This window comes from Mirounga leonina, unplaced genomic scaffold (assembly GCF_011800145.1).
Source record: "Mirounga leonina isolate KUSES-001 unplaced genomic scaffold, KU_Mleo_1.0 Mir_170, whole genome shotgun sequence".
In the NCBI taxonomy this organism is placed as follows: Eukaryota; Metazoa; Chordata; class Mammalia; order Carnivora; family Phocidae; genus Mirounga; species Mirounga leonina.
Genome location: NW_023270433.1, coordinates 33,446,163 through 33,517,035, shown reverse-complemented (window position 1 = coordinate 33,517,035; position 70,873 = coordinate 33,446,163). Strand labels below are relative to the sequence as shown.

The window sequence follows — 70,873 nt, the reverse complement described above, 5'->3', positions numbered from 1 at the left end:
TTAGGTGAAGCTGAGGGACCTGCCTCTTCTCACATATTTGCTAAGTCAGGGTTTGGATCCAGGCTGTCTGATTACACTATTTTTCATAGGTAACCTGACCACACTGAGCTTTCAGAAAAGTACCCCTCTTAGAACTTTGTGTGGTAAAAGGACGAAGGGGCTGCCCATTCAAATTTATGTTTGTTTCCTCTTCTTCATTTAGAATATTGTTAGTTTTTGACATTTTTTAGTTAGACTTTTCTTTCAAGAGACAGGACTACAAAGTAGGAAGAACATAGACTTTGGAATCAGACAGTTCTGGACTTCAATCCAGGCTCAAACATTTATCCAACCTATTGCAAATAATGTTACCTGGGACACCATGCCCTCATATCACCTACCTATGTCAGACACTACTAATTAATTACAGGGTTGTTTCTTACTGAGCCCAGAATCCTTTTCATGATTGCTCAAGACAGGGGATTTATAATCAGTGGGAGTTGTGCCAGAAGGTGAAACTATTTGCCATCTCTTTCCTTTAGGCCCAGGTACATAGACTAGCCATCCAAGCCAGGCCTTCAGTAGCCCACCCAAACTTGTCTCTCTCTCCTTTCAGTCTCGTCTTCACCCTGTGACAAATAGCTTTTGGGAAAAGTTGCCCGTGGTGATCCTGAACTTGCGCCTTTATGAGACTCAGCAGGAAGAGAAGTCCAAGCCCATCAGCCGTTACCCTACTCCCTACAAGAAGGACCTGCCTTTTGACCTCATAGAGCTCATGGAGGAGGTGGAAAAGAAGGTGAGCCTCTCCCCTCGGGCATGGAGTCCGCCCGCGCAGACTGTGTCAGCTGCGGTGGAATCCCTGGAACTGGTCGCTCTAGTCTGCCCAAGTTTTCCTGTGGGCAGACCCTTCCTTTGGGGTCCACTTGTATCCCAGTCAGAAGGACATGCTTTTTTCCTCTTAGGCACAGGCTCTTATGTTCTGGGACTCTTTGTCAGTCAGTCTTCTACCCACTTGTGAGGTTTGTTTATAGTTTCCTTTAGCCCTATAATATGGTGTGGAGATAGAACCACTGAAATACATGCTAGCTGCTTAAACAAGAGTGAGAGGTACCTTGCTTCTTCCTATAATTACATGTTGAAAAATAAGAAAAATTAAGTGAGCAGGAAATTCAAAAATAATAAAAATTATCTGATTCCACCCAGGTCAGCCACTATTAGCATTTTGATGTGTTTTCTTCCTTATTTTCTTTGTGTACATATACATGTAACTTTTTTTTTAGTTTATTTACTTATTTAAGTAAGCTCTACACCCAATGTGGGGCTTGAACTCACAACCCTGAGATCAGGAGTCACACACTCTTCTGACTGAGCCAGCCAGGCCCCCCTATACATGTAATTTTTTTTAATGAAATCAAGTTATCATGGGCATTTTCCAGTCAAAGCATCATCATAATTAGTGGCTGCATAATATAGTATTGTATAATAGAGATATTTTAATTTATTTCAGCAATCTCTCAATCGTGGACATTTAGAACTTGTAACAGATATTTATACATTTATCTTTTTGAACATCCCTGAATTATTTCCTCGGGGTACTTTTTAAAGCTGGTGCTCTATGTTGCCAAATTATAACACCCTTCTTTGAGCATAGACATTTGCTATAAGCTTTTGTTTTTCAAACTTGGTGGTAGAACTTAGACGATCTTTTTCCAAACAAAATCTTTTTTTTTTTTTAAAGATTTTATTTATTTATTTGAGAGAGAGAGAGAATGAGAGACAGAGAGCATGAGAGGGAGAAGCAGACCCCCTGCTGAGCAGGGAGCCCGATGTGGGACTCGATCCTGGGACTCCAGGATCATGACCTGAGCCGAAGGCAGTCGCTTAACCAACTGAGCCACCCAGGTGCCCCCAAACAAAATCTTGTATGGAACTCCATTATATAAAAAAGATAAAAATCCACCTGCTCTTGTGGGAAAGGTTTGGAGCCCTTAGCCTCTCCCTCAGTACCACCTTCACCTGTCCATACCTCTCCACTTACCCACCACTTTCCCAATCCTTGCCCCTGGCTGATAGATACAGTTCTTTTTTTTTTTTTTTTTAAGATTTTATTTATTTATTTGACAGAGAGAGAGAGACAGCGAGAGAGGAAACACAAGCAGGGGGAGTGGGAGAGGGAGAAGCAGACTTCCCGCCGAGCAGGGAGCCCGATGTGGGACTCGATCCCAGGACTCTGGGATCATGACCCTAGCGGAAGGCAGATGCCCAACAACTGAGCCACCCAGGCGCCCCTAGATACAGTTCTTTATACTATGTCTTCTGGCCCAGTAATGAACTGTTAGCATCTGTTACCAGGGTGCTTTCAACTACAGGTAACAGAAAACACAATCCAGTTCATGTAACTGTAAGGACAGTTCAGTGTCTCACATCACAACAGATCCAAAGACAGAGTGCTTCCTGGGTTGTTTAATCCAATGGCTAAGTGATACAACAGGATGAGGTTCTTAGCATTTTTTGGTTCTGTCTTCCTCCTGGTCACTAGATGGCTATAGCAGCAGTAAACATCACATCCTTCCACAACTCCTGGAAGGGGTTCAGAGAGTGCATCTCTTCCTTATATTCTTTTTGGAGAGAGGAAAAAAAAAAAAAGCTCCGAGCTGATTTCCCCTCATTTCTTATTGGTCAGGATGGTGTCACATGACCATTCCTAGACCAATCACCAAGAATTGGAATAGAATAACCATAATTGGTTTAGACCAATCAGGATTCACCCACTAGGGTTGGAGAAGGACTTAATCTTCCCTGAAACTGGTGGCAATCCAATATCTGAACAATACCCAGGTTCTGTTGTCAAGGATAGCTGCTGGATAGCAGCCAATAGTTGTCTGCCATAACATCCCATTAGGAAATATACTGAAAACCCCAAAGTCAAAATTCCAAGGCTGCCTCTTGCTTTTGGCATGGCTGTGGCCAAGTCATTCAACCTCTCTGGGCCTTAGTTTCGTCATTTGTAAACGGGATAGTGATATCTGCCTTACCTATCTTCCAGAGTTGTGGAGAAGGATGTATGAAAGAACTTTACAAAGTACTTTACTAATATCAAGGCTTCTTATTAATTTAATTCTTAGAAATAAATGAGCACCAGGCATCTGGGTGGCTTAGTTGGTTAAGTGTCTGACTCTTAATCTCAACTCAGGTCTTGATCTCAGGGTCATGAGTTCAAGCCCAATGTTGAGCTCCATGCTGGGTGTGGAGCCTACTTTAAAAAGAAGAAAGAAATGAGCACCACCAGGCCTTCTGTGTAAAGGTAGGAAATCAGTAAAACCTAAATTCTAAGGAGTGTCTTTTGGTTTAGTTAACAACATTCACTGTCTAAATTTCATAAAATGACTTCTCAAAAAAATTGCACATACCTTTAGAAGTAACGCTATAAATTATAAATACCCTAAAAGGTGAAGGTATGTGTGGGTTGTACTTCGACACAGACCAAGGCTGTGGCCTTCCTATGATTGTATCTGGCATTCAGCTGACAATATAGTGACTAACAGTTAATGATTACCTCTTCTGCTTTTAATTTTCACTTTACATTTCTCTGGTGTTTCTTCTTCCCTGCAGACAGGATTTTTACCAAATGTATTTAAAGCGTTGTCTCACCGGCCATTGGAATTCAGAGCCTTCTTTGCTTACTACAATGCCATCTACAACAAGGAAACAGGTAAACAGAAAAACAGTGCTAAATCATTCTTGGATGAGATCCAGATGCCTGCTTGCTAGAGTTTCTTCCCACATAGTTTAAGACTGCAAAGTTAGGGAAAGGTTAAGAAAGAGTAGTTTGCTGAGACATCCTCTGGATTCTGAATTTAAGTATATAATTATAGATACAGAACCGAAATAAATTAGGTAATGACTATGGCTTATCTTTCTTTCTTGGGGCTTAACAGCCCTCTGGCTCCATATAACTCCCTAAATAAAGTTCATGGACTTCAGCCTGGCAATCATGGGTTTTTTACTTAGGATTCAAGTTAGGTTGCTGTTATCCAGACCCAAAGATACATTGGTTTAAACAGGATATTTTTTTTTTCCTCTTTCTCACCTGATAGTCCCCGTGTGAGCTGCTAAAGGCCATTTTAGTGTTGTTTACTGTCTGGGATTGCCCTTGCCTACATGCTTATGCTGACTCACCACTGCTACCAGCAGAAAGAGAAAGAAGGGGCATTTGTGGGTGCACGTTCCTTTCCTTTAGGGTCATGACATGAAAGTCACACACATTGCTCCTGTCTACATCCCACTGGCCAGAACTTCATCACATATCACACCTAGCTGCAAGGGAAGCTGTGTGGCCACGTGCCCTACTAAAATGTAGGGATTCTGTTATTGAAGAAGAGATAGTAGGTACTGGGAGGCAGTATGTCACAGTGACTCTCTTGTGGCCTGACACCAGCCTGCCTTCCCAGCCTCTTTTCCCTTAGCCCTCTGTGTGTGTTCTAGCTGTTGGAATCAAAATGGACCAGATTTTACTCTGAAGCATTCAGGTCTCATGATTTACCCACTTTTTACCTTTGTTCACCCTCTGCTGTGCCCCTAAGATGCCTTTTCTCCTGTCCATGCTTTGTGAATCTGATCTTTCCTTCAAAGTCCGTATCTTACCTGCCTTTACTCAAAACGGACTCTTCGTCCGACCTCCCACAGCACCATTTATCCTTTTCCAGTGGCCTCCTTTGCCTTACCTTCCCGCAGCTTCCACAGCTGCTCCAACCCGGGGGCAAGAGACATACCCTGTGTTCACATCTGAGTTGTGCCATAGGTGACGCTCGTGACCTTCAACAGAGGATTTCGATGTCTCCAAGCTTTGGTTTCCTTACTAGTAAGATGGTATTTTGTAAAAAAGATTTTATTTATTTATTTATTTGAGAGAGAGAGAAGGAGCAGGGGAAGGGGGCAAGGGGAGAGGGAGAAGCAGGCTCCCCCACTGATCAAGGAGCCTGATGTGGGACTCGATCCCAGGACCCTGGGATCATGACCTGAGCTGAAGGCAGATGCTTCACCGACTGAGCCACCCAGGCGCCCCATAAAATGGTATTAATACCCACTCTGCAGTGCTGGTACAAGGATGAAATAAGATTATACATGTAAAGTTCCAGGTGCCAAATGAAATGGTACCAGGTGCCAAAATGAAATCCTTCTTCTCCTTCCTCTCCCGACCCCATGTAGTAGGTCCCCTGAGGTTAGGAAGTCTCTTTTCCCTCCTCTTTTGAAAGTGTTAGTCCAGTATCTGATGGGCCTCAGAAAATGTTTTTGGAACTTCAGAAATACATTCAACACATATTTTCTGAGCAACCACTACATTTCAGGCAGTCCTCTGGGAATATGCTGGTGAACAAGTCAGAAAAATTTCTAGACTTTCAGACATATTCTAGAGAGGAGAAAAGAATGAACAACTAAAAATAAAAGAATAGGTTAACTCCAGAAGTGTTAAGTATTGTGAAGAAAATAAAATAGGCTGGTTAATAGCAAGAGACTGGGAATGAATGTGTAAGTGAAGGGGTAGGTGAGAAGGTGGGCACCTCTGTTGCTAAAGTATGGCTGAACCTGTCTAGGTTCTTCTGAGCTGCTATCCAAGGCTTATGGACAGGTCTCCTCCCCTCTCCCTCCATAGGCCAGCTCAGCAGAGCTGACAAGGAGCTCATCATTGACTAGCCTGGCCAACAGGTGCCCATACAGCATAGTTGTCCACAGTGCCCGGTACAGGGTCAAAGAACCCAGTGCTTTCTGACCAGGTTGGTGCCTACCTCCCCTGTGCCGATTTCAGGGCTTCTTCATACCTAAGGAAAGGGAAAGTCCATGCCACTATATGGTGCAGGGAACACCTCCCCCTGCAGCTCTTCCCATTGCTTGAGTTCCCTTCCAGTCCCATCACTGTTCCCACATGCTTCTGTGTGTACATGATGTTTGAGACTAGGGGTTAGCTGAACCACAGCTTTGTGCCACACTTGATCCTGGATACATGGCATACATTCTCTCAAATGCACACAGCTCCCTCTAAGTTGAGCCTTACTAATAACCATTTTATCCTTGAGGTTCAGAGCTGTAACTTAACATGGGGCATGCAACTAGAATATGAGAGTCCATTTTCAAAGCTTGCACTCTTTTCTGCTACATTATATTGTTTGCATTTGCCATTGTGAATTTAGCTAATTTTTCCTAATGGGCCCAAACGAGTTTCTTAGGTTTTCTTTTATTTCTTCCTACATCTGTCTGCTTCTCATTTGTAGAACTGCCTCCATCTTCTCTTTCCCACCGAGATTGGTTGTGAAAATGGGTCTCAATCCCCCCAGCCAACAGCCTATTATCTCCATCCAAAATCAGGCCCTTTGGGTGTCAGAGGTCATGCTAATTCTTCCCAGAGAAATGGATTAAGGGTAAAGACACAGCAGACATGGGTTTGTCACCAAACATACAAAGTCCTACTGATCCCTACAGTGAAATTCCGGATCCTCTGGTCTGGGGAACAGAAACCTCTGTTCTCTGCATTTATTCCTGAGGTTGAGGGTCATTGGTCTTCCTATCCCCCAGCTTATTCTCCTGACCCCACCTGAGTGGAGACCTTGCAAACTGTTCCTGAAGGGCCCCTGTTGCCACCCTGAAGATAACTTCAGGACAGGTACATCCTCTCACCTTTGCTGTGCTGAGAGCCTCCTGCCTGGTTGCCAGACCTTTATTCATCCAAGATCATTCTCTAGGCATTGCTTCCCTGGTGGCCATAGTGTATGCTGTCACACCATGGTTTGCTGAACTGTTCTTCTATTTTTTAGGTGGTTAGTGGTTTTCAGTATTTTACTTGAGCAAGGGTAATGATTATAAGTATAATCTTTGGAATCAAATACACTTTGATTCACATCCCAGCTCTGCCACTTTCCAACTGTATGACCATGGGGAAGTCGCTTGACCTCCCTGAGCTTTGGTTTCATTGCCAATAAAATGGGGGCAATAATAAAAATACTACTTCCTAGGATTTTTATAAGAAATAAGATAATGAATATGAAGCATTGAGCACATCCTTAGCACATAGTAATTGGTAAGTGTCAGCTATTAATTTTGCAGATATTGTTTCTTGTTTGGGATTAATTGGGACAAAGGGATAATTATCTGAGCTTCTCTTTACTCTTAAGAAAAAGTTTGGATTTGGGGTCCTTATGTACTTAGAGTTTCTGAGTCTTGCTTCTGAGATTTTTGGAGCCGTAAGTATTTAGAGGAGCAAGACGTGCTTATAGTTGGAGTGAGCAAAGAAGACTTCTTGGCAGAGGTGGGGCTGAGCCAGAGTTTCAAGTTTGTATTCCATTGGAAAGTATTTTGTCCTGACTTTGCCCCTTTATTATAAAGGGTTTTTCATTTTGTTAGACCTTTTGTTTTATCAGCTATATTGTGATGAACAGAGATTCTGCTTTTGACTGTGTTTTCTTGCAGGTCTGTGTGAACTGGAGAAAGTCTGACCTCCCTGCTCGGGAAAAGGCAATGCTGGAGTTTGCACTTGCTATTTCCCGAGTGATGACATAACATGACCATTTCAAAAAGTTAGAGATGCATGGCTTCAATCGAGAAGATGCTTGGGATGTCGCTGCCATTTCAGTTTTTTTTGCCATGTCCAACCACCTTGCTCATTTTGTCGATCTTGTTCCCAACAAAGAATTCTATTTGATGGGCAGTACCAATGGTGTCAAAGACATCAGGAGTGAATCAGCTGCTGCTCCCAAAGTGTAAAAGCCTAAACAGAACAATTAGTGTTTATATTTCAGGCACACTACATTACTTGGGAAGTAATTTTTTAAAAACATCTAGTCAGTGGATAGGAAAGAAAGTAAATGAATTTGCTCCCTGCCTGCTCAAAGAGCTAGATCCTAAAGATCCTAAAGATCCTATCCAGGGACATGTGATTCCTGGGCGTAGGGGAAATGTTTGCCAATTGTTTCCTTGTGTTGTGATCTAAAAAGAACATCAGGGCAAAGAAGTTCAGAGGATGCTTTTCTGATGAACTGCTTTCTGTGAAGTTGAGCTGTTGAAGTCGAAAATTTTTTAGCACTCAAAAATAGTGTTACATAGAAATTGGTCTATATAGACTGTGATTTGCAGTCAATTCCTTGTTAACATGACATGGTTGTATTTAAAGGCTCTCAAGGGCAGTGGGTAAATAGGAGCAGTCACAGTTAATCTATCTTTAGTGCCTTCTCAGTTAACTTCCAGTAAATTTTTATTTACTTTGTCTATTTTGCTGATGGGTTGTACATTCATGATCATCTCAGTAGAATTTTAGTCCTTACGTAATTTATTATTTTAGCTTTTAGCAAAAAATATTTGATAAGTGAGGACTCACATTTTAAATAGAAGCATAAGAAAGAAAAAAATTTGAATTGCCTGAACTGTGAAATCTGATTTTCTTGAGGCAGCACAAACTTTCATTGCAGAGCTTGTGTTCTTCTGTTGGAATTATATCTTAAATGCCTTGGAATATGTAACCTTTTAAAACTGTTTTATTTTACCTATTAAAAATCTAATAATATTGGTGAATGGTCAGTTTTATAGACCATAAAATTTTAGCCATTGGCCATAACTTGGTTGGTTAAGCGACTGCTTAATGGCTCAGGTCATGGTCCTGGAGTCCCAGGATGGAGTCCTGCATCAGGCTCCCTGCTCTGTGGGGAGTCTGCTTCTCCCTCTGGCCCTCCCCCTTCTCGTGCTCTCTCTCTCTCTCATTCTCTCCCTCTCAAATAAATAAAATCTTTAAAAAAAAAAAATTTAGGGGTCAAGCAGAGGGCCTCTACTAAGTATTTGTTGCAGCCAGAAGTTGGGGGTCTTTAAGGAACATTATTTAATTACAAAATAGACCTCTACCCCTTCTACTTTGTGGGGGCAACATGGAGAGTATCCTGATGCCTGATCTCTGAACTCAGGATGGATGCTTCTTGCCCTTTTTTCAATCAGCTCATGGACAAGAGTGCTGAAGAACTACTAACTTTCCTGGTGGGAGGACCTGCTGAATGTTCAGCCCTCTGAATCTCATTCCCTTACTGTAGAGATCCTTCAGATCTGTCCTCACAGGATAGCTCTTCCGGCAAAGATCCAGATTTATCCTCAATCATCAAATGTGAGCTTTCTACAACATGGCTCTTGATCAAGGCCTAGATGAGTTGTCAGTTCTTATATCTACCTTTCCTTGTACCTCAAGCTTTTTATTGAAGACTCCTTCCCTTCCCAAGAACCACCCCAGTTCCTGTTAACTTTTTTTTACAAATGAGTTCTATATATTGATCTTTAACAGCAGTAGTGAACGGCCTTGCATCTGTCATGCCCTCTGTGCCCTGCCTGGCATATATAAGCAGGATTTGACCTTGGGCTCTGTTGCTTGTACGGTTGATTTGATTTAGATCTCCAGCTCCACTCGGTGACTCCTGCTGGATATATGCTCCTTCCTGAGGGAGAAGACGACTTAGGCCTTGATAAAATCTTATTTTTATTTATTTTTAAAGATTTTGTCAGAGAGCGCACAAGCAGGGGGAGCAGCAGGCAGAGGGAGAAGCAGGCTTCCTGACGAGCAGGGAGCCTGATGAGGGACTCGATCCCAGGACCCTGGGATCATGACCTGAGCCCAAGGCAGACCGACTGAGCCACCCAGGCATCCCTGGCCTTGATAAAATCTTGACCTACTGGGCAGTAGCTGGGAGTTGGGCAGATATTCAGGGCGCACCAATAGACCCCATTTTCCAGTTCCTGTATAGACCTGGGCTTTATTTTTTCTTTACTTTTTAAGATTTTTTATTTATTTGAGAGAGCAGTCGGGAGGGGCAGAGAGAGAATCTAAAACCGAGTCCCCTGCTGGGCCCAGGGCCCAGGGAGGGGCTTGGTCTTACCACCCTGAGATCCTGACCTCAGCTGAAATCAGGAGTCCCACACCTAACTGATTGAAGCACCGAGGTGCCCCAGGCCTTGGCTTTTAGCACAATAGTGAACCTGAGTCCTTAGACTCCCCGTCTGAGTAGGCAGTACACCGTGCCGCTTTACTATGTGGGACCTGCACAGGATATGGTAATTTCTTCCCCTTGGGACCTTAGCCTAAATTGGGGATAACAGTACATATCATAGTCCACCCCTTTATTCAGGCCCACTCATCCCCAGGCACACAGTCACGATGACTGACAATTACCGACTGTCGCAGGGGTGCCCTGATGCTACCACTGCCCCATGCAGCCCGGGCCCTGGGCATTCTCAGTTGCGCTCAAACACCGTCGTTGCCGATCACCGTCCCTCCGGGATAAAGCGTCCGCCATGGGCGGTGTCCCAGCTTTCGCGGTCCCCAACGGATGGTAGCCGAGGGCGGCGCGTGTTTCCCAGCCGGCAGGGTTAGGCGGCGGCACGCCGGAAGTGGCGGCTGGAGCGGGAGCGCTGAGGTGTCGGCCGGCGGGCTGCGGCCGGGAGCGGGGGGCGGGTGCGTTGGTCATGTTTACCTTCGGGCCCGGTAGTCCCGAAGGGGATGGGACGGCCGGAACCGGGGCTGAGGAGCCGGCGCCCCGCGCGGGGCAGGCGGCAGCCGCCGGGCCGCTCCCTTCCCCGTCCGCGCCGCCGCAGCCCGGGGCTGACGCAGCCCCTCCCCCGTCGCCCTCTCGGAGCCCTCGTCGCCCCGGCGCCCCCTCGCTGCCCCTGGCCGCGCGCGCCGGGGAGCTCAGGCCGCCCGGAGCTCTAGACTCCGCAGCCGCTTCCGCCCAGGGAGAGCCGTCACCGCCCTCCCCGCCGCGCCGGCGACCCGGGCCAGACTGCAGGGCCGGGAGCCGGGGCCGCCACGGCCTCGGCGCCGGCCTGGGCGGCCCCGGCGCCCGGCTGTTCGGGTGGCTGAGAGAGCGCAGCCTGGGCCGCGGGCTGTTCGTGGACCCGGCGCGGGACAATTTCCGCACCATGACTAACCTCTATGGTTCCATCCATCCCGCGGACTCGGTGTACCTCAGCACCCGCACCCACGGCGCGGTCTTCAACCTCGAGTACTCGCCCGACGGGTAAGCGCGGCCCCTCGGAGGGCGGGTGCCCGCCTCCGCCTGCCTCTGCTGCCCGTGGGCGGCGGCCCGGATTGGGGGCCGTCGGCCTGCAGGCACCCCGGCACTTTCTGAAGCGCTCTGTGGCTGTTGGAGGTCCCGGCCCAGCCCTTGGAGGTAGGCAGGCCCGGGACTCATTCGTGCACCTCGGGACGCGGAGCTCTGTGAAGCAGAAATGCCTAGGGCCCTTCACCCGACCGGTCGGCCAGAGCCAGGCCGGAGCTAGGGTTCTCTGGTACACAGTACATGCCCGGCAAATACATTTTGAGTAAATACTCATTCTTTCCCTGTCATCCCAGGCTTGTGTTTTTCTCACCGAAGCGTCTGGCAAGGGTAGGAGTCTGCAGGTTCCGTGTACTCTGTGCCTGACTTGCCTTGAGGGTTGACAAGTGTGCTTTCCTTGGCTCCTGAAGGATACTAAGACGCGGCAGAGAGGTGTCTTATGATGGGGGCATTTGTGAACTCCCCCGGCTAGACTACATGCTTCTGTTACGGGTGTCCAGCCTTTTTCCTGGCGGATTAAATATTTCATGTTTGGTCTCGGTTTACTTTGCGTTATGGGGAATTTTCAAAATAATATGTATTTTTAGAACTTTGGTGAGTACACGAACAAGTTAAACAACAAAGGAAAAAATTTACACACAGTTCGACTCTGAGAAGACATAGTTAATATAACTCTTACCTGATCAAGGTCTTCGATTCTAGTCATTTGCTTAGTTCATTTATTCATTCCCTCATTCAGCAAATATTTGTTGAGCACTTGCTATGTTACAGATGCGGAGATTGCAGTGGTGAGCAAAACCAGCTAAATGGCACCACTGTTATTAAGCTTGGGACTTAATGGTTCAACTAGATTTTAATAACCATACTAAATATTTCTCATAATGTATATTTATAAATTGAGATAAAGGCTTGAAGGAACCGGTTGTACAACTAGGGTGTTTGAGATTTCCCTGAAGAAATGACATTTAACCAAGAACAGAAAAAATGAATAGAAGATGAATTAACCAAGATAGTGTGGGGGAGGGGATAGAAGTATTTCAGGTGGAGGAAATGGTATGTCTAAGGACTTATGGTTGAAGGGCTACTATGTCATGTTAGAGAAGCTGAAAAATGATGGCTTAACAAAGCAAAATATTTTGCTAAAGAAAAACCTAAATTATGCTGAGAAAGGAGAAAAGTAGCAGAATCTGGAATCACGATGAGGAGGTACATCATACTCCATTTCACTGATGCATATGCATCTTCCTAATTACACTTGGTGCTAGGATCTCTGGGGTTTCTACTTACAGCAGTTTCGTGGAACCTGTAGCAGTGAATGTGCACCTGATTACAGGTAAGAGAGGAGAAGCTACTGAAGTTTATTCATGTAACCTCCCCACCCCAGTCCTCTCTCCAACAAAGCCCTGTTCCTAAAGCGTCTCCCAAAATACCAAGAATCTGTTCCTCGTAAACATTCGGTTCCTTTTTTCTCCATACCCCAACTCCTCTCCTCCCACCCTCCTGCCTATTCTGTCAGGCTTTCAGAAGTAGCTGTTTCTACTTTTTGGAAGTGAGATTTTAGGTGCATGTTGAGAGGGGTAGAATGAGTTATAAAGATGGAATTCCCATTGCCACTGCTATTAGAATGAGGAATAAATTACTGATAGTTCTGTTTGAATCCGGACAATATTGTCCCCTATAAACATTTTTGTAAAAAGTAGTTAGGTACTCTGGTACTTAAAATAGTTCAATACTGGGGTGCCTGGGTGGCTCAGTCGTTAAGCGTCTGCCTTCGGCTCAGGTCATGATCTCAGGGTCCTGGGATCGAGCCCCGCATCGAGCTCCCTGCTCGGCAGGAGGCCTGCTTCTCCCTCTCCACTCCCCCTGCTTGTGTTCCCTCTCTCGCTGTATCTCTCTCTGTCAAATAAATACAAATCTTTAAAAAAAAAAAATAGTTCAATACTGTAAATAATAATAATTCAATGATGTTTAATTTGCAATTGATACATACTCATTCTAGAAAACCTAGGCAATAAATGAGCAAAAAGAAGCTAAACATCACTTATAATCCCAGAGATTGAATGGCTATCCAAGGAATTTTTTGTGTGTGTATGTTTATTTTATTTATTTATATTTTAAAGGTTTTTATTTATTTAATCTCTACACCCAATGTGGGGCTCGAACTCATGACCCCACGATCGAGTCACATGCTCTTCCAACTGAGCCAGCCAGGCGCCCCTACATATGTTTATTTTATTTTATTTTATTTTTTAAGGTTTTTATTTATTTATTTGACAAAGAGACACAGCGAGAGAGAGAACACAAGCGGAGGGAGTGGGAGGGGGAAACAGGCTTCCCTCTGAGCAGGGAGCCCGATGTGGGGCTTGAACCCAGGACCCTGGGATCATGACCTGAGCTGAAGGCAGACGCCTAACGACTGAGCCACCCAGGTGCCCTGCATATGTTTATTTTAATATAAACATGAAATCATATTTTGTTGCCTGCTTTTTTTCATACAATATATTGTGAATTACCTATGTTAATGTATTTTTACATTATTTAACATTTTTCATTAGTTTAAATAAAACCTCTATAGACAAAATTTTTAGATTTATGTCCTCATGATAATTCTCTAGAATGAGTGAAAGGTTATGAAGATTTTGGATACCTATTATTAAACTGCCCTCTGTGAAGATTTTACTAATTCCTATCACACACATATGAAAGTGCCTGTCTCCCCATACTTTTTTTTTTTAAGATTATTTATTTATTTTGAGAGAGCGAGAATGAGAGAGAGAGAGAGAGAGTACGTGAGTGGGGGAGGGTCAGAGGGAGAAGCAGGTTCCTCACTGAGCAGGGAGCCCGATGTGGGACTCGATCCCGGGACTCCGGGATCATGACCCGAGCCGAAGGCAGTCGCTTAACCAACTGAGCCACCCAGGCGCCCTGTCTTGCCATACTTTTGCCAACATTGCACATTGCCATTCTTTTTTATCTACGTCAAGGTGATAGGTGAAAATAGTTGTGTTATAATTTTTTATTATTCTTACTACATCTACTAATAGGCTCCAGATTTTTGTAGGACTTAATTTTATAGAAAAAAGACATCTGTGTTAAATGAGATAATTTCATATATCCTTCAGTTATATGGGTTAAATCAGCTTACTGGGTACCATTATCACTGTCATTTATAAGGACTTCTCAGTACAGAGAAGGAGAGGTGACACGGAAGGTAAGAATTAAAATTATGAATTTAATAGAGACCAGACTAGAAAAAATTTAGCACTAAAAATGAAAGGATACATGGAATAGAGGTAATTTCTAAAGAATTCCAAAAATATTATACAGTAACAGTTTTATCAGAACAAGTGTATCACCTCCTAAGATAACATTTTGAAAAATAAAATTTGATGTTAATAGATTAGATAATAATATGTGGGACTTTGTCAAGCTATCCTGTATGAAAACACATTAGGCACTGCTGTAGAGAGAAGTAGTGTATTGGAAAATAAGAAATGAAGAAATTATCTAGAATGGACACAAGAAAGATGCAGAGATTGAAAATATGAAGGAGGTTTAGTGACCTGGAGCATAGAGAGAAAAGGCATACTATGTATTTGGTCAGCTCCTGAAGAAAATGAGATAAATAATGGGGGGCAAATTTTTTTTTTTTTTAAGAAATAATAGCTGAGAACTTGAAGAACTGAAGAAAATCAGCGCCATGATTTAAGATGCCCAGCAGACCCCAAGCAGGAATCCTTTCTAGACATACAGTGACTCCAGAACAACAAATATTAAAATCTTAAAAACTAGATTTATGTCCTCATGATAATTACCTTCAAAGGGGTAATTATGAGAGTGATAGCCAATTAGTCATCAATAATAGTGCAAATCAGAAGAAAGTGATTGTTTTCAGTATGCTGGGAAGAAAACTGCCAGTCTAGATGTCTATACCCATCAAAGATGGGTTCTTCATTTTTGTCAGGATTGAAGATTAAATAAATACACAAGCAAAGCCCAGTGAGTTTGCCACCAGACCTTCAATAATGGGATTCTACATTCAGAGAGAGGAGTTTTCAACTGGAAGGTCTGAGATGGTAGAAAGAATGAAGAACAAAGAAAGTGGGAAATATGTATGTGAAACTAAATCTAATTTCAGTTTTGTCTTTTGCAATTAACAAAGATGGAACTAAAATTGAAGAAAATAATTATGAAGGGATATTCTAAATTTGTTTTCTTTAGGGAGTATTTGACATATTAACTGTCGGTTTTAATGTTTGCGTATTAAAATTTGCAAGATTAAAAGATAAAGAATATATTATCTCCAGCCTACTAGAGGAAAAAATAATGGAACGAGAAAAAAATATTCCAAGAGAATACAAGAAAAGGAAAGAAAAAAAGTAGAAAAGGTATAAAAAAAAGCACAAAGAATGGCTGAAAATAAGTCCAAATATTATTAATTATAATAACTATAATAGTACTAAATGTTCAATAGGATAAACAAAAATATATCAAACATTCTAAACAAAAGCTGGTGAGCTATATTAAAATACAAACTAGGCTTTACGGCAAAAAAATTTACTAGAGATGGGTCACTTCATGCTGATAAAAGTTCACTTCACGTGGAAGATAAGATAGTTTTGAACTTGAATGAGTTTTAGATTTAAATATATGTATCAAAAACTGATAACTTCAAGGAGAAAATGGACAAATTTATCATAGAGGAAGATTTTAACGTTCATCATAGTATACCTCAGGCAGACATTGATAAATATAACATCAGTTAAAATCTTGCCCTGAAGGGCAGTATACTGCATTCAGGCCTGATACTCAGCTAGTACACATTTGTTCAGCTGTAGCAGTTGTTAATATATTGATACATGTCCATAGTGGTTGAATAGTTACTGCCCCAAGCACATTGAGTGTCTTCCATGGAACCTCCCAGAGTAACCTATTATATGACAACTATAGAGTTAAGAGCTGGCACTGCAAGCTGCCAACAAACATCTTTCTTGAGAGCTACAGCATCAGTGCTAATTGTTCCTTATCCATGCTAGATACCCTCCCCACCACAAAAAAAATATATAGGCTAATGCCCAGTGACCATTTGGCTTCCCTTAGTGTGGGGCTGCCTGCCTTTCACAGGCACTCTCCTGGTCATTCTCACATAGTCATTTGTGAGAACTGCAGCCTCGGGAGATCCAGAGAGATGAACAGGGCAGTCCAATGGAAGTAATAACACTACTGCTGGCACCATCTAAACATTAACTCTTGGCATAGTGTGCACTCCCACGACAGAATAGAATCCATGGCAGATGAATGGGGCCTATAGGGATGATATATGGATGTCATCACTCCTGGGAGGGAGATCCCTAATTTTATCATTCCTATTGAATTTCACCATTATTTAGTGGGAAAAGTGTGCTAAAACCCACTAAATACCTGTCCATCATGGGTGTCAGTAACACTCATTTAAGATTTTCATTCGTCAGAGAAAGCATAAGCAGAGGGAGCAGCAGGCAGAGGGAGAAGCAGACTCCCCACTGAGCAAGGAGCCCAATGTGGGACTCGATTCCAGAACCCTGGGATCATGATCTGAGCCGAAGGCAGACGCTTAACTGACTGAGCCACCCAGGAATCCCAGCATTTGTTTTATTAATGAAAATGACCACCAGCATAAATCTCAGTAACCAGGAACATTTAGTTGAGGAAACAGAAGCAGAAAGGTCATTAAACACAAGATTTGTACCCTGGCTTATGCTCTTAACTGCTGTATTATATTACTTCTCATCTGGGCTGAAGGATTAGGTCTGATATAATTAAACATATATCAACATTTTTGTGGCTTAGTTATTCATATAATTGAATACATATTTAATATACAAAATTAACAGCAAGCATTATAAGTGTTAAAAAATGTTAATTATACTTACTTCAGCAAAAGCTAAAAAGAGGATTTAGGGGACGCCTGGGTGGCTCAGTTGGTTAAGCGACTGCCTTCGGCTCAGGTCATGATCCTGGAGTCCCTGGATCGAGTCCCGCATCGGGCTCCCTGCTCTGCAGGGAGTCTGCTTCTCCCTCTGACCCTCCCCCCTCTCATGTGCTCTCTCTCATTCTCTCTCTCAAATAAATAAATAAAATCTTTAAAAAAAAAAAAAAGAGGATTTAGCTCCATGAACAATTCTGTTGATACCGAATAATTTTTTTACTTACAAAGACTCCAAGTTACTGACTACCAATTAATGCGGACATTCGTGGAGGCGCTTTATGCAATTACCTATGTCTGTTCATGGTGCAGACAAGGGCATCTGGGTCAAAGAAAAGATTATGGCTATAATTTCCAAAAGTTAATAAATAATGGAAATTAAGTTGATGAGCAACTTAATTAGAACCTTCACTTGGCATACATAATTATAGGTTAGTTTATTTTGAAAATGTTTTCAAATTTTTATTCGTATGTTAATTTATATTACTATTGAACGTTGAACATTTTTAAATATCACCCTTGACTATAGGTAACAGCTATCTCCTGCTTACTTTTTTTTACAAACAAAATGGAAGATTTACAAATTTTCACTTAAAAGGCCACATTTCTTTTTTTTTTTTTTTTTTTTTTTAAAAGGCCACATTTCAAAAGGTTATCATGGAAGTACAGTTTCTCAGTACAATGTGATCATTAGAAATGAATAACAAAAAGATAACTAGAAAAACTTCCATGTGTTTTCAAGTTGAGAAACATTTATAAATAACATGGGCCAAATAAGAAATGATAATGGAAGTTAGAAATATTTAACACTAAATGATAATGAAAGTACCCTATGTCTCAAAACTTGTAGGATATAAGTAAAACAGCACTTACTAGGAAAATTGTAGTCATTAATAAACTGGAAAGGAAGGGGCGCCTGGGTGGCTCAGTTGGTTAAGCGACTGCCTTCGGCTCGGGTCACGATCCTGGAGTCCCGGGATCGAGTCCCGCATCGGGCTCCCTGCTCGGCAGGGAGTCTGCTTCTCCCTTTGACCCTCCTCCCTCTCATGCTCTCTGTCTCTCATTCTGTCTCAAATAAATAAATAAAATCTTAAAAAAAAAAATAAAAAAAAAAAATAAACTGGAAAGGAAGACAAGGAAAATTAATGAGCTAAGTATCCATCTCAAGAAATAGAGAATAGTGAAGTGATCTGTAAATAATAGCAAAGTAAGTCTGAAGAAAGCAGAAGGAAGGAAATATAGTAACAGAGTAGAATTTCAATACAAATACTCAACAGAAAATTTTGTCTTTGAAAAGAAATAAAAATGAAAAACACATTGATGAAGAGAATCCCCAGGATACCTGGGTGGCTGTCAGTTGAGTGTTCTACTCTTGATTTCGGCTCAGGTCATAGTCTCGTGGTTGTGGGGAATCAAGTCACACCTAGGGCTCTCAGTGCTGAATCTCCTTGTCCCTCCCCCTCTGCACCACTCCCCGCTCTCCTGCGCTCTCTCTCAATACATAAAATCTTTAAAAAAAAAAAAAAAGAATCCCCAAGTAAACAATATTCAGAATGAAAAGGGAACATAACTTCAGATGCAAGAGGTAGAGATTTTAGCTTTCCAGAAGTAGTAAAGTAGGTGGTTTGGGCCAGCCCTTTAACAGACAATAATTAGAAAAGCTAGAAAAAATATAAAATATTTAATGTAAGATATAAAAAGCTTATGTTTGAAGAGACTGGAGAATTAAGGCAGTTAGTAAATTGCAGGGCCGAGATCTACAAAAGGAGGGAAGCCAGAAATGTGAGCCCACCATTTTAGCAACTGAATTAAGCAGTATGGTAGAAATGAAAAGTGTAGAAAATAAAATAATGTAAATCACTACATTAAGATACTGAAGGAAAAATATAGGGTAATTTCAGTAAATGTTGGAAAACCATTTTATGCAATTGAAAATAATGGAAAAAAACCCCCAGCAAATTTAAGTAGGACCTCCTTAATCCAATAATAGGAATCTACCCCCCCCCAAAAAAGAAAAACAAAACAAATTCCACAGCAAACATTGTACTTAATGATGAAACGGTGAAGGTATTCTTGAAAATCAGGAATGAGAGGAGTGCCTGCTAATATTAACATTTCTATTTAACATTATACTGAAAGTCCTAGCTAGTGTAGTAACAAAGTATTAAAAAAAACAAAGCATTTGTTTGTACATGATATGATTATTGACAAAAAAACCCCTAAAATAACCTATAGATAAAAGTATTAAAATAGCAAGATTGATGGATAAATAATTTTAAAATCAATTGCATTTCTTACACCAACAACAAACAGCAAATTTTTAAAAAGAACATTTACAAAAGCATTAAAAAAGCGTCAGATACCCAGGAATAAATCTAAGAAGATAGACATGAACTATATGGAGAAAATCTCCATGGTAAATGGAAATACACCATGTATATAGATTGAAAGACTTTGTATTGTAATGATCTCAATTCTATGCAAACTTTTTTTTTTTTTTTAAGATTTTATTTATTAGAGAGAGAGACCAAAGGAGCACAAGTAGAGGAATGGGCAGAGGGAAGAAGAAGAGGGTCAGGGACAAAGAGACTCCCCACTGAGCAGGGAGTCTCAGTCTGGCTTGATCTCAGGGTCCTGGGATCACGACCTGAGCCAGAGTCAGACACTTAACCCACTAAGCCACCCAGGTGCTCTGTATGCAAACTCTTCTATAGATTTATTATATAGTCTCAAAATCCGTAGCTGGATTTGTATGTGTGTGTACATAACTTGATTAAGTTGATTCGAAATGTATAAGGATGTTTAAAGGTCCAAGAATTGCTAAGATACTCTTGCTAAGAAAATCTAAAATATGTGGGAAGGTAGACATGTTACTAATGGGATGATTCAGTATTGAATGATATAAATTCTACCGAATTAATTTGTAAAGTCAGTGCATCCCAGTAAAAATACAAGATTTTTTAGTAGGACCTGACATGCCATATCTAAAATTCATTGGAAGACAAAGCATATTATTAGCCCCCCCCCCGCCGCCCCATTGAGAAAGCATATTAGCCCTTCAAAAAAAAGTTCATAAAGCAATGTTCATCTTGTTTTGCATATGTGAAACCTTTTAGAAATTAAAATAGTATGGTGATGTTGCATAGAATAAGATATAGAATCCAAAAACATAACATGATAAAGATCACATTTCAAACCAATGAGAAAAGTATAGGCTTTGATATTGGGACAAATGATATTCATTTTAAAAAGTTACAAATCAGGCCATGTACAAAAATAGATTGTATTAAAACAAAGCAATGACTATCAGTTTTATAAATCTCTTACAATGTTTAAGACTCTCCCAGAATCGCCAATTCATTTACTTTGTTTGTTTTAGAGAGGGAGAGTGTAGAGGGTGGTGAGGGAGGGTCAGAGGGAGAGGGAGAGAGAGAATTTTAAGGAGACTCCATGCCCAGCACAGAGGAGCCTGCTCCTCCTGCTGCGGATTCAATTTCACAACCCTGAGATTATGACCTGAGCCGAAAACAAGAGTTGGACACTTAACTGACTGAGCCACCAGCACCCGTGATTCATTTACTTTTTTGCACAAAAAGGAGTAAAGTTCATTCTATGACTCTTGTGAGTAACAAAAAGAAATGGCTGTTTATTTATCTTCTAAAATTACAAATATTAATTTGAATATTTTAACTCATGCTGATCAACTAGCACAAAAATCCTTCAGAACTAAATTTTTGAAGTCCAGATATTTCAAAAATGGGTTTATGCAGAGCAGACACTGTTTAAAGGACAATTTCATGATTACTAAATATGGAAAATATTTCAATTTAGATTTTTTCCCTCTCCTACTTTATCTAAAAAGTTTGTTCTGAATAGAAACAAACTTTTGGCTATTTAAAATTCTATCCTGGGGCACCTGGCTGGCTCAGTTGGTAGAGCATGTGACTCTTGATCTTGGGGTTGTGAGTTCGAGCCACACATTGGGTATAGAGATTACTTAAAATTTTTTTTTTTTTAAATTCTGTCTCATTTTCATCTTAGATGTACAAATTCCATTTGTTATTGGAACTATAAATTGGGAAGGCCTGCAGTTTCCAAGACTCAGGATTTCATTTGCTAGATCTGAATCTGAAAGATCAGTGCCCACAGAAAACTAAGACTTAAATAAAAGACAGTTGATTTTCAGAAATCAAAATGGGGCTTATAAAAGGTTTATAATAATATAACTTTGTAATAGGAAGGGGCTGAAACAAGAGACAATACTAAAAACTGTAAAGGAAAAGATTAAGTTTGATTATATCTAACTGGTTTGGTAGGATATATGCCAAACTTTTTTCAGTACATTTTAATAGATACTGATAAATATATAATTTTGTCATATATGACCTTTTTTTCCTAAGTTGCCTCATCTATGCATGTTATTTTTACAACCAGCTTTTCTCATTTAAAAATATGTTTTGTGGGCGCCTGGGTGGCTCAGTCGGTTAAGCGACTGCCTTTGGCTCAGGTCATGATCCTGGAGTCCCGGGATCGAGTCCCGCATTGGGCTCCCTGCTCTGCGGGGAGCCTGCTTCTCCCTCTGACCCTCCCCCCTCTCATGTGCTCTCTCTCTCTCTCATTCTGTCTCAAATAAATAAATAAAATCTTTAAAAAAATAAATAAAAATAAAAATATGTTTTGGGGGCGCCAGGGTGGCTCAGTTGGTTAGGTGTCTGGCTCTTGCTTTCTGCTTTCTCATGAGATAGAGCCCTGCATTGGGCTCCACGCTGAGCATGGAGCCTGTTTGGGACTCTCTCCCTCTTCTCTGCTCTTCCCCATCCCCACCCCCCAGCACTCTCTTACACATGCTCACTCTCTCTCTCTCTCTCTCTCTCTCAAAAAAAAAAAAAAAAATGTTTTGGAGTTCTTTCATATCCATATGAAACTATCCCTATCTTTTTAAATGTTGCACCATATTGCAAAGTGTTACATACCATGGCTTATATAATCAATCGTTCCTTCTTTCATGTACATTTAGGTTACTTTTTGGTTTCTCATTATGGTGAGGTGTATCTTTATATATGATTCTTTGTATTTATAAATGATTATTTCTTTAGATTAAATTCCCAGGAAAAATTGCTGAGTCAAAAGGTACACACATTTAAAAGTTTGGTAGATACGGGTACTCTCCAAACCTAAGCTGTATCAGTTTATGCTCCACCATAATGTTTGAGAGTACCATTTCCTACTATTGCCAAGAACAGATAGTTTCAATCTTGTAAATATTTGCTTCTAACATGGACAAAAAAAAGTTATTCATTACAGTTTGTGTAATTATAAATAAGTGAATATCAATAATAAGAGAATGCTAGAAAACTAAAGGGAAATATATCCTTTGCTTTCAGGTCAGTGCTGACTGTTGCTTGTGAACAGACTGAAGTTCTGCTTTTTGACCCTATATCTTCAAAGCACATAAAAACACTTTCTGAAGCTCATGAAGATTGTGTAAATAATATCAGGTTAGTATTTTAGTGAAATAGTGAAGTTTATTAGTGTGACACAAAATATTCTCATTTGGAAGTTAATGAAAATTTGTAATGTCTTGCCCAGCAGTGCTAGATACGTATTTGTGATTTGTGAATTTTATCCCTTATGAAACTTATTCCTTTAATTACAAAACTTGGTATTAACCATTTTGGATTATAATCTTTCTGAAATGTATTTTTTACTTCCATATGATTTTACCTTTTCTCTTCATAGATCAGGGTCATCATTATGAACCTCAGCCATGTATTATGATAGTCCTGCAATGTCTTTGGGCTAATGATCTGTGTAGAATTATGGCAGTCCCATTGCTAAGCCTCTCTTACCCCTGTCCCCCAAATCCAAACTGTTGAGGGGAAAAAACACATATGCACAGAGAACTTCTTTCTAAAAGCATGTTGGAAGCACCTTAAATTCTCAATAATGTGGGAAGTAAATAACAGTTGAAAGCTTGGTGGATTAATATGCAGTCATTAAAATGATGGTCACAGGGACTACATATCAACATTGACAAATGCTTGGGGCAATATATGTTAAAATCATGATAAAAATTGTTACAAATATGACATGATGCAGAAGATAAGGAAATATTTTTCAATGCTAACATGGGGTGGGTTAGAATGAATGGATGATGAGTAATTTTCTGTTTTTTAAACATTATGTAATAAGATTATATTCATTTTATACTGAATCCTTTAAATGTTCAAAAAAAAGAAATAGGGAAATTACTTCTAGTTATGGTGACATATTGAATTTTGGTGTAACCTCTATGCTCCAAACACATAGAATGACAGATTAAATAGCACAAAAGATACAGCCATGCTTTGAAACAACATAAACATTTTTGTGAGCCATAAATGGAACACAGACACAAGCTGTTATAGGGTTAAAACCACAAACCCAACTGGGTTTTGAGTCTGGTACTGACGTGTAGTGGTTTTAGTTCCTGTCAAGAATCAAAAGTACTAAAGTGCTTCATATGAGGCAGGAACCAGAGCCAAAAGTACTACACAATGCATTGGCTAGAATGCCTGTCCCATTTGTGAAAGGCTGAAAAAAAGGGAAAAGCTATTCACTACCTGAGGCCATGGATTTTGGCTGATTAAGACACACCCTCATGGCCAGGAATTCAATGAAGCCATTACTGAGTCAGTGATTGAATATTTATGTGTGATAGCTCCAATCTCATCATGAAACTGAAGGCCTTAATGTCATTATAAGGCCTAATTGTGGATTGGGGTTCAGAAATCCAAGTGGGGGCAATTATAAAACCATTAAATAGGAAAGAGAGGAAAAAATAATTAAAAACCTTTCTTACTTAAAATAAGCCTATAACCAAAATTCTAAGACTCATGAAGACATCTAATATTAATATCATAACAAATTCAGCAACTAAAACAAGCATATTTTCTGGATGAAATTAATTTTATGGAGTAGTCCAACAAAGACTTTATTTTTAAAAATAAATTATTTATTTTTTTTTGACTAGGTAATACATGCACGTGGTACAAAATTCAAAGGTACAAAAGGGTAAACAGTGAAAAGTAAGTCTGTCTCCCACCTCTGTCCCCTAGCCACCCAGTTCCCCTCCCCAGAGGCAACCACTATACCAATTTCTTGCTATCCTTTTTGAGATAGTCTACGCATGTACAAGCATATACACACACACATACATACACTTTTATATAAATGGTAGCATCTACACACACAATTATATACCTTGGCTTTTCCATTTAATAACATATTTAGAGATCATTCCATATTAGTACCTATGGATGATCTTACTCTTTTTAACGGCTGCATAGTATTCCATTGATTGGAAGAAACTTTAAAGCATTTTTAGGATGCTCAAAGAAATAAGTTAATTGATACTTTCCATTTAAAGAGAACTCAAAATTATGAAACAGAAGAAACGCAACAAGAGCAGGTTAATATGGAAAAGAACCAACTACAACTCTTAGAAATTAAAAATGTACTTAGTATATAAAAAACTTAAAAGATGGGATAAATTTTATCCTTTACACCGCTGATGAGAGAATTAATGGGTTCGAAAATACTAAGAGTACTTAAAAGACATAGGGGATTAACTGAGAGTGTCCAGTATATATATAGTAAGAATTACAGAAAAAGAAGATGCAGAGATTGGTGGAGAACTAATTTTTGAAGACACAAAGGTGGAGAATTTTTAGCATTAAAGAAGGTCCTGAATCCTCGAATCAAAAGTAGACCCTAGAGTGTCAGGTAGGTTAAATAAAGATAAATATACATTTAGACAGATTGTAGTAAGACTTTAGAATATCAAAGGAAAAGAGAAAATCTTAAAAGTCACCAAAGTTAGAAGGCAGATTATCTACAGAGGTATAATTCAACATTATAACAGAAGGTTTCTCATCAGCAACAGTTGATGCTAGGAGATTATGAAGTAGTAGCTTAAATACTAAGGGAAAATAATGCCCAGTGCCATATCATATCCAGGTAAACTGTTATTACATAATGAAGAATTTAATTAGGTGAAATGATAAATGTTATTAATTATTAATAGCAGAAAGATAATTAGGTTTTTGGGGGGAGTACATTTAAAACAGTTAAAACTAAAGTCTAGGTTTATTTTCTGGTAGTAACATTAAAAAGGAAAAAATATGAAATTAATTTTTAGTAATGTTTTATTTACCCCAATAGGACTAAAATATCATTTCAACATGTAATCATTAAAAAATTTATTGAGATATTTTAGTTTCATTTTTTAATGTTAAATTTTCAAAATCCAGTGTTTTAACACTTAGAGCACAACCCAGTTCAGACTGGCCACATATCAAGGATTGAAAAGCCACATGTAGCTAATGGCTACCAAACTGGACAGTGTAGCTTTAAATAGTAACAACAAATAGGTTGTGTGTAATACGGTAAGGTTCGTGTCATGTTCAGGAAGAAGATAGAAATATTAAGTAATTTCAGACTCTTTCAGAACAATATATAATTAAATATATACAATGAAAAAAATACTAAATTAAAGATAACTAAAATAGTAGACATACAAAGTATAGCTAGCTTCCAAAACAGAAGTGGGAGAGGGAATATTGAAAACATGATCAGTTCAGTGGAAGATGGGAAAGCTTAAAAAAGTAAAAAAATAAATAAAACAAAGGAAAGGGATGATAAGTAGAAAACAAGAAGTAGAAATAGACCCAGTATATGAGTAGTTCACAGTAAGTATAAATGAATTGATCTTTATTAAAAGACATGGAGACAGCAATTTGAATAAAAACCACAATCATCTGTATATTCATTATAGAGATACCAAAACTAAAACTGCCCAAAAATGGGAAAAGAAAACTAATGTAGATTATCATTATTGGACAGATGGAAGACTAAAGGCTTTAATAAGGATAAAGTGAATCAACTAAGAACATAAAATAATGATGAACTTTTGTATTTAACTTGAAATTTGTATATTTAAAATAAACCCCAAAAAACCAAAAACAATACAGATAAGGAATTACAAGTCTATAATCATAGTTAGAGATTTTAATACACTTCCATCCCAAACTCGTAAATCAAGTAGATAAAAATTAAGCTATAGAATATTTTAAAATATCTTAGACAACCTTTCTACTAAAAATAGAAATGCAGGATAAGATTTTTTAAATATATTTTTTAAATGTATAGTTGATCTGATAAGAAAGAAAGGAATCCTAGGGCCAAAAATGAAGTAGATGATAGAATGCAAAGAAGTAAACAGGTATTCAGCTGGCTTTTACCCTGGAGGCATCTGCCAAATGCGGGTGACCTTGAGCTTCTGTTTCAATATGTATAAGGAGTTACAGTGGACAGGAGAGTTAATTCTATGGCCAGTTGAAGATGAGAAGTCTAGTAGAAAACTGCATAAGGCTGGGACTCCAAAGAGCTATACTTACAGCATAAAGGTGATCTAGAAACATACCACCTTGTTCATGTAGACTATGACGTTGGTAGAGGGTTGTCAGAAAATCTCCTCAGTGAATGTCTGACCACAAGTCAGTTTTCATGCATGTGTGGGGCCGAAATTCACACTACCATATGGTCCAAAACCATCTAGCCAGCAATTTTAAATTGGATGCAGGTTGATAATAGTACTGCCAGGTACCTGCAAAAACAAATGGAAATCTTCTCTGGGGAAGAAAACTCAGTATCATAAAGAAGTCAGTTCTTTCCAGATTAGTCTCTAAATTTAGTGCAGTTTTAATCAAAATACCAACAGGGTTTTTTTGTTTTTTTTAACTTAAAAATTCATATTGAATAGTCAAGTGCCAAGAATATCAATCTTGAAGGAGACTAAGATGGTAGTCTTCCAGATATCAAACGCAGTCTTAGGACAGGGATAGATTAAGTGCCTAATGAAATGGAGTAGAACTTCCAGAAACAGACCCATGCATATATGGAAATCTAATAGATGACTGCAGGGGCATTACAAATCAGTGGCAGAGAAAATGGAAAAGAGAGAATTGGTTATATACATGAAATAACTGCGAGTTAAAGACCTAATTATGAAAGCAAACCATTAAAACTTTAGAAGAAATATAGAATATGTTTATGTTCTAAGGATGAGAAAGGATTTTTTTTTTTTAAGATTTTATTTATTTATTTGACAGAAAGAGACACAACGAGAGAGGGAACACAAGCAGGGGGAATGGGAGAGGGAGAAGCAGGCTTCCCGCCAAGCAGAGAGGCCAATGTGGGGCTCGATCCCAGGACCCTGGGATCGTGACCTGAGCTGAAGGCAGACGCTTAACGACTGAGCCACCCAGGCACCCCGAGAAAGGATTTTTTAAGATACAAAAAACACAGATCATTAAAGGATTGCTAACTTCAACTGCATTAAAATGGAAAACTTCCTTCTAACCAAAGACATAACAGTGTGAGAAGATAAGCTATAGGTGGGTGGGAGAAGATATTTTCAATGCACATAGCCAAAGAAGGATTAGTATGCAGGATATGTAAGACAATTACCCTGGAGCAAAATAGGCAGAGAATCATATAAGAGAAGGTAAAATGAGCAATAAATATGGAAAAATTTTCAAGCTTCCTAGTTATCATGAAAATGCAAATAAAAATAAACAATGAAGAAATACTAAGTATTGGCAAAGATGTTGAGAAGTAGAAACCCTTGGACATTGATGGAGTATAATTGGTAAAATTATTTTGAAGAGCAATTCAGCAATATCTGGTAAAATTGAAGATCAAACAGATTTTTAAGAAATTAAGGCACGTGTAAATAAGAAGATGTGTAAAGAAGGTTCATTATAGCATCATTAGTAATAAAAGTTGGAAACACATCTCCATCAAGAGGAAGATAAATTCCTGTATACTCATACAATGGAATACTATACATCAGTTAAAATAAATGAACTAGAAGCATCAGCATCTAAGATACATTTCAGAAATTCAAGGTTGAGCCAGAAAAGCAAATTATAGAATGAGCTATACAGTGTGATACCATTTATATAAAGTCTGAAAATATACAAACATAAGTTTGATGAGGGTATGTATTTGTCTATTTGTTCTCTGCTCTATTCGCAGCACCTAGAACTGTGCCTAGCACATAGCGGGTGCTAATTAAATATTTATGGAATAAATTGAATGCAAAACAAAACTATACATTGTTTATGGATACATACTTAGAATCTCATGGTATTAAAAACTTGCATGGGGAGTGACAAATTTTGGATAGTGGTTCCCTTTGGAGAGGGAGGGAGGGGAATGGGATCGGGGAGGGATATTCAGGGTGCTTCAGTTGTGTTTGTAATGTTCAGAAGAATCTGAAAGATAACAAAATGTTAAAATTTGATAAAGCTGGGTGGTGGGTATCACAGGTTTTTGTTATATTCTTCATAGTTTTCTCTATGTTTTTAATATTTTACAATTTAAAATTTTCTTACCTCAAAAAGATGTGTTATTTGCCCCTACTCAGAATGATCTCTGACTAATCTGCTGTTAGAATTTGTTATCAATGTCAGCTCTCATTTGCTGTTATCAGTGTGTCTGCTTTAGTACCCCACACCTACAGATTTGAATTTGCTTATCTCTTGGTTTGAAAACCAGGTTTTGAAGCTTTTTTAGAGGTACATATCACTTAAGAGTTTTGCGTGAGGATCTGAGGGGTCCTCTGGCATGAGCTTAAGTGTGCATTACTTATTAACTTTTTTTGAGTGCCTACCATATGCCAAACCTTTTGTGAAGCACTTTTCATACAATATTAATTCTCACAGTATCCTTATGTGAAACAGATATTGTATTCATTTTAAGGAATGAAGAAATTGCAGCTCAGATAAAGAGATTTGCTCAATATCTTTAATACGTAGCAAGTGGTAGAGCTGGAATTCATGCTCAGTTCAATTAGACCACCTCACTGTACTGTTCAGAGATGTGGGCATGCATTTCCTAGATAGTGATTTTACACATACTTAGTAATGTCTTCTAGTTCATTTCTTAGTTTTTTAAGGTTTGCTTATCTTGTAAAATAAAAATATTGATAGTTGGGAAGGGTATTTTCTGTTGCTTCATACTTTGGGAAAGTAAGGGAAAAATATGTAACTTAAATTCTTAAGCCCACTATACAGGCTTACTTCTCATTCATGAGGGTTCTGTATATGGATTTAAGAGTCCATTTAATAATCAAGGCCCCCTCAGGTATGAGATTACAAGGGCAGTTGAGATTATTGTAAGTATTCAGTGCCTCTTTAAATATTCCAGGATCTACTTTTCCCTCCCACTGTCTTTGTTGGTCTTTTCCTGATTGGTATATTTCAAACACTATAATGTAAATGCAGTGCTCATCACTGGGAACATGAAATTTCTTATCTTGCAAAGGATGTGGAATTTCACAAAACCCTGAGAGTGATATTAGAAAACTAGTCAATTACATATAAAATCATGGCAAATAAGGATTTGATTGAGTTAGACTAGTTATCAATTAAAAGGAAATGACAGAAATGAGGACATGCTATTCAGAGAATTCAGAGAATTATGTGAATATCTCATGGGACTAAGGAAAGGCCCTTGGGAAAATGGATAAAGCCCTTGAAGTTTATATAGAAATGACTCTCTTTTTTAATTATAGTACAAAACTCAAATATGAAGTAAGAGTGTTATATTTTGCTCTCATAATTTTATTGGAAAGATTATGAGGGAAAACCCAAACATTTAATTTATTCTTATTCTATGAATTGCCTATGTTTATATAAATGTTAAAAATTATTATGACTTTTAGTTTTTAGATAAAGACAACACTTTCTTTCCCTTCCCCTGAGATGTTGGTACCTGTTTTAAAGAAATTCTATTTCAATTGCTGTTATCCTTCACCAATTATCCTCTGATAATGAAGACTTCAATTTATCCAGATGTCCAGTTTACCCAGAACTATTATAGTCATATGTTGGGGTTTGATGGGAACATATGGAGCAGTTTTATCATTCATAAACTCATAGATTTCAGAGTGTATGGAGTGTTTCCTGTTTATTAGAGACTATGGAGTTAAAAACATTTTACAGTCATTAACTTATTAGGCTAGACTGAGTTTTAATTTGAGAAGATTGAGCCAGATCTCCAAGAATTTGTCTAACACTTTACATTCTCTGCATTTGCTTGCTTTAGTATAAGAATTGTGGGTACTTTAACTGGTCTCCTAATCTACATTCTTAGTTTTCTATAATTTATCTATTCTCTTCACCAATGATTCTTCAATACCAAGATTTTTAACAGGTAAAATTTTGAGGCAAAATGAGAAAACTAAAGTGAAAGTGTTGAATTTTTCATTAAGGTAAATGTATTCAATTCAAATTATTAGCTTTTATTCCAAGATTATATTCTTTGTACATTATTGGTATTAAAATATTTTCCATGCAACAATGGTAATTTTTCAATGGCCTTATTGATAAAAATTTTAAAACTGATCCCCCACTTCATTTTATTTTTTATGAAAATCCAAGAGTTTTGGAAACTAGCTACCTCAGAGATCTTTTTGAAACTCTTACCTAATCATTTCATTTTCTTGCCTAAAGCCTTTAGGGTGGACCACTGTGGCCTAAGGTGGTATAATGCCACTGGGGTTTTGTTTTTTTTAAAAGATTTTATTTATTTGATAGAGAGAGACACAGCGAGAGAGGGAACACAAGCGGGGGAGTGGCAGAGGGAGAAGCACGCTTCCCGCGGAGCAGAGAGCCCGATGCGGGGCTCGATCCCAGGACCCTGGGATCAGGACCTGAGCCGGAGGCAGATGCTCAACAACTGAGCCACCCAGGCGCCCCGCCACTGGGGTTTTGAATCCTTATGTGCATTAAGTATTTTCTGTAGACTAAATAAAGTACCTTATTTTTTCCCTAAATTTTTTAAATGTAAGAAGATGCTCTATGATGATGATCAGTTTATTTTAAAAGTTTGACTTTCCAGTTGCCTTTTGTCATGGTGTGTTTTTTTTTGTTTTTTTTTTAAATTTTTATTTTTAATTTAAATTTTTTTTTAAAGATTTTATTTATTTGAGAGAGAGAGAATGAGAGAGAGAGAACACATGAGAGGGGATAGGGTCAGAGGATGAAGCAGATTCCCTGCCGAGCAGGGAGCCCGATGCAAGACTCGATCCCGGCACTCCAGGATCATGACCTGAGCTGAAGGCAGTCGCTTAACCAACTGAGCCACCCAGGCGCCCTCTTTTTTTTTTTTTTTTTAAAGATTTTATTTATTTATTTGAGAGAGAGAGAATGAGAGAAAGCACATGAGAGGGCGGAGGGTCAGAGGGAGAAGCAGACTCCCCGCTGAGCTGGGAGCCTGATGTGGGACTCGATCCCAGCACTCCAGGATCATGACCTGAGCTGAAGGCAGTTGCTTAACCAACTGAGCCACCCAGGCACCCTGTCATGGTTGTTTTTTCAGTCGTTTAATTCCTGTCAGGAAGTCATTAAAATATTATTACTTTAAAAAGCCTAATCAGTAAAGATAAAACTGTAGGGGAAAAAAAATGGACTTGACAATTTTGATTAGTAAAAATTTTGATATAGTAAGAAAATATATAAACCACATAATAAGATAAAAGTATATATGGAAAATATATTCAACACACTGTCTTTTTTTTCAACATACTGTCTTTGAAAAACTGAGGTATATCATCTTTAAAGAGAATTTATAACTCTAATAAAAATAATACAGCAGTAGGAAAATCAGTAAGGAATATGAATAGCAATTCACAAGAGAAAATAATCTTCCAATTAATATGAAAAGCGTTGAACTTTACTAAAAATAAAAGTTTCAATTTAAGATTTTTTTTTTCCCCCTGGCACTTAGCAGAATTAAAAAATATCTGTATGACAGGGCTTGGAGAAGTGGACACTGTTAACTGCTGGTAGAACTACAAATCAGTATGTTATTTTGAGGATAGTTTGGCTGTATGTATCAAAAGCCTTACATTTTTTAAAATCCCTTTTTACTTAGCAATACATTTTTCTGGGGATGTACTTAGAAAAATAACTAAGGATGTGATTAATATTCAGCTATTAGGTTGTTCATCATAGTGTTTTTTAGTGTAAACTTTTTTACACTGCATAAAGTTTTACACTAAATAAAACCATTTAATGGTTTTAGTGTAAACCATAGTAAAAAACTGGAAGCAATATAAACACCCAGCAATTGCTTATTAGTTTAAAAAAGAAACAAGATACGGTTCATTCATACAGTGAATCTAATCAGCCATTAAGAATGATTTTTTTTTTTAAGATTTTATTTATTTATTTGAGAGAGAGAGTGAGAGAGAGAAAGAGCACAAGAGGGGGGAGCGGGAGAGGGAGAAGCAGACTCCCTGCTGAGCAGGTAGCCCGATGTGGGGCTCAATCCCAGGACCCCGGGATCACGACCCGAGCCGAAGGCAGTCGCTTAACCAACTGAGCCACCCAGGCGCCCCCATTAAGAATGATTTTTATGCTTAACATATCTCCCTCTGCAATCAAATCTTCAAAATCTCCTCTGTCTCCTATTAAATTGTCTCTCACCATTCGTGTTTCCGATACAGATTCTAAAGTTCTTTTTTCTCTCTAGCACTGTTCCCCAAACATCCACCCCTATATCCAGTTCCAAATAAAAATCAATAATATAAAGCAAATGGATAAAATTACATTGTGGTCCTCCTTAAATCATAGTGTCCTTTCCTGTGATTATGTGAATTCTGCTTACTGTTTATTGATATCCATATCACTGGGTTTATACCGTCAGTTTGTAGTCCTTTTTTGTTTGTTTTCTTGATTAGGTAATATAGAGGCTGTTTCTCAAGTTTTCTTTAACAAGAGATTAAATAAACCAGTTTTTCTTTTCTGCTTTGTAGATTTCTTGATAACCGGCTGTTTGCTACCTGCTCTGATGACACTACAATAGCACTATGGGATCTGAGAAAACTGAACACCAAAGTATGCACTTTACATGGTCACACTAGCTGGGTGAAGAACATCGAATATGATACTAATACAAGACTCTTAGTAACATCAGGATTTGATGGAAATGTCATTATTTGGGACACCAACAGGTTTGTGAATAGGAAACCATGTTAGGATTGTGAACAACAACAAAAAATTTTTTTTAAGATTTCTTTATTTGACAGAGAGAGGGAGAGAGAATGAGTGAGCATGTGGGGGGCGGGTGCAGAGGGAGAGGGAGAGAGAGAATCTTAAGCAGACTCCCTGCTGAGCGCAGAACCTGGTGTGGGGCTCCATCTCACAACCATGAGATCATGACCTGAGAAATCAAAGAATTGGACCTTTAACTGACTGAGCCACCCAGGTGCCCCCAAAAAATATTTGTGTAAAATGGTAGAGAAATTCAGTGTTTTGTCTTAGCTTTCATATCTCTTTAGGAGAAAGAATCTGACTTTGGGAAAAATAATCAAAAAATGATTCCATCTTTTGTACTTGCTCTTAGTCATATACTGCAACTAAAAAATTTGGAGAAAAGTTTATAGAAAGGAGACCAAGTAGTACAGTTAATGATGAAAACTGGTTTATAAGATGAGTTTCCTAAATTTAAGGAATTTAAGGAAAAATATTTTTGTTATTTCCTCTGTGGAACAGAAATGTTTTTCATTCTTTGGTCCTTCAGTTCTTAAACCTACTTATTTTGTAATTTTTTTCATGCATTAAAATAATAGTTTCTCAGTGGGAATGTTTGGAAATAATGTGTGGTGCAGTTTTAATTGTCACTATGGGAGGAGAAGAGAGGATTTCTACTGGCATTTAGTCAACAGGGATCAGAGTTTCTAAACATCCTGCATGGAACATTTTGCACAGTAGACTAATCCCATCTAAAATGTCAGTAATGCCTCTGTTGTGAAACACTTCAATGAAATGTCTTCTTATAGAGAAATTGATTATTTAAAGAAACCTGAAGTTTGGGACACCTGGGTGGTTCAGTTGGTTAAGCATCTCTTGATTTCAGCTCAGGTCTTGATCTCAGGGTCGTTAGTTCAAGCCCTGCATTAGGTTCCATGCTGGGTGTGGTGCCTACATAAAATAATCAAGAAAAATAGAGTTGAAGTTTGAGAAATAACTAAAATGTACCTATTGCTAGCTATGGTGAAATGACAATGCAGTAATACACCAGGACCATTTCTGAAATATTCTTTTCAGAGATCATATGTAAAAAGAGAGAGGATATTCTTAAAGATTTCTACTATGCATATTGTTTGAGCAGAGGATATATAGATCTCTTTAGATTAAGACAAGCATACCTGTTAAAATTTAGAAGTTCATTTTTTTTTAATTTAGAAATAAAATTTGAATAGGAATATGAATGGTAACTTCCAAATTAGTGGACAAAAGCTAGTAAAACATGATCAATCCAACAGAGGCAGAGAAGGGGGAAAATCATTTTTAAAAAAGGTAAATTGGGAAGCACAAAAATATGGTAGGCAGAAAATCCAAATATCAATAATCGCAATAAATACATATAGACTAAAGTAGCCAGTTAAAAGATAGATAGGGTTAGATTGGATTAAAAAAGAAAACCAAACTATGTTCTTTGTAAGGAACACACCCAAAACATGCAAATGAGAAAGTCTGAAAGTCAAAGCATGGGAAAAAAATAACGGGCAAATTCAAATCAAAGAGAAACAATTATATTTACATTAATAGCAGACAAAAGAGAATATAAGGCATAAAGCATTATTGGTGGTTAAAAAAGGTACTGTGCTAAAAGGTTTATTTCACTAGAACATAAAAGAATTCTTATCTTAAATGTACCTAATAACATAGCTTCAAACCATAAAAAGCAAAAATGGGGGGGCGCCTGGGTGGCTTAGTTGTTAAGCATCTGCCTTTGGCTCAGGTCATGATCCCAGAGTCCTGGGATCGAGCCCCACATCAGGCTCCCTGCTCCGTGGGGAGCCTGCTTCTCCCTCTCCCACTCCCCCAACTTGTGTTCCCTCTCTCGCTGTGTCTCTCTCTGTCAAATAAATAAATAAAATCTTTAAAAAAAAAAAAAAGCAAAATGGACAGAATTACAAGAAAAAACTAAGAATCCCCATCTCAGTGGAAAATAGTAACACTATTCTCTCATTTACTAATAGATAAAGTAGATCAAAAAATTAGTAAGACCATAGGAGATCTTACGGTAATAAACTTGATTTATTAGGCATATTTAGGATTCTCCAAACAAATAGTGAATATATCCTCTGAAGCAAAAGTAGAGCATGTACTAGATTACAAAGTAAGTTTCAACCAATATCAAAGAGTTGTTACCACACAAATGATTTTTCCTGACCTCAGTATAGTTAATTAAAACACAGGTAACTAAAAATTCCCATGTTTGGAGATTTATAAACTCACTTCCTAAATAATTCATGGATTGAAGAAGAACTCATAGGGAAATCAGTAGACTAAAAATTAGTGAACTAAGAATTATACTCAAAAAAACTGGAAAAAGATAAAAAAGAGTAAACCCAATGAAATATTATGGAAATAATAAAGATAAAAGCAGAAATTAGTGAAATTGAAAATGAATGTACAATAAAGTTTTTTTTTAAAGCCTGCTTTTTGAATCTCTGGTAAGATTCATCCAGAGAAAAAAGACAAAAGAATAATCTTAACAATAAAAAAAGAGACAACAAAAATATATATATATGATAATAAGATCACTTTTATGCCAGTATACTTGAAAACTTTGATGAAATGGTTTATCCAAAAATACACCTTAGCAACTGATCAAGGAATCCTAAACTGATCAAGAGAGAAATAGAAAACCTAAATACACCTGTTACCTGGACTGATATTTAACCAATATGCAGTGATTTAGCTGAAGTAGTTGTTAAAATATTAAACTACTTCTGTAGTTAACACAGAAGTTAAATGTGGTAACTGTAGTTAAATGATAAATAGCCACTATCCTGAATCATCCCTGGGCAGTCATATCCTGGCACCCTCTGGTTACCCAGGCCCTTCTTTTAGGGATACCTCCCTCAAGATCTCCCTATGATCTAGCAGCTAAAGTCCCCCTTAAACTACCCCCCCTTTTTTTTTGGTTGTTCAGCATCTCATGTAATTCAGAGAAGTCTCATGAGTTAGATAACTATTATCCCATTTTATTTTATTATTATTTTTAAAGATTTTATTTATTTGACAGAGAGAGATAGCAAGAGCAGGAACACAAGCAGGGGGAGTGGGAGAGGGAGAAGCAGGCTTCCCGCTGAGCAGGGAGCCCGATGCGGGGCTTGATCCCAGGACCCTGGGATCATGACCTGAGCCGAAGGCAGACGCTTAACGACTGAGCCACCCAGGCGCCCCTATTATCCCATTTTAGAGCTAAGGAAACCAAGGTAAGAGAGGTTGGGTAACTTGCCCACATGACTGTCAATAGTAAATTATGAGCCAAGGGTCAAATCCCTGGTTTATAGACTGCTGAGAGACACCCTTTGTTGATGGAAGTTTTAAGATCTTACAGTAGAGTAATTCCAGGACTCAGTTCCAACACTGCCAACTGCATCAATTCTGACTGGCTCATTTTCATCCATTACTGGTTATTTAAATATTCTAAACATTGCCTCTGCCATAGCCATTAAAGAAATGGAAAATAGCAATTAAAATTTATCTACTAATAAAACAGCAGGCCTGTCAGTTTTACAGGTGACTTCTGTAAGACACTATAAGAAACAGAACATTCCAGTTTTATTAAGTTGTTCACATTCCAGAAAAAGGGAAATCTTACCTCATGTATGAAGCTAGTATAACCTTAATATATAGACTCAACAAAGATAATACTAGAAGAGAAAAACTGAAAGGTCAATCTGTAATGTGAATGTAGATACAAGTATTCTAAATAGAAGGAAACTGAAACTTGTAAGATATTAATAAAAATATCATGACCAAGTTGGGTTTATTCAGGAATGAAAAGATGATATATCTGGGGCGCCTGGCTGGCTCAGTCAGAAGAGCATGCAACTTTTGATCTCGGGGTTGTGAGTTCGAGCCCCTTGTTGGGTATACGTATAGGTCACTTAAAAAAGATATATGAATAGAAATTTTTTTTTTTTTTTGGACAGAAAGTGTGCACAAGCTGGGGGAGCAGCAGGCAGAGGGAGAGGGAAAAGCAGGCTCCCTGCTTAGCAGGGAGCCCGACACAGGGTTCGATACCAGGACTCTGGGATCATGACCTGAGCTGAAGGCAGACACTTAACCGACTGAGCCACCCAGGCGCCCCTATCAATAGAAATTCTATTAATATAACTTACCACATTAACAGATTAAACAAAGTCCGTATGATTGTTTTAATCAAGGAATAAAATTCAACATTCAATCATAATTAAAAACAAAAGAGGGGACATTATTACCAGTCTTATAGAGATTAAAAGGATTATAAAGGGATACAATGAACAACTTTATGACAACACATCAGACAACTCAGATAAATACCTGGACAGTCACAAATTACTTAAACTGATTCAAGAACAAATAGAAAATCTATAGACCCACAGACCTAAAGCAAGTAAAAAATCGAACTGGTAATTTAAAAATCTTTCCACAGTGAAAAGCCCAGTCCCAAAAGTCTTCACTGGTGAATTTTACCAAACATTTATAGAATAAATAATACCAATCTTTCAGTCTCTTCTAGAAAATAGAGGAGAACACTTCCAAACTCATTTTATGAGGCTGGTATTATTACTCTGATACAAACCAGACAAACATCATAAGAATAGAAAACTGCAGACCAATATTCCTCAAAAACAAAAAGAAGAAGAAAAATAGAACAAAATCCTCAACAAAATATTAGCAAATCAAACCTAGCATCATGTATAAAGGATTATATATCACAATAGTAGAATTTACCCCAGGAATAGAGGGTTGGTTTAATATCCAAAAATCAATTGATGTAATACATCATATTAATAAAGGTCAAAATCCATAAACAGGATCATCTCAAGAAAGGTAGAAAAGCAGTTGACAAAATCCAATACCCATTTGTAATAAAACTGGGAATAATAGGGAACTTTTATTCCCTAGACAGCTGATAAAGGACATCTGAGAAATTTATAGCTAAAATCATTTTTGTAAAGTTTTTTTTTTTTTTTTTTTTTTAGAGAGAGCACCCTAATAGGGGGGTGGGGTTAGGGGCAGAGGGAGAGGGACAGTTAGACTCCCCACTGAGCAGGGAGCCCGACAAGAGCCCGACGACATAGGGCTCGATCCCAGGACCCCGAGATCATGACCTGAGCTGAAGGTAGATGCTTAACCAACTCAGGCGCCCCTGGCTAAAATCATCTTAATGTTGAAAAGACTGAATACAAATTTATCCTAAGATTGGTAACAAGGCAAGGATGTCTGCTCCCACCACTTTTATTCAATATTGTATTGGAGGTACAGTTGAACTGGAAATGCAGTCAGGCAAGAAAAAGAAATACCAGGTATCCAGATTGGAAGGGAAGAAGCAATCTTCATATGTAGATATGACCTTATATATAGAAAATCTTAAGGATTCCACAAAAATACTAGAACTAATAAGTTCAGCAAGGTCACAAGATGTATGAGATTAATATACACAAATCAGTTGTATTTCTACTTATAAGCAATGAACAATCTAAAAATGAATGAAGAAGATTCCATTCATAATAGCATCTAAAGAAATAAGATACTTAGGAATGTATTTAACAAAAAAAGTACAAGATTTTTACACTGAAAACTATAAAAACATTGCTGAAAGAAATGTAAGAAGATGTAAATGAATGGAGAGGGATTCCATCTTCATGGAAGACTCAGCATCATTAAGATGGTAATTTTGGGGGTGCCTAGCTGGCTCAGTCAGGACAGCATGTGACTCTTGATCTCAGGGCTATGAGTTCAAGCCCCACATGGGGTATAGAGCTTACTTAAAAAAATAATAAGATTACAGAGGACAAACAAAAAAATTTTTTAAAGATGGCAATTGTCAAAAAAATAAAAGATGGCAGTTGTTTCCAAGTTAATCTGTTGATTCAGTGTAATCCCTATCAAGATTCCAGCTGTCTTTTTTTGGACCAATTGTTAAGCTGATTCTAGAATTTACATGGAAATACAAATGACCCAGAATAGCCAAAACAATCTTGAAAAGAAGAACAAAGTTGAAAGACTCACACTCTCAATTTTAGAACTTACTACAAAGCCATAGGAATCAAAACAGTGTTTATTGCCATGGGATAGGCATATAAATCAAAGGAACAGAATTTTGAGAGTACAGAAATAAACCCTTGCATTTATGATCGGTTGATTTTCAATTCAACAAAGGTGCCAAGGTAATTCAGTGGTTCAGAAAAGGATAGTCTTTTCAATAAATGATACCTGAGCAACTGGATATTCACATGCAAAAAGATGAGTTTAGACCCTTATTTTACATCAAAACAAGAAACTCAAAATGGATTTAAACCTGAAGGTAAGAGATAAAATTACATAATTCAAAGAAGAAAACATGGAAGTAAATCTTCATGCAAACCAAAGCACAAGTGATTAAAAAAAATTGACAAAATGAACTTCATTAAAATGAAAAACTTTTGTGTATCAGGTGATACCATTTAGAAAGTGAAAAGCAAAATTACATCTGATCAAGGATTTGTGTCCAGAATATATAAAGAACTCTTGCAACTCACTTTAAATATACACAAATAACCCAATTTTAAAATGGGCAAAATATCTGCATAGACATTTCACCAAGGAAGATAATACAAATGATTAATAGGCATGTGAAAAGATGATCAACATCATTAGTCATAAGGAAAATGTAAGTCAAAACCAAAATGAGAGACCATTTCATATCCACTAAGATGGCTTTAATTTAGAAAGACAATAATAAGTATTGTCAAGAATGTGGAGAAACTGGATCCTCATACATTGCTGGTAGGGATGTAAAATGGTACAGCCACTTGAGAAAAGTCTGGTAGTTTCTTAAAATGTTAAACAGATTTATCATCTGACCAGCCATTCCACTCCTAGGTATCTACCCAAGAGAAATGAACACCTATCACCACACAAAGATTTGTACATGAATGCTTATAACAGTATTACTCATAATATCCCCAAGAGGGAACCAGTACAAATATCTATCAATTGGCAAATTAATAAACAAAATGTGCTATATCTATATAATAGAATACTATTTGGTAATGAAAAGGAACAGAGTACTAATACGTGCTACAACATGGATGAACCTCAAAAAACAGTATGCTAAGTGAAAAAAGCCAAACCAAAAGACCACTTGTATAATTCTATTTATATTAAATGTCCACAATAAGCAGATCTATAGAGACTACTTAGTGGCTGCCTGTGACTGGGAATAGGAACAGGGAGAGACTACTAGTGGGCAGGAGGGATTTTTTAGGATGACGAGAATGTTCTAAAATTGGGTTGATGATTGCACAACTCCATAAATTTACTAAAAATCAATTGTTAAAATGAGTGAATTTTATGATATGTAAATTATATCTCAAAGCTATTAAACTTAATTAAAAATAGAAGGAAACTCATCAAAAGTGTACACTAAAACCTACAGGACATTTTTAAATGGTTTTCTCTATAGGGGTACCTGGCTGGCTCAGTCACTAGAGCATGTGATTCTTGATCTTAAGGTTGTGAGTTCAAGCCCCACATTGAGTATAGAGCTTACTTAAAAAAAAAATTTTTTTTCTCTATAAAATCAGGAAGGGAGAATATGGCTGCTATTACTACTACTGTATACCACTGTTTTGGGGTGGCAGAAGACAGGGTCCTAGTCGGTACAGGAAAATAAATATGTAAGGATTAGAAAGGAAAAAAAATGAAAAAAATAGCATTCACAGGTGATATGATTGAAGGGTTGGCAAATTTTCTGTAAAAGACTGTGTAATAAATATTTTAGGCTTTGTGTGCTGTATAGTCTCTGAGCAGCCGTCGACAATACATAATGGGTATTGCTGTGTTCCAGCCAACCTTCTGTATAAAAATAGGCAATAGTCCAGACTTAGCCCATAGACCAGTGTTCTGACTGGTCTATATAGTAAATCTTAGAAATTCTGCTGACAAATTATCAGAATTAGTAAGAGTTAACCAAGAGTGCTAGGCATAAGATCAAAATGTAAAAATCAGTACTGTTCCTATTTATCACAAGAAGCAATTAAAAAATTTAAAGCATAGTTTTTAGTAATTAAAAAAAATTTTTTTAAAAAACCAGGATGGGTCAAGTAGCAGATTAGACACAACTTTAAAAAATAGATTGGAAGCTAGATATTAAAAATTATCCAGAATGTAACAGAAGTGAAGAGATAGAATATAAGAAAGAGCAGCTATGAGGCGAGAATCAAATGTGAGTGTTTCAAACATCTATTTGGAGCTCCATAAGAATCGAGAAAATATGTGAGAGGCGATATTGGAATAATGATGGAGAATTTCCCAGAATATATGAATAATATGAATCTTAAGACTTAGAAAGTAAATGAATCCCAATAAATTAGAAAGAAATCCAAATTTAAACATATATCAGAGTGAAACTGCAGTACTCCAAAGACAAGAGAAGATCAAAGGATAAATTGTCCAAAGTAACAATTGCACTAATAGCAGACTTAAAAATAGCAACAATGGAAGCCAGAACTCAGTGGAGTATTATCCCCAATATTCAGAACAACATAAAGTGACAGTTTACCTCAACAAAATCTTAACTTAAAAATGTGTATTTCAGAAAGAATAAAATGGGAAGTTGGAGATGAAAGAAGGAATGGTGTGCAGAAACAAAAAAAAAATGTTTATCATGTATAAAAGGCTAAGCATACATTGACCGTAAATTCTAGTTTGAAGGTCAAAAATATGACTATTACCAAATCCTTATATTTATGATAATTCTAGGTTTTGATTTCTTCTGTAGGTGTACAGAAGATGGATGTCCACATAAGAAATTCTTTCACACACGTTTTCTCATGCGAATGAGATTAACACCAGATTGTTCCAAAATGTTGATCTCCACGTCCTCTGGATATCTTTTGATTTTGCATGATCTTGACTTAACCAAGTCTTTAGAAGTAGGCAGCTATCCCATTTTGAGAGCAAGAAGAACTACATCAAGTTCAGGTAAGCTTTTCTTTTTTGATTAAAAAAGTTTTCTGAAGAGTCTCACACAAAGGGAGATGCTGTATATGTTCCCATTCTGAGAATGGTAGCAGGAAGAAGGGAAGGAGATTAGAAGACATTTTTGGAAAGCTCATTGAGAGCTTTTTCCCCAAGAAAGTATGACCTATATGAATCTCTGACATAGCATTAATTTGTGCTTCTGTATCACCAATGATCTAGGAAGAACTGCTAACTATAAAAATATTTTCTTTTAGCGCTTTCTGCTATCCAGAAAATCTTTTATCAGTATTTCTAAATCATCACTATCTCAAAAATTAGTGGTGGCCTAAGGTAGGTTCAATCTTCCAGCAGAGCTTTATTATTTTTATTTTATTTTATTTATTTATTTTTTATTTATTTTTATTTTTATTTTTTTTAAAGATTTTATTTATTTATTTGAGACAGAGAATGAGAGAGACAGAGAGCACATGAGAGGGGGGAGGGTTAGAGGGAGAAGCAGGCTCTTCGCCGAGCAGGGAGCCCGATGCGGGACTCGATCCCGGGACTCCAGGATCATGACCTGAGCCGAAGGCAGTCGCTTAACCAACTGAGCCACCCTGGCGCCCTATTTTTATTTTATTTTAATTTTTATTTCACAACCCTGAGATCAAGATCTGAGCTGAGATCAAGAGTCAGATGCTGAACTCACTGAGCCACCAAGGCACCCCACCTAGCAGAGCTTTTAAGATATATTCAATATAGGGCGCCTGGGTGGCTCAGTTCGTTAAGCGACTGCCTTCGGCTCAGGTCATGATCCTGGAGTCCCTGGATCGAGTCCAAGCAGGGAGCCAAGCAGGGAGCCCGCTTCTCCCTCTCCCACTCCCTGTTTGTGTTCCCTCTCTCGCTGTGTCTTTCTCTGTCAAATAAATAAATAAAATCTTTAAAAAAAAAAAAAAGATATATTCAATATAGAGCTTTACTTTTAAGTCTGTATTACATCCTAGAATTCCAGATGTCTATATCCAGGTAGCAGGTGTCATCCTATTTCACAGCCTCTAAACATCCTCTTGCTAAAGCTGTATTCTTTTTTTAAAAAAAAGATTTATTTTAGAGGGAGAGAGAGTGGGGGAGGGGCAGAGGGAGAGAGAATCCTGAAGCAGACTCCCTGCTGAGCAGGGAACACAATTGTGGGGGCAGGGCTCAATCCCAGGTCTCTGAGATTATGACCCAAGTTGAAACCAAGAATCGGCCGCTTAACCGACTGAGCCACCTAGGTGCCCCTAAAGTTGTATTCTTTTTTCTGTTGCTGATTCCATTAGACTTCAGTGAAATTGGGGCTCAGAAAAACTTATGCACTATAATATATCTACATTATGTGATAGAGACTATATTTCATCACCTTTGAGAAAAAGAGGGCTGTTCCAGGAACATACCTATTTATAATTTTGCATTTATGAACAAGAACCCAGAAAAAAAGACTTAAGCATTTGGAATACAATGTTTATAAATTGCTATTTAAAATCAGCTTCAGATGGTTGGACTCTTTCTCCTGTATGCACAGGGCCATAGGGCCACATCTGAAGACTTCTTTGGGAAAGTGCAGGCCCTGTTGTAATTGCATTTGCCCAATTTCACTGCTAAAAGTAGAAATTTAAGTTTTACCAGCTTATTTGCAAAGCAAGGGATTTCATAAATATGTGAGTATAATCCTTTTACATTCAGAAATTTATTTTTAGGTTAAACATTAATAGTCAACTTTAGCTTAGGAACAGGTAGTGAGTTAGAAAGTCTGGTTGGTATTTTTTTTATTCAAAAACCAAGAACAGGGGCGCCTGGGTGGCTCAGTCAGTTAAGCATCTGCCTTTGGCTTGGTTCATGATCCCAGGGTCCTGGGATCGAGTCCCACATTGGGCTCCCTGCTCAGCGGGGAGTCTGCTTCTCCCTCTCCCTCTGCCTGTCGCTCCCCCCGCTTGTGCTCTCTCTCGCTCTGTCTCAAAGAAATAAATAAAATTAAAAAACAAAAACAAAACCCCACCAAGAACATTTTCTGTCTTCTAAGGGTAATTCTGATAATAACATCAAAGGGAATTAGATGAAGAAATTCTCATAAAAGTGTGGGGCCACTAGAAGAGTGAGATGTAATAGAGATTGCTTTTTGGAGTAATATATCAAACCCAACTATCTAATACTCAATTTTTTTCTTCAGATTTCAGTATAAAGTTTGTATTGCATTTCCAAGATAGTATTCACATAACTTCATGAATGATAACAGAATTGTTTGGCATGCTTAAGAAGGCTCATTTAATGTTCTCAGTAACGAACCTGGTATTTGGACCCTATTCTAACATTAAACAGGCTGATGAACAGCTCAGTTTTCATGTTTACTCAATTTTCTTGTTTTGTTTTACTACAGAAGTGATGGGGAACCCAAAGATGCTCCTATGTTTATTTGGTTTGTCATTTTTATTTCACTTAAGCAAGTCTTTGTTAGAAGAGATTTTAGAGAGGGCCCAGGCCTTAGATAGAACACTTCAAAGAGCTGTCCTACCTACCTCGGTCGCAGTTATAGGCCAGCTTTAAGTGAGCATGTACTTGCCATGTTTCAGATGGATTTTAACAGTATGCTTCAACTAGCTGATTAAAAAGTTAAGAGACACTACTAGAATTTTGCTAAGTTTATTGTCAGAACTTTTTGTATTTTCAAGATCTGACTACTTCAAGTTCATCTGGTCCTCGAGTTTCTGGTTCACCTTGTCATCATAGTGATTCTAACTCATCTTCTGAGAAACACATGTCACGAGCATCACAAAGAGAAGGTAGGTTGAAAGTGGTATTTTATAATCTTGCAACAACAGATTCTACCAAATAGCTTTCTTTGGTTTAGTTTAAAGCTATACAAATAAAAGCCAATAAAGAAGAGGCTATTCTTTGACCCTCAGTTATTTTCAAAAGCTAACCAGTCTCTAGGGTTGGATATCTCAGGCTTACATCTTTGTTGGAATTTGAGCTTTGGCTTTATTTACTGAACTTATAGTCTGGTCTAGATTGAAGAAAAAGTGGTTTGGACATGTAAATTCCAATCAAGGTTGTTATGGATTAAATGAGATATGCATGTGATGGTGCTGTATAAAGTGATGGGTTTGTCAGGTGCTTGTGAAAGTCACCTGGTTCCAGCCCAGTAGGCATTTTGCTCTGCCATTTCTTTATCTGAGCAATGCCTGACAGCCTTAGAGGGGTTGTGGGATAAAGTGGGCTACATTCTGGCCCTACTCTGCTTTTGCCCGTTTCCCCCCACCGCTCTGGCAGAAGTAGCTGTTTAGCCCATTCTTTCCACCCCCTAAATGAGATGCTTTTTACCTATGCAAACTTCATCTACTTCTCCATACCAGTTCACATCTAAGCACTTTTTGTCCTCATCTTTGTGGACTGATGGCCAGATGTGGGTCTTTTTGTAATTTTGGGTCACCTTTTGGAGATGAGCATAGCTCCTACCTGGGTCTTTAGGGGAGGGGCTATCCATTATACTTCTAATTTGTGTTTTTCCTGGGTGGCCTCACCTGGTAAGTGCTTGATAATTGCATACTTGATTATTTTGCATGACTACTTGATGTTTGTAGAGTGGTTTGAGAGCTCTTCCTAAACCTACAGCCTATCTGCTTTCCTCTGGATATTCAAGACTATGACATTTAAGGTTAAAAATTCCTATTAGAGATTTATGCCCAGATGTGTAACATTTTTCCTTTGATTTGTAGCAGAAACTTCTTTTATAGATTCTACCTGTTCTTCTACTTTGGCTTCTAAGACAAGGCTCTTAATAATCATTGAGAAAAATCTTTATTGAACTAAACCATCCATGAGGGGAAAAAAAAAAAACAAATAAGAGTAGTTAACTGCTTGTTGCAGTGGTAAACCCCAAAACCAAACTACACAGCAGTTTCATGATACAGAGATTGGGAATGGGAGAAGAGACGATGTATGGAGAGCCTAGGCAGAGTATAGAGAAGAAGGTGGGGCTCATACATAAGGTCGTTCTGAATGTTGGCAATCCTGGGTCTTCAGGGTGTCAGAACGTTAGCACCATACTTTGACAGATACAGTAGCTGTATAGAGCTGAGACTATTAAACTCATTTCAGGTTAGACCTTTTTTTTTTTTTTTAGATTTTATTTATTTGTGAGAGAGAGAATGAGAGACAGAGAGCATGAGAGGGAGGAGGGTCAAAGGGAGAAGCAGACTCCCTGCTGAGCAGGGAGCCCGACGTGGGACTCGATCCCGGGACTCCGGGATCATGACCTGAGCCGAAGGCAGTCGCTTAACCAACTGAGCCACCCAGGCGCCCCTAGACCTTTTTTTTTTTTAAGTGATCTCTACACCCAATATGGGGGCTCAAACTCCAGACCCTGAGATCAAGAGTCAGGTGCTCTATCGGCTGAGCCAGCCAGGTACCCCGTGAACTCCCTTTAGGACATGAAATCTGCTGTGGATTGTAGCACAGATAAAGTGCAAAAACTCTGGCTCAAGTGAAATTAGGGAGTTCCTTGACCAGTCTTCCCTTCCCATCCCCATGTGGTTCCCTCCTTTTGCCAGCTCTGGAGGAACCTCCAAGGAGCACAGCTCAAAAACCACTACTTACTTATTTAGGTGGGTTTCTTTTTTGCTTTTGTTCAATTTTCAGAATTCTTGATATAGCTGTTTGTTTTTCTCTAAAATTGTTATTAAAGTTCAGTCACATGTGAAATCATTATTTAGGTATAGTTTGGTTGTAACAATGTAATTTAGAGCTTCACAGGTTTCCATCAATGCTGTAGTAGTCTAAAGGGACTCTTTTAAAGAAGATAACACATCTATTTGAGGAACAATTCACAAAGGGTCTGACAGAGGGAGCTCATAATCTTCAAAGCCACTCCTTCCGCAGGTAGAGAAGTGTTGAAATATTTCTCGATATTAAATTTCTAAATTGCTTCTTTATAATGTCTGTGAAAGTGGTTCTCCACACACCTGAGGGATAGGATGTAACTCCCAGTAGTAATGGCTTGCTGTAGCAGTCACTTTCATGGGGGGCTAGGAAAGAGGACGGGATGAGCCCTAACAGAGTACCAGGCATATGTATGATTGGCAATGTCTCCCAACCCCTCGTTTTGACATACTGGTATGTGAAATATCTTCCCTTGCCTCCAAAATTATAGCTCTGTTTTTTATAGTACTGTTCTTGGGGGCCCTAAGTCCTGCTCCTTGCACACATAATAGCCTTTTATTGATAAGAAAGGCAATCTGCATGGCTTCCAAGTATTTCCTTCTCTGGACTAGAGAGCACCAGGTCCTCTGAGATGAGAATTATCTTTTACTTTTCCAGATTCCTTTCATGTCATATAACTTTATCTTAGTTTTCTGAGATGTAAATCCTAATCAAAAGGCTCCCTAGTCTTAGGTTACTGGGATTCCCGCTGCAGGAACTTGGATTCTTTAGTTCTGGTCATAACCCTCCCCCATACCCCCACCCCAAAGACATGCACACCATGCATCAAGGGGCACCACCATAGGTTTTTTTTGTGTATGTGTATTTTTTTTTTTAAGATTTATTTATTTTAGGGCGCCTGGGTGGCTCAGTTGGTTAAGCGACTGCCTTCGGCTCAGGTCATGATCCTGGAGTCCCGGGATCGAGTCCCGCATCGGGCTCCCTGCTCAGCAGGGAGTCTGCTTCTCCCTCTGACCTTCCTCCCTCTCATGCTCTCTGTCTCTCATTCTCTCTGTCTCAAATAAATAAATAAAATCTTTAAAAAAAAAAACAAAAAAAAAACCAAGAGTTGGCTGCTTAACTGATGGTGCCCCCCTCCGCCCCCAGGCATGCCCAGTTTTTCTTTTTACATGTGGTAGCACAAGGGGCCGATGAAGGAATGAAGGCTGGGGGTGGGGGTGACTGCCAGAAATCAAAGCTTTGATGAGCTGCCTTAGTTCTCTGATAATACACATTTCCCATCCTAATTTTCTTATCAGGAGTTTCACCACGAAATAGTCTTGAAGTCTTAACTCCTGAAGTTCCTGGTGAGAGAGACCGTGGAAACTGCATCACGTCCTTACAGCTGCACCCAAAAGGCTGGGCCGCTCTCCTTAGGTGCTCAAGCAACACCGATGATCAGGAGGTAGGGGCGGCGGCACTCCACCTTCAACGGGGCTGACTGAACAAATAGCCGTTGCCGTGTACGCTCATGGTATCTTTATCCCTTGAACCACTCCTTCCTCTCCCGCCTCCTCTCCAGTGTGGCAGACTGGAAATACCTTAAACCCGTATCAACTCAGATTGTGGCCAACTTCTTAATTCTTGCCCTCTTTATCTTGCCACATGCCCTTTATATAGTAAACTTTAGATGGAGATGCTTCAGCCAAGCTGGCTAAATGTAAGGTTTTGCTAAGCCAATTGAGTATTAGAATTTGCTCTTTTTAAAAACAAGGGGAGGGGCGCCTGGATGGCTCAGTCGGTTAAGCGTCTGCCTTCAGCTCAGATCATGATCCCAGGGTCTGGGGATCGAATCCCAAGTTGGGCTCCCTGCTCAGTGGGAAGCCTGCTTCTCCCTCTGCCTGCCGCTCCCCCTGCTTGTCCTTGCTCTCAAATCATACATACGTAGGTACGTACGTACGTACATACATACCAGGGGAAACCAGGGAGAGACTAAACTGATGACTAGGGGAAAAGAGAGAAGAGCCTTTGAAGTATGTAGGAGGAGAGGTATTTTAGGGCTTAGATGTCTAAACTTTAGAATATTTTAAGTATCAACATTGTTGTTACTTTCACAAAGGGGAATTATTACCACAGAAGTCACAGCAGCCTGAGGGAATAAAAGGCTTTAGTCATAGTACATCACAGTACACAGAATAACCTTGGCTTATGAAGATAAGGTATGGGGCCTGCACATTTTAGTAGATGGGAGAGGGGTAGCAGTTATCTGATTGAGTTCTTGCAACAATTCTGTGGCTTTGGCAGCCTGTTGAGCTTTTTAGAAAAAGAACTATCTAGCGTTATTTGGGGCTCTGTAACTTTGGTTTCTCTCTCTTCTCTCCCCTTAGTGGACTTGTGTCTATGAATTCCAAGAAGGAGCTCCTGTGCGACCTGTCTCACCTCGCTGTTCTCTACGACTGACTCATTACATTGAAGAAGCCAATGTAGGCAGGGGTTATATCAAAGAACTTTGCTTCAGCCCTGATGGGCGAATGATCTCTTCCCCACATGGCTACGGGATTCGCTTGTTGGGATTTGACAAACAGTGCAGTGAACTTATAGACTGTTTGCCCAAAGAAGCCAGTCCTCTGCGGGTGATCCGTTCTCTGTACTCTCATAATGATGTGGTACTGACGACAAAGTTCTCTCCAACACATTGTCAGATTGCCTCAGGGTGCCTTAGTGGACGGGTTTCTTTGTATCAGCCAAAGTTTTAGGCACAACTTAACATCAAATAAGGAATTCTTCTGGTGTTTGACTTATAAATTACTTCAATTTAGGTGAAGTATTTCCTTTTTAGACGATCTTAAAAGTTTGGGTCAAGATCCCAGTTCTTACGCGTCCATGGACACACCTGTGACCTGAGGACTTGGCCGTCCGGCATCGTAGGGGCCTCACCAAGTTAGACTCGACGCAGCAGCAGCTTTTCCGCATTCCTCTGCTCCTGCTCATCTGTGCCGCTGGGACTTCAGTTCTTCTGGTTATTTTGCATGGTAGCTCTCGTCAAGTTTCTTTACTTCTTGTTTTTTGATTTCAGTGTGAATTTTGTGGACGTCTGGCAGGAGTTTTGGCTGGGTTAGGAGAAACCCATGACACTGGTATTGAATAAAACCCAGAAGTTCGATGTCAGCATACTGGTCATTGAAAAAGAAATTTCATCTTCACTTATCAGTATACCTGGCCTTTTAAAGTTGCTGTTACGTTTCTCTATAATGAGCACAGTTAATGGCATTATTCTCACAATGTTAGTCTTACAACAAAAATGTCTTTTAAGTTTCCTGTTAAAATTATACATATTTTTTCACCGTGAGGGGAATTTTGTTGTAAAACTCTAGAAAAAATAATTACCACCTCTCTTTGTAATTTACTTGTATGAATTTAAAAATCTCTAGCATGTGTCCTTATTTGGTATTTTGTTCCTGTCAACAGCATTTAGAAAGGAAAAGAGGAGAAGGAATGGGCTTTGATCATTTCTATTATATAGAAGAGGATTCATTAAGTTAGTACACTGTCTAGTCAGAGTGATGAGAACAATGTGGCTTAGTGTCTGTTTTCTCTACCAGACTCTTTGACTCACACAGGGTGACATGTTATGTTATTAGGGTGGAGGGGGGGATTGAGAGTAAAGAGGTTGTGTTTTCCTCATATTTACTCCTTGAGCCAGGTGGCACAAACTCGACCCTTAGCATTAGGGAGGGCAGAACTGCAGTCCTGTTCAAGGCGTGACCTAACTACAGTAGTCAGCGACTTGGATGTCAAGACAAAGAGCTGACGTGAAGGCCTCTTGTATTTTGTTACAGAACACAGCAAGTAAAAAACATCAAGCAGGGGTCTCACCGGGCTGACTGGCCTGCTGAAGTAGAGCAGCTTTCTTCTAGTCTCCACTTGGAATGGTATTATATTTAATAAGGGATCCACCAGAGCTGCAGTAATTTAAGCCACACGCTAGCTCGTTCCCTCTCAGATCACATTCTCTTAGGCCAATGGTTCTCAAATAGTAGGGTGCATTACAATCATTGAGGAGCTTGTGGAAAACACAGAAACCTGGCCCTCACCTTAGGAGGTTCTGATTCAGCCAGGGAGAGGACAGGAATCTATTTTTAATAGGAACCTCAAGTGATCTTTACTCAGGTGGTCCCTGGATCAGAGTTTGAAAAACACTACCTTAAACATCAGTAAATACTTCTGTACCTATTAGGTGCTTAACTCCCAGAAGGTGTTTTAATTATTAAAAAAAAATCATAAGTAAATGAAATCCATTTTAGAGGTAGAAAATGTAATCAATCTCATTATCTGATGAATGAGAGAAGTTAAGTGACTTGCCTAAAGTCATCTTACAAAATTAGCGGCAGAGCCAGAACTTGAATTCAAGTCTCCTGATCCCTTGCTCAGGGCAATTTCTAATGCATTATGCTGGCTGTTAAAACAATGATTTATTTATGAACACTTTATCTTGTCTTTAAGTTGTATTATTGTGACTACCCTTAAACTGGCCGATAGATTGAAAAAGGCATGGGAATAGATGCTGAGAATTCCAGCCCTAAGAAGAAGAGGATCTTAAATCTTATAGAAATGTTTAAGCAACCCAAACACATGAATAAAAATGACATTTCTTTGTAGAACCTACCAGCCATTCACACACATGTGCAGAGGTTACATCTCACTTGGAACAATCTTGGCTCTAGGACAAATTTTAAAAATTAGATCATTTTACCACGGATGTTAAAAAGAATTGGAATTTTTTTTTTTTAAGATTTTATTTGACAGAGAGAGACACAGCGAGAGAGGGAACACAAGCAGGGGGAGTGGGAGAGGGAGAAGCAGGCTTCCCGCTGAGCAGGGAGCCCGATGCGGGGCTCGACCCCAGGACCCTGGGATCATGACCTGAGCCGAAGGCAGACGCTTAACGACTGAGCGACCCAGGCGCCCCAAGAATTGGAAATTTTTTAGCTATCAAGAAAACTACCACAAAATATAATGAAAACACAGGTTTGCCATAAATTTTTTTTAAAAAACCCACATATTTAAAGGAAAATAAACTTTTGGAGGCAAAAGCACCCAATCTTAACATTCAAAATAAGCTACTAAGTACAATAATTATATTGATTTTAAAAAAGGTTCCATATATTGCATCCCCTTTGGAGAGTTGCATGTCAGATGCTGGGCCCACGTGTCGCCCAACTCTGAATTTCAGTCCATGATTCTTCACCCATTAGAGAGTTTCTGTGGTGTCAAATAATCTACACACTTTACTACTAACTCGCACTCACAAAATACCTTGCAAGGTAGGTGACATGAGTGCCAGTTTACTTTGGAGGAAATGGAGGGTCTGAGAGGTTAAGTGATTTGCCGTAAGTCACAGAGCTGGCACCGGGGAGAGGGCAACACTGGGATTCAAACCTAGCTGTTTTAGTCCAAAGCCTGTGTGCTTACTACTCTACCACTTTGCCCTTTTGTTTATAAAGGATGGGAAAATGGCCTGTTAATTTGTTTAGCATCCTCTGTAAATTCTTTATTACAGAGCTGGCTTACTCTCTGCACCATGCAAGAGAACATTTATAAGACTGAAAATTTCCATTAGAATTAGTACCATAAACTGCAAGGCATACATACAGTCCATTCCTAACTGAAAGACTTCGAGCAGGATAAGTAGCTGTAAAGTAAAGAAAAATGTGGGATAAATAGCTTTGTATAAAAATAGAGCCACACAGATGAGAATTAAAAATTAGCAAACTCAACAAAACCACCTTTGTCCTCTTTTTGAGGTACGGCTGTGACCAAAACATCATGAGGGGGGATATTAATCCAGGAATTACAGGGCATCAGGAATGTTAGACTCTTGGAGGAAACTGCATCTTACAATTTCAAGGTCTCATTTCACTTAAGAGTGTAAAATCTAATCTGGTGTTTTTTTACTCTAAATTTTATTTAGTCATTTTTATTCATGATAATTGGTGAATGTACTATAAGTGGTAATGTGGTATAGTTGGTAAATGTCGTATAAATTATACTTGTTTTAAAAAGCTTTCTACAGGGGCGCCTAGCTGGTTCAGTCAGTAGAGCATGCAACTCTTGATCTTGAGGTCATGAGTTTGAGCCCCACCTTGAGGGGTAGATTGTACTTAAAAGAAACCTTGAAAAAGCTTTCTACAGAAATGCTATGTTAAATAAGTTTAGGAACATCAAATATTTAGTAGTTCCTTATCTTTAATTGTAAAAATGAAGTGGCTAAAGCAGACAAGACCTCTCAATCTTTTGAAAATGTATGTGATCTTTGTTCTCAGAAGCCCAAAGAACATGTATAGTTTGTTATTTCTCCTTGTTACATCCAAGATGAGGCTATACCAAAAATTTTAGGAAAACAAGCAAGGATAAGGTTCCCAACTCCTGTCTAGAACCACGATCACATTATATTGTGGTTAAAGTTTAGTTTTCTAGAAAGTGCAATATAGGAAAAACACTCTGAGAATCTTTTAGAAGCCTAGTGTTTCCCATTATTAGTCAGAATATATGGTACTGGCATCCGTAAGTATCTGTTAAAGCTTGTGTTTAGCAGGAGAAATAGTCTGATACCACTGATGACAATCAACCAACCCTATTTAAAATGACCAGCAGCCACGGAGAGCTATGAAAATTCACTAATAGCCAGTGTTGGTCATGAAAGAAAGCATATATATAAATTTTTGGATAACTTAAGTGCCAAAATTTAAAGCTTGTAAATTATTTTTGATGCAAGTCTTTCAGATATGTTAGTATACCTCCCTGCCTTCTTAAACAGCATGCTCGGTATAATACACTTTTTCGTGATGAAAAGTAAAAGTTATATTCATGTGTTATTACAAATACCCAATGAGCTCTGATGTATGTAAATACTTCATAAACTGTAAAGGGCTATAACAAATATGAGTTAATATCAATTATTATAAAGTGATGCCCTCAGCCCTGAGGTATATATAATCATTTGTCTCAGGTTGCTCGGATTTGGGGATTTTTTTATTTAAAAATTTTTCTATCTGCTAAGTAGTCTGTGCTGTCTCCTACCACAGTATCCACACGCCTGCCTCTAACAGGCTCTCTATCATACGTTCTGTGTTCATCTGTTATGAGCTGGGACATGAGATAGCCAAGCCTGCTTAGTGTCTAAAGAGCTGCACAAGCCCTGTGTGCACAGTCTCTGAGACCACTAGCTTTCTGACAGGTTCACAGTAACCATCTGGATAATAGAAGTACCCAGGTAAAGCCTAGGCTAGTGATTTTTTTCAGTTGCCGCTAAGTAAAATACTATAGACGAAGGATGCTGCTAGATTAAGGAATAAACAGCAATGTACCAAAGTACAGCCAAGTAACAACAAAGGCTCTATATTTGCACAGGGATCCTTCATGCTTTAAAAAAAAAAAAAAAAAAAAAAGAATCCAGGGGGGGAAAACAATGAAAATAAAATCCAGATAGACTTGAGTATTTTTGATGCCATTAAACTTGGTTAATAGCCATTAAGATACATGTTTAAATTATCACACATTGTGACAAAGACAGTTTTAGTCTCACTGCAGAAGATCATACCGAAATTTATACCCCAAGAATTTCTCCCATTCAAATAACAGAAATTATCAAAAGGAAAGTCTCAAATTTACCTGTATGCTGCTTTAGTTGTAAATGAATAAATAATGGAAATATGAGATTTATCAAAACCTCCAAGGAACACATCTCACATATGCACACCTCGTCTATGTATGTGTATAAAATGAAATGTCATCCAGAGACAATAAAATAACTTTAAAATTTAAGTCTTGTTCATAGTATTTAAAATAGAATTTTTTTCAGCTTTCCTATGCTTCTTCCTTATTTCAATTTCATGTTTTCTACATTAAAGTTTGGATATTTGATTTTAAATTTCACTGCATCTTCCATTTCTAAAATGTGCTTTTCTGGTAAATTTTAGAATCATATTTTTAGGAAAGTTGGGAATGTTCCAGATAATATCCTAGACACCAGAAATTTTTTTCACTAAGTTCTGAGGTACTATTAATTTCTCATGCTAGACTGTAAGCTCCTTGTGGGCAGGAACTGTCTTACTTTTCTTGTATCCCCAGTGCCCAGTACAGGACCTGACAGAGTAGTTGCTCAATAAATTATTTGTTGTAGGACTCAAATGAACCTTAGCCATATGTGGCCTCGAATTTCCGTGAAGCCAGAACGTGATGTGCAAATAGAGAAATCTTTATCAGAGTAAGATTCAGAAAAACTAAGCATTTCTCATTGATTTGGAAAACTGCAAAACTCAATTTTTCATTCACCAAACACTGAATCCCTACTATATGCCTTGTCCAGTACTAGGGACTCAAGGGACAAAGATAACTAAGGTTGTAGCACTGGCTTCATGAACGTGTGACCAGTGCAGTTCTATAGGGCCCTGCAGTGAGAAAAGCCCCATGCTTGGTGTAAGGTTCTGCTGAAGCCATCTTAAAATTCTTAATTTTTTGAACAAGGAGCCCATATTTCTATTTTGCACTGGGCTTCCAAATTATATAGCTGGTCCTGCTTCAATATTATCATGTTGACATGGAACAGTAAGAATTATAGTATCTTCTATCTACTGTCCAGTAAAGATATTCACATTCATTGAAAACTAGCCATTAAGTGAATGATTTAGTAAAAGAACTTCTAAAATCTAAAAATAAAACTCCCTCCCTCCCACAAATTTTTTCACAGATCATTACAGAATTAGGAAAGCTCTCTAAAACCGTAATTGGCTCTTACTGTTTCATTTGAATTCTCTTGAGGATTTCATATGGATGAATGTAGAGTTGTAGGTGATTTTATCTACATACATACATACCTACATGCAATTTTAAGGTTTCAGTAAAACTTTTATTAATATATGCACTGAATGTCTCGGTGTAAGTCTACCTCATAATGTGCTTTTAAAAAAATAAATGCTACTTTGAAACATCTGACACACTTTTTCTGTGCTTAGCCTGTTTGAAAGGTTGATGGCAAGCTTACATTAAGCAGTAGTTTGAAATTTTTATTTAAATTGCTTAGGTGTTTATTTTTAGACCAGAATCAAGCATAATGCTGTGACAGGGGCAGTGCTTGGTGATTCTTGTAGAGGTATTCTGGACTTTTAAATCCTATGACCCCTATCCAAAAAAATTAGAGCACACGCTCCAAATTGATGTTGTGTGTGTGTATATATATATACACACATATATATACACACACATACATATATATAAAATATCGTACTGCTCTACTATGTAAATTATAAAAGATGTACAGAGAGAAAGGAAATTTTAAAAGGATAGAAGTTTTAAAAATCAAAGTTCTACATTACCTCCTGCACTTCCAGGGATCACCTTATGCTCCCACAGGTATATGCACATTTCATTTTGTGAAGGCCACCATTCTAAAACATAGAATTGGCATTTTTATACTGAAAACACATTTACTAAGATCTGGTTCGTTCACATCTGTTCACTAATGTTCTGGACATTTACAAGTTTATTCAATATGAATCATGTTTTATAGAGTTTTAAATAAAAAGTATATTCATATCAATAAGAAGCATAGTGGATAAATTTTTGTCAAGCTGCACACGGATTTGTTTTCATATAGGTACACTTAGAACATGCTATTTTTCAGTGTTCCCTTGGATGAATTGTTATATTAATAATTTAATAGGGTGATGGTTCACTTTATGATACTGTTTTAATTCACTAGAAAAAGGACAATCATATTTGGGATACTCATTTTTTATTTTATTTTTATTTTTTTTAAGATTTTATTTATTTATTTGACACAGAGAGACAGCGAGAGAGGGAACACAAGCAGGGGGAGTGGGAGAGGGAGAAGCAGGCTTCCCGCCAAGTAGGGAGCCCAACACAGGACCTGATCCCAGGACCCCGGGATCATGACCCGAGCCGAAGGCAGACGCTTAACGACTGAGCCACCCAGGCGCCCCTGGGATACTCATTTTTTAAAATAAGTCACTGAAGAGAAAAAGTGAATCCCTTTCAATTCAGATTATTTTGTGAAATTATTTCGATAAACTGATTTAGCTAACCATAGCATTAATCACCACTATTTCAGTTATTCCTCTGACAGACTTGTTTTGGACTATTTAAAAAAAAAATTTTTTTTTTAAGGAAACAATTATTTGGCGTTGCTTTAATGCTAATAAATTAATGATTTAGTTTCCTATTACTGATGTAACAAATTACCTACCACAAATTTAGTGGTTAAAACAACACAAATTTGGGGCGCCTGGGTGGCTCCGTCAGTTAAGCGTCTGCCTTGGGCTCAGGTCATGATCCCAGGGTCCTGGGATCGAGCCCCACATCGGGAGCCCGCTTCTCCCTCTGCCTGCCGCTCTGACAAATAAAGAAATAAAATCTTAAAAAAAAAAACCACCCACAAATTTAAAACAAAACAACACAAATTTGGGGTACCTATCTGGCTCAGTTCGTTCAGCATGCAACTCTTGATCTCTAGGTCATGAGTTTCAAGCCCCATGTTGGGCAGAGAGCTTACTTATAAAATAAAACACAAATTCGTGTCCACTGAGTTTCCCTCCAGGCCCTTCCCTTCTAGCACAGTATATGAAAAGTGGTGCTCTAAGTCCAGCATGCACTGGAATCACCTGGAGGACTTGTTAACACACAGACTGCTGGTTCGATACCCAGAGGTTCTGATTTCAAAGGTCTGGGGTGGGAGCCCCCATTTAGCACTTCTAACCAGTTCCTAGTTGAAGCTGTATGTGTGGACACCATGATTTGAGACCTATGAGTATAGAAAATGCAGTTAGCGGGTGCCTGGGTGGTTCAGTCGGTTGAACGGCCGACTCCTGGCTTCGGCTCAGGTCACCATCTTGCGGTGGTGGGATCGAACCTTGGGCTCCCGCACTGAACGTGGAGCCTGCTTGGGATTCTCTCTCTCCCTCTGCCACTTCCCTGCCCCCATGCATGTGTGCACACACATTAAAAAAAAAAAAGAAAATGCAGTTAGGGTCTAATTTTTCATGGATGACAGATCCTAGGAATCTCTATGTAGATAAAGGAAGCCAATTTAGAGAACATTTTTTTTTTTTAAGAGAACATCTTAACTTTGGAGGTTATTACAGATGGACAACCGTTTGTCCGTCAGCACGCCATTCTCAGTACACTGTCAGGGGGCCCTCCAGTGAGAGCTGAGACGCCCCCAATTTAACACGATATGTAAGTTAGTGGGCAGTAAGTAAGACCATCTTACCTTCTGAGGCACAGACTTGGTGCTGTGTGGCTTCTCTTCTAGCCCAGAGGAACCCTCTCTGGGGTGAGCTGTAGACAGCTGCAGCCGTTGCTCACAACCAATCCACAAAAGGAACATCCGAAACTTTTACCAGGGCATACACAACTCAAAACATTTTCTTTTTTTTTTTTTAAGAGAGAATTTTTTTTTTTTAAAGATTTATTTATTTATTTGAGAGAGAGAGAATGAGAGACAGAGCATGAGAGGGAGGAGGGTCAGAGGGAGAAGCAGACTCCCTGCTGAGCAGGGAGCCCGATGTGGGACTCGATCCAGGGACTCCAGGATCATGACCTGAGCCGAAGGCAGTCGCTTAACCAACTGAGCCACCCAGGCGCCCTCAAAACATTTTCTAAAACCTTTTCTGGGGACACAGTGGTCTCCACTGAAAGCCATCTAAATTACGGGTGCGCTGGGCTGCTGCACTGACAGTAATTCACAAAAGTCCTTCACTATTATAAAAGATTAGTTTTCAGGTAAAATGAAGGATCCAACTTTCACTGTGAAAGGATCTTTTTTTGTTTTTAAAGATTTATTTGACAGAGAGAAACAGTGAGAGAGGGAACACAAGCAGGGGGAGTGGGAGAGGGAGAAGCAGGCTTCCTGCCGAGCAGGGAGCCCGACGCGGGGCTTGATCCCAGGACCCTGGGACAATGACCTGAGCCGAAGGCAGACGCTTAATGACTGAGCCACCAAGGCGCCCCAAAGAATTACTTTTTAAAAGTGAAATACAAAGTATTGGATCTGTTCTGGAAACGCCGTATTTATTCTGAAGCAGTTATTACCCAGTCTTTTGTGTGCGCGCACATGCGTGTAAGCACTTAATGAATGTCTGTAATTAAAAGAAGGATTTCCTGCCATGTATTGAATTTTGCAGTTCACTGGCAGGAAAATCATGATCCCTCCCCTTGTCCCTTCAAGGGGCAGGTAGACAGAGCCCTTGCCTCTGGGGCAGTCTTAGGAGGTAAGGTGATTAGCCCTGTCACCATCTGTGGGTGGTGAGGGTGGCGGCTGCCATTCCCTTCCAGCAAGGATTTCTCTAGCATCCCGTGACTTCATTTAGTCTAAGAACTCACACACTAAAAGAATTAAACTGGGGGCACCTGGGTGGCTCAGTCCGTTAAGCGCCTGCTTTTGGTTTAGGTCATGATCCCTGCGTGGGGCTCCCTGCTCAGGGGGGAGCCTGCTTCTCCCTCTGCCTCTGCTGCTCCCCTTGCTTGTGCTCCCTGTCAAATAAATAAAATCTTTAAAAAATAAATAAAAAGTAAAAGAATTAAACTGAGTCAATACAACGCGGACAGCAGATCCTGTGATAAACTCCCTGATGATTTCTCTCAGCATTTTACTATGAAAATGTTCAACACAGAGCAAAGTTGAATTTTACAGTGAACATCTGTTGACCACGATTCTACCATTATCGTCTTCCTGTTTTATCACGTATCTAATACTCTATCCATCTATCAATCCATCTTAATCTTTGATATATTTTGAATAAACTGCAGATGGCTATAGCCATCCTCCTAAAAATCCTCAGCAATACATATCATTAAAGTTCAGTATCTTTTTGTTTTATATTTTCCACATGATGAAGTACACAAGTATTAATGGTTTGCTAAGTTTAGACAAACATACACACCCATGTTACCCAAACCCCTATCAAGATATAAATTACTACCATCACCCCAGAAAGTTCCCTTGTACCCCTTCCAAGCTCTTTCCCCTCCCTCTCAGAGGCAACCAGTTTTTTCCCCCCAGCACAGATTTATTTGCCTTTTCTGGAAAGTCATGTAAATGGAATCATACAGTATGTATTCACTATGAAGATTTTTAAAAGACATTCCTAAGAGATTCAAAGGGAGAAACAGGGAGAGTAATAGCGATAAAGACAACATCTGGGATCAGATTATGATTCATTCATTGAACAGATATTGATTAGGAGAACCTCCAGTCTAAGGATACAAAGATCAGAGTCCCTGCCTTCAGTGAGTTTACACTGTCCTGAAGTATCGATACAGCACAAACATCATGAAGAGCGCGCCAGGGGAAACAGCCATCGTATGCCACAGAAGCAGACCTCATCCAACCTGGGAGCCAGCGGGGAATCAAGGGAACCTTACATTTTTACTTTGGCATTTATCTCAGGCAGCCAATGCTCTGTATTTTCCACAAGCCTAGAATCTTCTAATTTATTGTCCTTAAAAAGGCAGCTTTCCAGTACTGAGCAGATGGATGTATGGCAAATTAGCTGAACAAAGTAAACCAGGAAAGAACTATAAAAGGCACAAACTGAAATCATTAGCGATTCTGTTTTTCTCTAGTTCGAGTTCACACAAACTCATATACATGTAGTATCGCCCTCAAACATAAGAACATGCTTTTCTGTTCCTGGCCCACAAGTAGCAGAAGCTTTGAAGCGCTCTGAACATCGACAGCAAACCTCTGATCTTGGGCTTCACCTTCACTTTCTCAAGGCCTATCAAACCTAGGACCCTTGCCAGTTTTTTACTCTACTTCACCTTCATCGTTTACAGACAAATTACAAATGAAAAGTCCTTGGTTCCCATACTTTTTCCTACTCTCTGTCCTTCTCAAAACTCTATGGCTATTCTTAGCAGGGAGTGAGGAGCCCAAGAAAACCTGGAAATTTCTTGTTCAATTCCTCTCTTCCCAGAAAAGTATGAGGAGTAAGAAAGTTCCAAAGCAGCTCTTCACCCACAGGAAGGGAGGAAGCTTAAATACCAGGAGCCACCTAGCACCTGTAGACACAATGACCCTTGAAAGAGAAGTTGGTTTCATTTTCCCAGTGTCATAGGAGACAAGAAGCCTCTCCATGGAACTAAACGCATTCCCCATTTTGGGGGGTGCTTCAGATCAGGTGGTCACTGCCTTACCCACAAGGAACTGCTAATAATGACCAGTTCCCCAAAAAGAGTGCCGGAACTGAAACTTTCATTCCTGCTGGCGAATATAGAAGCAGTTTGCTCTTAACAACTAAAACTAGTCACTGCCTTCGTGACACTTCTACAGTTAACAAAGTGGCGGTCAATGACACTAATTATTCTAAGGAAATAATCGTTAGGCTCATCAATCATTTAGGCTCATCCATGTTACGGACTGAATGTTTGTGTCCCCTCCAAAATGTGCATGTTGAAGGCCTAACCCCGACGTGAGGGGATGTGGAGATGGGACCTCTGCGAGCGATGAGGTTTAGATGAGGTCATGAGGTCCTTCTCATGAAGGACCTTCGGTGAGAAGTCTGCACACCAAGGAGAGGCCTCTCACCAGGAACCATAGCTGCTGGCACCCTGATCTTGGCCTTCCTAGCTTCCAGAACGGTGTGAGAAATACATGTTTGTCGGTTAAGCCTCTTACTTAGTCTGATATTTCACTATGGCAGCCCAAGCAGTGTTAAGTTTTTTCCTTAAACAACCTCCATGACCCATCAGGGAATAGAGGTCTGACAGGTTATTCCAGAATGCTATGATCCTGAATATCCATGTGTCCTTTCACACTGACTGACTCCTTACCAAGCCTGCTGTCAGGCACGGGGCCAGGCACTTGAAGGAGGGGACACTCCAGCAGAGCCCCTGCCTTATGGAGCTGGCATTCAAAAGGGGGCAGGAAACATCGAATAATCAGCCCCATTACAACAGGGAAGGGCTATGAAAAACAGGAATGTGGTGGCATAAGAATGTACAAGAGGGGAACCTTAGTCCTGAAAGTGCAAGCTGGCTTCCCTGAGAAAGTGACACTGAAGGCCTCCGCAGGGGTGACTAAGTGAAATGGGGGGGGGGTGCTGTGCTGGGGGGGGTGCAGGGGCAAGGGTGGGAGGCCGAGTGAGAGCGGGGAGGTCCCCGCAGCTGAGGGCAGTGACTAAGCAGGGCCCAGATCGGTATCTACAGAATTAATCTTACAGCGATACACAGAATGGATCGAAGGGAGAGAATTTAGAGAAATCCTATTTTAGCCTCAATTTCTACTTCAAAATCAGCTATGCTCACTGGAAAAAAAGTTCCCCTTGGAAACATCAGAAGCTAAATGGATGAAGTTGGGCACCCGCCTCCGAGATCCAGAGCACCCCGCAGCTCTGCAGGGCTCCCCAGGCCTGCTCCCCATCACACCTGGAGAAACACACCCCCCCACACTCCCCGCACCCTGCGCTTTACGACAGCTGTGGGACAGCTTGCGGCAGGGGGCTAAAATGACGTCGCATCAGATCACATGTATGACACCCTTTCATCAATTCTGAAGTTCAGGATATTCACTTTTATGATGAATTCCAACCCGAAACTGGAGTTTTAGAAGCATGATGGCAATCACTCCCTTACCTACTGGTCCTCATCAGACCGCCTCAACGCTCCCTTGAGACAGGAAGCACCTTAAAATTTCATGTGGAAAGTGTGTAGCTAATATAATTTCAATCTCCTAACAGAAAGGAATAGCTGTGAAGTTAAAAGTAGATATAAACAAACTCAAAAAACACAAACATCCAGATCATTTAGGTTGGGGGTAAACATGACCTGAAGTTATGCTATACCACAGAAATTTATTGATAAACTGATTATACTAAGTTTATACTCAGTAGGGAAAAGTTCACTTCATTTGAGAAAAACCATTAAAACACAAAATGCTTTGCAGTTAAGCTATCTAGAAAGTTAACTTATCTGGAACTCCTCTTGACCAAATAAGATGAATAAATGAAGACTGTTCTACCTACAAAGTTATCAGGTGAAGGTGCTAAAGAGTCATAGTAGTATGCTAAATGTTTGCTCAACAAAAAAGACAAACTTAAGCCACAAAAAAGTGCTAGTAACCCTAACCCAACCACAATAGAAGACCAAATAGAATGGACTTAAAAAAAAAAAACAAAAAAAACCCCAACTTTATTCCAAACAATTAGCAAAAGAATGTTAATGACACATTTAACAGGTTTCATTTAAACTCAGTCACAAAACTCAAAAAATATTAAACAAAAACAGCTTTATGTGCTTAACCACTTTTAATAATGAAACTTAAAAAAAACCCCAAAACCCCAAAAACATGTAGACTCCCCCACAATCTGGGAGCCATTTAGGCAAGCAAATACTTATTAAACAAAAAGACAGCATTAAAAATGAAAACTCTTCAAATTTAAGGAGAACGCCTGTTAAGTCTTTGATAGGCATTTATACATACAAGAAAACAAAGAATATTTTAACTTAAAGGAGATCAAATCTGAGTGCTCACCCTTCCTTCACATGTGATCTCCTGTCTTGCCTTCACTTGGACCGCACACGTCTCCCTCCAGAACTTCAACCGCACTGACCTGCCATTTCCCCCATGGCATGATCGGTGGCCCCAAAGGCCTCTGGGTCCCATTCTGCACACCCTGTCTGCCGCCCATGATTCTGTGTTTGCAGAGCATGAGAATGGAGTATTACCACTGTAATCGAGCTAGGAAATTTCAGGTCTCCAAAGATGATTCTAGATACACAATTCTGTTTTATTGCACAGTTTACAATATATAGCAGGTGATTACATAACCAACCATAAGGTAAGATGAATATTGACTACTGAGACAAAAACATCCACTGTCTCCAAACACAAATGAAACAAAGACACACAAATCTGCCACCTCAGAAAGGTTGTGTTTACTCTGTGATGCAGTCCTGAGGGTTCATACCACCCCAAGCGTGTTAAATAGAGAATCCGTAACACATCTCTGGTGGCATCAGAGATAAAGTGTGGGAGGCAGGGCCGGAAGCTCCCTGTGCTCATAAACCATCTGTGTCACGTATGTAACAGAAAGGCCACTTTTAAAGCTCTTCAGATAGTTATTCGATCACGTCTGCCTTTTCAAAATTACTAGTTCACACTGAAGATAAAAACAAGTGGTTAGAATCTCTTATTAATAACACATTTTGACTTCTTTTAAGGTTCAGACAAAGCTGTTGACTAGCACAAGCAAGTTCTGTTGAATTTTTTTGTCAAATTTAAGAAGTCTATAGGACAACAAAAAACCATCCCTGGTCATGTATTTACAATTTGGTCTCCAAAAGCTGTAAAAAGTGACAAAGAAATCCAAATATATTAGGAGTTAAAAACATTAAAAATATTTGTTTTTAAACACCACAAGTTTGAGATTGCAGAAACCAAAGCATCCCCTTTCAAATTCTCACTTGTATTTCATGAAAGTGCTTTAGAACTTAGGTTATCTGTCACCTCACAGGAGTGTATAATAGACAAAAGGAAGCCCATCCCCAGGGCATGACCCCAGGCTAACTCACCTGCTGCAAGGTGTGGTGGGCCCTGGGCCAAGCACCGCCACTGACCACAGTGCCTTTGTCATTCATTTCGCCAAAACTCAACCCTTTTCAAAGCCAGACTCTATTCAATAAGCCAAAGGATGCTACTCACGTTTATTTGGTGTCAAATCCTTTCTTTCTGAAATCCTCACCTCTGCATCTTGGTTTCCAAAGTAAACTGCCATTTCCAACACAACATTTTCAAGCAGGGCTGTTGTAAAGTTACTGAGCCTCATTACTGCCTGGCAAGTGCTTGATAAAGCTTCCCAATCTTTTATGGTTGGAAGGATGCTTATTTGACCAGTCATACTGCATTTAGAGGTAAACATTTCTTTTGGACTATCTGCCCAGAAACTGAGTAAACTACCAACTGAGACCCTGATTTTATTTTGGTCAGTGTGTGCATATAGTCATATGCAATTACCCAGAATGATGAAAAACTGGTAATAAGAAACCTAACTACTCTGCCATGTCAGATGTTGGCAATCTTAACTACATACTTACAGATGTGGATTTTTAAAAGATTGATAAACTACTTTTCTAGGATGTTTCAAGTTTTATTAATCATTCAATCAGTAAAGAGAGGCATTTTGCTTCATCGATCTGGAAAAAATATTTTAAGAATCTGATTCCTTTGACAAGTTTTTCTGTTACCTAAGGGATGAGTATGCTATCCAGCTTTTACGAACTAGTAGCATTTAAAATTAATCCTCCAAATATCTTTATCTCAAACTCTCTTACTGTTTTAATGATAAAATGATAAAACTGGGTTCCCAAAATGTAAAAATCCTAATAGAGGTCTCTATTTCCAAGAGTCAAATAAAAAAGCTAACACTGGGGTGAAAGCTATCCTGAGATTTGTTTTTTCCCCTTCTGTAATGCTTAGGAGAGAGAAATCTAGAATCCTGTTAATATACTTCCAAAATACAATTTTATGGAAGTGTTTTTTTTTTTTTTAAGGAGAGTTTTAAGAAAACAGGATACTTCAATACGACAAACTATGACTCAAAGAAAAAACACTCCCCAAACTCCCAAAGCTCTTCCTGAAGTTGGCAACAATTAATCAAAAAAACTGAATTAACCAGTTTGCAATTAATGTGAAATTTCACAGGAAGAAATGCCTACAATGAAAAGTCTCCCTATGTTTTGGCAATGAAATAAGTGAAATTAACATAAGGACATTTGGGGAGGGTTTAAGATCACATTCAGAACTAAACACAAAACCTTGCAACCTAGATAGCAAAATGGGAGCTTTGACTAGCTGCTTGGTTCTGCCACACCATGCCTGAATAGTCTAGATAATGACTATCCCAACAGGTACTTAGTTTCAAAACTAATACAAGCAATTTACCATAAAAAGCCTACACTTAATAAGCTGTTCTGCTCCTCTGTTCTTTGTCCTACATGTACATGCTTATGTTTAACGAAGACTACCCTCTGCAACTCCTAAAAGCAGAGAAGCAAGAAATGGAGCAAGAGAAGGAAGCCTGAGAATTCATGAAGCTCTAAGAGCCTTTTCTCTGGCTGGTCATGGCCACTGACATTTCAATACAGATGATTTACTGAAGACTTTTGGGAAAAAGAATCATACCTTGGCCATTAGTTTCCCTTGTCAAAAGCAGTCAAATAGACAGCTATTAACGAGGCAATTAGCCTAAAGTTCTCAGATAATAATGAAAAAACAAAACCAAAAACCCCTTTCATCTTCCTATTAGAACCTTTTATTCTGAATTTGTTGGTGCTTCACGAAAACAGCTTTGCCCATAATTCACTGTGCCCTGAACTTCTGACACCAACTTGTATTTCGCCAATTAGGAACAAGGCCAAACTGCATTCTTCTTAGGTCTATTCAGTTAATAAATGGCACTTAACTGAGGGTTTCTTTCATACAATCTTTAACAAGAACTCGTAAGTTGCATTGATTATGCCCCAAGAGATGAGGGACCGATGGTAATTCAGGTGAGCACCTCTAAAAAGATTCGTCAGCTTCCTGTCCCGCTCTAGCCAAATTTTCTGGAAAACCTTGGGAAAAGACTGAAACTCCCCACCAATCTGAGACTGCATGCGAGTTTTCACAACATTAACTGGGAAAAACAAGATTCCCAACATGGCCCCCAACAGACCTCCACAGATAAAATCATTGACCAAATGCGCGCTGTGAGTTGTTGCGGTAGGCAGATGCTCCTTAATGGGACCTCGAAGGCCAAAGAAAAGGACATTGCTGAATCCATTACGGAAAAGAACAGGTACCAAGCCTCGATAATACTCTCTAATTCCGTGGCATCTGAGTGCCTTGAAAGCATGGTAAGTGTTTGTAAATTTGTCATGATGCTTGTGGTCTTGAAGCAATGTCTGAACTCTTTCCAATGGAGTGAAAATTGCTTCTGTTGTCCCTGCAAGGACTGCGGCCACACTGCGGGTCGCAAACTCAGGGGTACTGATGTGCTTTCGGAGAAGGCAAGATAAGTCCTCGTACAGCCCAAACATAAGCGCCAACGTAGTTGTCTTCTGCATCAGTGGGGGAAGGATCCCGCGGTACAAGTTTCGAAAGCCATCCCTCCGCAACTGGAGCACCGCGTCCCGGGTTTTGAGTCCATACAGCTGCTGCCGAAAGAGCACCTTCTGAATGGGAAATGTGATTGCTACGTTGTTGAAAGCCGCACAGCAGCCGCACAAGTAATGCTTCATTTCACCAACATTTGCGATATGAGGTGACAGATCTTGTTTTGAAGAGGTCAGGATGGGCGGCCTCTTTTCATGAGCTTCTGAATCCACCATGTTGCTTAAGATCTTTCTTCTTCATGAAGGATACTTTTAACCTACAAGTAACAAAACGACAGTAGTAGCTAAGCCATTATATACGGGGCTAAACACGTGGAATTTTTCCTTATTTCCTTAACCCTTTAATTTCTGGACACTATTACATTTTCCCCGTTAGACTACATCAGCAGTTGTTACAGTATTATCAGAGGGCCCCTTGAGGTCCCCAAGACCCTTGCAGGGGTCCAGGAGGTCCTTCCTTTTCCAGCCACGTACCTGTGTGAAGCTGGATTTTCTGCATCTACTTTAACCAGAACTTCTCACCACAGACACAATGCAGACGCAGATCTTTTATGCCAGACATTACAAAGACCTGCAAAACTGGAAAACAAGCTCTCCTCAGTAATTTTTTGGAAAATAGTTATTTTTCATGAAAATGTGTTATCTACGTTAACGTGTTATTTTAAAGCAAGTGAGGGGCGCCTGGTGGCTCAGTCAGTTGAGCGGGTTGAGTGTCTGACTCTTGATTTCGGCTCATGTCACAATCTCAAGGTCGTGGAATCAGTCCCTGCATCTAGCTCTGCGTTCAGGGTGGAATCTGCTTGTCCCTCTCCTTCTCCCCTCTCCCATGCAATTTATCTTTAAAATAAATATATAAATATAGTTAATTAATATTTTTAAATTTTGATTTCTAAGACCAGAAATACTAATTCACATAAAGGCTCTTTAGGGTCCACAGTAATTTTTAGGTGTAAAGGGGTCCTGAGACCAAAATATTTGAGAACTACTGGACTAGTTCATACGTACTATACTACATAATGGTATATACCATTATCCTTCCAAAAAAGATTCAAAGTCCTCCCTTGAGAAATAAAAGAGCAAAACATGCATTCATTCATTCTGTTCACTAACACTTAGTGTCTACTCTGGACTAGGCCCTCTGCCAAGTGCTAGAGATTCAAGAGCAAGGAACTCATGGGGCATCTGGGTGACTCAGTCAGTTAAGCATCTGCCTTCAGCTCAGGTCATGATCCTGGCACCCTGGGATCGAGCCTAACATTGGGCTTCCTGCTCAGCAGGGAGTCTGGCTTCTCCCTTTCCCTCTGCCCCTCACCCCAGCTCGTGCTCTCTCAAATAAAAATCTTAAAAAAAAAAAAAAAAAAAAAAGCAAGGAACTCACAATTTAACAGGAGACTGCCAAGGTAAACAAAAACACCTCAGTGTGAATACCTTGTATGACAAATATGTGCTATGGATAAGGGACACTGAGCATGTACTTTGGGAGGTAGAGACTGGAAGAACAGGGTCAAGGGAGGCCTGCAGGTATGTATTATACACTGTATTTTCACATATTTAACTCTCAAAACAACTCCATCAAATAAATGCGGTTTTCCCAGTTTTACCAATGAAAAAAACAACACTCTCTCCTTTGTCTGAGGTACAGAAAATAACTGGTGGGGCTGGCATTGTAAGTCTGTCTGGCTGCAGGGCACATGTTCCCATGGTCATACCGAAGCATGGCAGTGACTTTGGGAGGCTGCCCTTGACAAAGTGGCTGCATGAGACTGCTAAAGATTTGAAGCCTAAATATACAGGCTTAGCCCACCGAGTAACACTAAGGTAAAGTCCTTCCCTAGAACATACCTGCATCCTTAAAATGACAAAGGCTACCCCTTGCCAGGCAACTAAGTCTGGTTTTCTCCAAAGGATCCAAATAGTTGGATCATCCAGGACAATCCTACAGCCCAGAAATAACCTTTATTGGGGGACTACATGGCAATTTTATTGTATCTTAGATATAACAGGCTAAATTTTTTTTTTAAGGGATCTCTATACCCAACATGGCACTCAAACTCACTACCCCAAGATCAAGAATCACACGTTCCACCAACTAAGCTGGTTAGGTGCCCCAACAGGCTAAATATTTTTAAGTTGATTTTAATTCCTCAATAGCACAACACCACATTCATGAGACCACTCAACAAAAAATTAAATAACCCGATTAAAAATGAGCAAAGGACTTGAACAGCCATTTCTCCAAAGGAGATATACAAGAAGATATGGGACTCTACTTATCTTTTATGCCAGACATGAAAGAAACCTACAAAACTGTAAAACAGGAGTGCCTGGGTGGCTCAGTTGGTTAAGTGGCTGGCTTCAGCTCAGGTCACAAAGGTCATGATCCTGGGGTCCTGGGGTCAAGCCCCGCATCGTCAGGCTCCCTGCTCAGTGGGGAGTCTGCTTCTCCCTCCCTCCTCCACCCCCTCCCCCGCTTCTTGCTTTCTCTCCCTCTCTCTCTCTCTCAAATAAATGAAATCTAAAAAACAACAAAAACAGGGTGCCTGGGTGGCTCAGATGGTTAAGCGTCTGCCTTCGGCTCAGGTCATGATCCCAGGGTCCTGGGATCGAGCCCCACATCGGGCTCCCTTCTCCTTGGGAGCCTGCTTCTCCCTCTGCCTCTTTGTCACGAATAAATAAAAAATAAAATAAATAAAATATAAAAATAAACAAAAACAAAAAACACCAAAAAAACTGTAAAACACACTCAGATGCCAACAAGCATATGAAAAGATGCTCAACTTCAATCAAAAGAGAAATACAAATCAAAACCACAATGAGATCATCTCACCCATTAGGATAGTTACTATTTAAAAAAAAAAAACAAAACAAAAACAGAAAATAACAAGTGTTGGTGGAGATGTGGAGGAGAATCCCTGCTCACTGTTGGTGAGAATACACAATGCTGCAGCCACTAAACACAGAATGGCAATTCTACAAAAACTTACAATAGAACAAACATGTGATTCAGCGGTCCCACTTCTAGGTATGTATCTGTTAAGAATTGAAAGCAGGGTCTCAAAAGGCACGTGCACATCCACAGCAGTGCTTTTCACAATAGCCAAGAGGTGGAAGCGACACAAATGTCCACTGACGGATGAATGGTTAAACAAGACGTGGTATGGATACATACAATGGAATACTATGTGGCCTTAAAAAGGAAGGAAATCCTGTCACGTGCTAGGACGTGGGTGAACCCCGAGGACATTAAGTAAAAGAAGCCAATCAAAAAGGACAAATATTGTATGATTTCAGTTATATAAAGTACATAAAGTAGTCAAAATCAGAGACAGAAAGTAGAACGGTAGTTGCCAGGGGCTTGGGGAAGGAGGAACAGGGAGTTATTGCTTAATAGGTGTATGAACTGCTGAGCATTCAGGACAAAAGATGTTAAAATGTAATCACTATAAAGTACAGTGCAGAGCTGAAGCACAGAAAAGAATCAGAAAGAATCAATTCCTGGGGAGCTTGTATCTACAGGAGCCATAGATAGGTAACATCAAATATGGAACACACATCTGCAACAATAATTTTCCCTTTTGGGAGTACAGCCTAGGGAAAAAGTTACTCATACAAGATGTACACAAAGACTGAACTACAACAGTCGCAACAATGCTCTTGAGAAGTACTGAATAAAAATTAAGTGCTCAACAGTAAAGGGCCCACTGAATAAATGAAGATGTATCCACCTGATGGGATGTCATACAGATATCAAAAATAAGAGTATTGGGGTGCCTGGGTGGCTCAGTCGGTTAGTCTGCCTTCAGCTCAGGTCATGATCTCAGGGTCCTGGGATGGAGCCCCGTGTCAGGCTCCCTGCTCAGTGCGGAGTCTGCTCCTCCCTCTCTCTCTCTCCCCCACATAAATAAAATCTTTAAAAAAATGTTTTTTCTGTTTCATTCAGACTTATA

At 39.2% G+C, this 70,873-nt stretch overlaps 2 protein-coding genes across 11 annotated transcripts in view; one reads left to right on the top strand and one right to left on the bottom strand.

Annotated features, from left to right (window-relative positions):
• The first annotated feature begins 10,388 nt into the window (after positions 1 to 10,388).
• DCAF10 (DDB1 and CUL4 associated factor 10) lies at positions 10,389 to 50,194 on the top strand. 3 transcript variants are annotated; one of them, XM_035016279.1, is made up of 7 exons: positions 10,389 to 11,015; positions 22,404 to 22,517; positions 32,885 to 33,082; positions 41,902 to 42,104; positions 44,789 to 44,899; positions 48,077 to 48,280; positions 49,145 to 49,232. In XM_035016279.1, exons 1-6 carry the CDS (start codon positions 10,465 to 10,467, stop codon positions 48,256 to 48,258), a joined length of 1,359 nt encoding a protein of 452 aa, XP_034872170.1. In that variant the 5' UTR covers positions 10,389 to 10,464; the 3' UTR covers positions 48,259 to 48,280; positions 49,145 to 49,232. The 3 variants fall into 3 exon arrangements, with proteins under 3 accessions (XP_034872170.1, XP_034872171.1, XP_034872168.1); XM_035016280.1 differs by having other exon boundaries at positions 48,077 to 48,291; positions 49,145 to 49,231; XM_035016277.1 differs by having other exon boundaries at positions 10,391 to 11,015; positions 48,077 to 48,222; positions 49,145 to 50,194.
• A 13,347-nt stretch (positions 50,195 to 63,541) lies between these two features.
• The window catches only part of SLC25A51 (solute carrier family 25 member 51), a 16,958-nt gene continuing 9,626 nt past the window's right edge, over positions 63,542 to 70,873 (bottom strand). For all 8 annotated transcript variants that reach the window (XM_035016269.1, XM_035016268.1, XM_035016272.1 and 5 more), the window contains 2 exons: positions 67,401 to 67,505; positions 63,542 to 67,183 (listed from right to left, as the gene is read on the bottom strand). In XM_035016269.1, the coding sequence (XP_034872160.1) occupies positions 66,249 to 67,142 (894 nt within the window). In that variant the 5' untranslated portion in view covers positions 67,143 to 67,183; positions 67,401 to 67,505 and the 3' untranslated portion in view covers positions 63,542 to 66,248. The remainder of the gene's footprint in view (positions 67,184 to 67,400; positions 67,506 to 70,873) is intronic.

Bases quoted from the DNA above. Each gene is read 5' to 3' on its own strand.
- DCAF10 (XM_035016277.1), top strand. From the start codon at position 10,465: ATGTTTACCTTCGGGCCCGGTAGTCCCGAAGGGGATGGGACGGCCGGA. The intron at 33,083-41,901 runs GTTTGTGAATAG...TTTCTTCTGTAG, and splicing joins ATTATTTGGGACACCAACAG to GTGTACAGAAGATGGATGTC. The intron at 42,105-44,788 runs GTAAGCTTTTCT...TGTATTTTCAAG, and splicing joins AAGAACTACATCAAGTTCAG to ATCTGACTACTTCAAGTTCA.